The sequence below is a fragment of the Aplidium turbinatum genome, chromosome 15 (genome assembly GCF_918807975.1).
Source record: "Aplidium turbinatum chromosome 15, kaAplTurb1.1, whole genome shotgun sequence".
In the NCBI taxonomy this organism is placed as follows: Eukaryota; Metazoa; Chordata; class Ascidiacea; order Aplousobranchia; family Polyclinidae; genus Aplidium; species Aplidium turbinatum.
Genome location: NC_137486.1, coordinates 20,448,625 through 20,520,713, shown reverse-complemented (window position 1 = coordinate 20,520,713; position 72,089 = coordinate 20,448,625). Strand labels below are relative to the sequence as shown.

The following is a 72,089-nucleotide window of genomic DNA, read 5'->3' as shown; positions in this document are numbered from 1 at the left end:
CCCATAAAATTTTTATTCAAAGTTATTTTAGTTCAACCAGCTGTGATTATCGCCTTCGACTAGTGCTGGTAAGGTCTGAGATCGATTCCAGGTGGGGTCAAAGCAAACACTTTAAAAACGGCACGGATTGTATTCTTTCCAGGATAACGCAGTAAGAATAAGTTAGATGATAATGTGATGACATTATAAACATTATATCAAATTAAAAAGAGGTCTGTCGCTAAAAGACCTTAGCAGCTGTAGAGCGACAATACATAAACCTTATAGTCCGGCAGCCCGTGACGTTTTTGTAACATCATAAGGTACAAAAGGTTTGAGTGTTTTATCAACCTTGCCCCACTGTGGGATGTTCAGAAACCCACATCCAAGGTTTCACTGCCGGGGCGTTTGGGGGCTACGGCCCGGTGAAAAACCCATTTTGGGGGTCAAAAAAACATCATAAGGTACAAGAACAAAACCTACGCCAGAGTTTATGCCTTCACTTGTAGACTTTGGAACAAGTCGATCTGGGTGCTCCAGGTGGGGCATTCCCGAATAAGGGGCCCCCAAAGTTGGGGCAAAATACGTAAAAATAACATCATAAGGTACAAAGATGGAACTTCTTTCATCAGTTGGGGCATGTTCCACTGAGTACGAAACAACTTTTCTTATAGCCCCAAGGTGGGGCTTAACCTTATTTTAGGGGTATAACCCTTAAAATTCACAAAATTAACATCATAAGATACATGGATGAAACCAAGTGTAGGTGATAGTACCTCACTTACGGATTTCAGAACATTCAAATTTGGTCGCCCCAGGTGGGGCATTCCCCAATAAGGAGCTCCCAAAGTTGGATCAAAATACGTAGCCTACTGGTAAAAATAACATGATAAGGTGCAAAGATGGAACTTCTTTTATCAGTTGGGGCATGTTCCACTGAGTTTGAAACAACTTTTCTTATGGCTCCAAGGTGGGGCTTAACCTCATTTTGGGGTATAACCCCTAAAATTCACAAAATTGACATCATAAGTTGAAAGTTGAAAGTTTGTTTGTTTATTGGCCGCTGCGAAAAATATGTACAATAAATCAAAACACAATGTACAGTAAAACTGTTGAAAAGTTTACAATAAAAAAAAAACGGAGTAAAAAATGATGGTAGCATCACAGCAGCGGGAGGCTGCGAAGTGACCGTGCAAGGTCTTCAAGTCAAGCAGCCACCCTTAACTCATCAATGATAATTATAATTGAATAATTGAGACAAAGAGATAATAATACATAAATAACGGTGAAGCTGTCCAAGAAGATAAGAAATCAAAAAACTGACTAGTAGGTTAATTTAGCATTTGTTTAATATGAGTCAATAATTTTCTTTTTGTACATTCTTTTAAAAGTTGTGAATGAGGATTTGCGAATTTCATCTGATATATTATTCCAAATTTTTGCGCCAGAGTATTTTATTGAGCGTTGTAGTTTTGTGGTTGTGTATCTATAATAATAGTAATCTAGGTTGGTCGAGTTTCGAGTAGAAAAGTTGTGAATTTGGTTACATTTTTTAAAGTAGTTTTGAAAAGTGTCGGGTAATAAATTAAAACTAAACTGATACATAAACTTAGCAATTTCAAAGTTGTACAGATCTTTTAACTTTAGGATATTTAGTTGTTTATAAAAGGGTGTAACATGGTCAGCCCATTTGCCTTTCACAACAGCTTTGGCTGCCTTATTTTGCAAAACACCAAGCTTTCCAATATGTGTTTTGTATGACGACCCCCAAATTGTCAGTCCGTATATTAGGTAAGGATGCACAAGAGAATAGTAAAGCTGAAGCATAGCTTTGGTAGATAAACAATGTTTTAATTTAGAGAGTATGCCAACAGATTTGGAGAGTTTGGAAGATAGAGCATCAATATGAGGAAGAAAAAATAGATTTTTGTCAATTAAGATACCAAGGTATTTAGCAGTGTGAACATTTTTTAGTTGGGTATTGCCGTAAAATACTTCAACATTAGTTGATTTTTGGTTGGTCTTGGGTGCAATTATTAAAAAGTTAGACTTAGAAGCATTTATCGTAAGTAAATAGACCGATCCATCGCCTAGCAACGTTCAGCCAATCAGAGCGCATGAGAGCAAGCTATCTTCGCTGGCCAATTATGTAGCATTGATTTTGTGCAGTTTCTGTCACGTTTATGCTGTTTTCGTGGTGGTAAATAAGAGATTTAGTTATGGCACTTGCAATTTTGACGACAAATATCCAGACAAATGCAAAGATATCACTTTCATTTGCTTTCCTAAACCAAAAACAAGATTGGAAGACTGTTTACGTTGGATCAAAGCATATGGTCGGCTTCATGTACAGCTAAACGTGTCAAGAATTAACCTTTGAACGTTCATACGTTTGTTCAAAGGTAGGTGGTAACTATACTATCTAGAATCTGAAATTGTTTGCGATCTTATCAAAACAGAAACCGTCTTACAATGCTGCATCAATTGCCTAAACAAGCTACTAGCTCTGCTGGGGGGTAGGCTATATAGCCTACGGATAGACTGATTTTAATGTTTATTTGTGGTGGTGGTTTTGCAATGTATTAAAATACAATAAATACATGAAGTGTTACCATTTTTAGCATTTTGTGGATGGAAAACCTTCTGACATACATCCAGACCCAATTCCAGCTGATGGAATGAAAGTACGAACAACTCGAAAGAGCCGAAAAAGAGTTCTGCCAGATATGTCTCATGACAATGAACAGTGAACAAGATGACCATGACCATGTACAAAAGAAGCAAAAAAGTATTTCAGAAGCACAAAACAATGATAGGTTATGATTATCCATGACATCTCAATTAGTCATTTTGCAATGGGTTAGGCTAATTGGTTTATTTCTTGATTTGTATGAATTAATTACTGGTAGCTTACGGTACTAGGCTATGTTTCGGTTCCTTTTTTTATCTTATGCAACCATTAAATTTAAACAACCATAGTTTACAGGCTATATGCTATTCATTGCAGAATCATGCAAGCTGGTAACTGAATATCAAGCTTTGAAAGAAGAACTTTGTGCTCTAAAATTGCAATATGAATCGCAATCTCTTCTTTTGCTACAATTGCAAGAAGGGTCATTTTTTAGTGCAAGTTCCATTATTCTCCTGTTAATGAATTGTTTGCATATTGTACTGGTTTAAGTCACGCTGTCAGGTGCAATTTAAAACCCTGTTTGATTTTTTGACTCAAAATGCCACAAGTGCCATTAAATACAAAGAATGCAAAGAAAAATGTTTGAAATTGTCTTTGTAAAATCAGCCACTTTTGACTCTTTGCAGGCTAAGAAATGGGTTTCATTTAAAAGATTTGGCTTATTATAGATTTAATTTTCCACTCCAGTGAATTGTAACAAATCAAACAAACAAGGTAGTAGTTGCAGCACAGCACACCATCCAGGCTATGTAACTTCTTCTATAAAAATATGATCAGCTATTCAAAACATTGATAACACTGCATGGCTGTGGCTCTAACAACCCAGTTAAATTGTGTCTTAGAAAGCACTATTTGCAGCAAGTTTCCGATTTTAAGACATCTCAAATAGGTATTTGCTGTCAAACCTGCAAGTACAGCAAAAGAAAATTCTACTTCTAAAAAATCACAGCATAAATGTGACAGAAACTGCATAAAATCAATGCTACATAATTGGCCAGCGAAGATAGCTTGCTCTCATGCGCTCTGATTGGCTGAACGTTGCTAGGCGATGGATCGGTCTATTGGCTGTGATCCAACGTTTGATTCCTTTCAGTTCAAGATTAATTAAATTTTGAAGACTTAATAAATTATCGGCTTTAATAACAAGACAAGTGTCATCAGCAAATAATCTAGGAACAGAAGAAACACAGTTAGATATATCATTTATATAAAGTAAAAAGAGAAGCGGTCCTAATATGGACCCTTGAGGGACACCAAATTTTATTTCTTTTAATGTAGAATTTTCTTGACCAATAGACACAAATTGTTTACGATTTTTCAAGTAGGAAGTAAGTAAGGCATTGGCAACTTCTCGAATTCCATAATGATCAAGTTTATGGAAGAGTTTTTCATGATGAACTGTGTCAAAGGCTTTTTTAAGATCTAGTAAAACAAGTCCAGTCAATTCATTGTTCTGCATTTGCTCGTATGAGGAGGTAATAATGTCTAAAGCAGCATGACTTGTTGAATGGTTGGCACGAAAGCCATACTGAGTAGGCGTTAAGATCGAATGCTTATTTATAAACGACGTCAAACGTTTGAACATTAACTTTTCTAGAATCTTTGAAAAGCATGAGAGTAGAGAAATTGGTCTATAATTATTTGTTTCGAGTTTGCTTCCAGATTTATAAATTGGAATGACTTTAGCAATTTTGAGAACATCTGGAAATATGCCATTCGAAAATGCGTGGTCGAAAAGGATGGATAGAGGCAAGGCTATGATAGTGGAAGAGATTCGAAGGAAATAAGGCGAGATACCATCACTCCCTGCTGATTTATTTAACATTAGCTGATGTATTTCTTCTATTATTTCGTACACGTCTGGTGGTTCAAGGAAAATAGAAGAGGAAACACGGTTGCTTAAAAAGTCTTTAAAATTATTTGTTTTATCAGTTTCGACTCGTTCTGCGAGGTGGCTTCCGATATTGGCAAAAAAGGAATTAAAACTCTCAGCTATTATTTTTGGATCGCTTTCCAGTTTATCATCAACGCGAACACAATCAACATTTTGGGTTGTTTTCTTTTTATTGGGCAAAAGAGAATTTATAATACTCCAGATTTTTTTTGGTTCATTACTATTAATGTTCAGTTGGTTTTGAAAATACTGCTTTTTTGCTATACTTTTAATCTTTGTTAGTTTATTTGAGTATTTTTTGTAAATGTATTTTTCTGTTTCGCCTCCTGTTAGAAAGTGAGTTTTGTACATTTTTTGTTTGTTTCGTATGGAAACAAGCAATCCTTGAGTCAGCCAGGGTTTACTTTTTAATTTAGTTTGTCTACGAGAGAGTTGTTTAAGTGGAGCATGTTTATCAATTACGCTAGTGATTATTTTCACAAAGCGAGCAAACTTCAAGTTTAAATTATCAGATGTCAATTCAGACAATACTGGTAGTAATTCAGACATATGATTACTAAGATCATTACAATATAGCTCAAGGTTAAAGTGCCGTTTGTCTCTGACAAAGTAGGCATTTGAACGAGAGCAGTTCTTTAAACCAGAAATAATACAGAATATAGGATAATGGTCCGAGAGGTCACTAGTGATTATACCAGGCAGGATAGCGTTTGAAGTGTCATTTGTTAAAATGTTATCAATAGTTGATGAAGAGGTATCAGTCGCTCTGGTTGGTTCAACTATCAGAGGGTACACTCCATTGCTTTCTAGCATGTTTAAATATTCGGTCACACCAGGGAGATTGCAATTAGTGATGTTTATATTAAAGTCCCCAAGAAGATAGTACTTTTCATTCTTTTCGTTCAGAGTGGTTAGGGAATTATTTAGGCATATATATAAGGCATAAAACCAAGTGTCTCTCGTGTATATTTCAAAACGTCTGCAAATAATTTGGAAAATCAACGAAGCATGTAAGATATAATATCTACACAGCATAACATTTGCTTATTAGGTTAAAATTTATCACTATGAAAATACATATTGTACGCAGGGGTGGATTGGCGGCTAATCATTAGCCTACTGGGAATTCGAGAACGTTCCCGGTTGGCCGGTCAGAGGGTCACTGTCCTGTTTTATGTACAAAAGAAAATTTTATTTGAAATATAATAGTCGTAGCGCTATATCCTTATTCTTTGTTTGAATAACACTGACAATGATTGAAGTTACAAATCGAAGCTTGCTATACAAATACGTACAATGTCTAACTTTATAGCCTACGTCATATTACCGGTGAAAGACTTTTTCTGAAATGAAATAACTTGTTTGTGAAACGAGCATTTTTATGCTAAACCTAAAAGATGCACATTAAACTATTTAAAAACGTATGCCCTGTTCATCAAATCAAAGGGCTTCTTGAAAAAGCATGCCTCCTGCATAATCTCTCTCGGGTAGGCTATGCACCATTGGCCCCGGTTTACAGCCATGTGAAAAGATCAATTCTAACACTTTGTTCTATGTGGTTTCGTGAGTTCTGGTGGAAACCGTAAAATTAATACAAGTTCAAATCATACTCTATCCCCATGTTTACAAGAATAAAGGTAAAAGTTGCTTATGTAAGCTATAGCCTACAGTTTATTTATGCTTGAGGTGGAGAAAGGCAAAAACATCTATTCATTAAGGGTTTGTTGTTTGTTTGTTTTTCGTATGTTTACCCTGCATTGCGGGAAAGCGGACTTGAGCGCCATGCATCGGTGTACGCCTTCCGACGTACACCTAACCCACGCTGCAGCCGACTGCAATGTCTGTTTCCGGTTGTCTACTCTACTTATTACTGAAATTTGGTACTACCCATTACTCGAAATCGATCACTGGGTATAGAGGCAATTATCGTAAAGTTTTTTGCCCAGAGAAACAACAGTATGTGCAGGTGGCTGGAGTCGAACATGCAGGCTCTCGACTGCAAGCCCAACGCGCAGGGTCTGCAGGTTCGTCGTCAGAAAATTCGCATTCATCTGTTTCTGTTGTTTCATCATCTGATTCTGTTCCGTCTTGGTCCAAACCCTTCTCACTTTGCAGAATGTTGTCCAGCGTGGACGGAACTGGACCTCCATGAAACCAAACCAGTGAATTTGCCATCTTCCAAACGCCAGCCGCTTTCAACTGGTTTCTGGAAAAAGCTTCCTTTTTCAGCAGCATGATTCCAAATGCCACAAATGTAATTCGCTCTGAGTATTTTCTGATGGACCACAGTTTTGCACAGGGGAAAGTTGCTGCCATCTGAACCTTTCAGTCGTCGCAATGGATTGGAACCTTTCGATTTGTATGTCTCAATGAATTTTTTAAATTGTAATTCATTAACGCAATGACCACTTTTACATCCATACATCTGGCACACAAATTTTTCAATGCCTTTTTCAATGTTTTCATCAAGATTTTTCGAATATCCCAAAGCAGCAAAGGCATGTTGAGCATGCACATCTTTCTCCAATATATTAAGGGGTCGAGCCTTCCCTTTACCCGAAAAAGCAGCTGTATGATCACAGCCTGTAAAGCAATGAAAACTGGGAAGCGACCAAAGCATGTCTGGAGATAAAGTACTGCCAAGCTTTGATACATCAATATATCTCAGAGTGTTGTTTGCCTTTACACCAACTTCCATCCATATGTTACGTCTTTTTGTACAAACGACAAATTTCCCAACAATATAATCAGAACATTCGTGTCATCAGAGCGGACTACCACATTTTTCACATCTTGGCATGCGGTGACGATGTGGTACATTAGGCGCGTATCTGCTTCTTCGTGGTAGCATAACAAGGACTCTTCTTCACCACACAACATTTTTTTGCCATCTTTTCGATAAACATAACATTTTTCATCAAGTGTAGCATAAAAGAATCTTAAAGTGCCTCTGACAGAAAAATAAATTCGCTAAATTTACCTAAGATACCAAAAAGATGACACTAACAAACTTTTCTGACCAGCAAATTGTAAAAAATATCAACAGGCTACTAAGTTACACGCTTGCAAACTTTCGTTGACATCGGCGAATCTGGCACTCATTCAATTGCGAAAATAAAAACGGCAACACCGCTGTGACGTCACAGTAAGCGGGAAGGATACATTCTTTCTCTGTGATGACTTGGTAAAGTATGGTACGGCTACTGCAAAACGTGAATGTGTGGGGCTCTGTTGATCTAAAGCATGCGCAAATTCAGAATTACCGAAATGAAAAAGTGAACTTATTATTACTATCAGGTTTCGATCAAATAGGTTCAGTTTACTTTTATCAAACAGCATCTCAATTTAATTGAAATTGCAGTTTCATAGGGCTACAATTTTCATACTTTTTTATTTGTCCTAATCTGGCTATAGCCATTTGCAGTGTAACAACAGTATCTCACAAACAGCACCTTTAATTTATGGTTGAGGCAATGCCTACAAAATGCTGTTTATGTGACATTGTCAGTGACAAAGACCGTGTGCTTTCTTTTCCCACTTTCCCACAAAACAAGGTACTGAGAAGAGAATGATCAAAGTTTTCTTCAAGTGTTCGAAAGTGGGATGGGCCGTACAAAACTAGTCGTATATGTTCACTTCACTGAAGATGATTTTGTTAATACCACTAAAGTAAAAATGCCTACAGGCATGTGTTGGAGTGCATACTACAAGGTGATGCTCTCGGAAGCAACAATCGGATTGTGATGCCGTCATGCATTGTTTGGCGAATCCGAAACAATTTTCCAGATCCAGATGGACGTTACACAGGATTTCAATGGCCAACTGAAGGGACATTATGAGAGAGAGAGAGAACTTTTATTTATTTTTGAATAGTGATGATGAATTAAATATGAATGATGATTCGTACGATTTCTTCATTTTTCACTTAAAGTATATTTTAGGTTTTGTAGGAACGTATCCAGTACAGTTTTATTAAACTGCAAAAAACAATAAATCTTCGAAAAAAGCAACCGCTTGTACCAACTCCGACCAAACTGTGATCCACCAATTACATGTAGGAAGCGTTTGTTTCATCCGTTGCTAACGACGTCCACTTAGGATGACGTAATACCACCAAAGTCGTCCCAGAGCAGTGAAATATGGAGTTTCGCCTGTGGTGGCGCTGCGGAGCAGTTGTTTGATTAAATTACGCCCTAACCAGTCGAGCTACGAGGTTAAGATTAAAAATTTCGCTAAGTGTAATTCTGCGCTAGGAAATGCTTTAAAAAGTTACTATACTTGGATCCCACCTGTCAGGGGCACTTTAAGTCGAGGAAGCTGGAATACTCATTTGATTTTCAAGAATTAACAAGAAAATGCACCAATGCTTACTTGAAGTTGTCATTCCTCATTGCGGCTGCAAAATTAACAGGTCGTTTTATGGCCTCTCCTTCGATGACGTAGGCTATTGCTGATCGCGGAAGCCATGAATTGCTCGGCGATCTCGCTTGGCATCTTTCATGGACGGCGATACAGTTCTATCAAAAACAACGTGTATTGTTTTCCCACTGTGTCTGCACAATTTCTTCAAAGTCGTCTTTGCAACACCTCCGAACGTCATCGGCAAATCTCCAAGAGTGTGAAGAAGAAACATACCATCGATTTCGAGAGCCTTCAAAAGCATTGAATTTTGGGTTGATTTCATCGTTGCATCCATATGGCACAAAGACAGTGGTACTGGTGTGAGGGGGTAAGACAGCATCAATTCCACGTCTACCTTGTGATCTACTGCTAAACATAGAAGCCTTCCCATCAAATTGCGTTCCATTCTCAACTGATAAAATTTGCCTTCGCGGGTTATGCTTTTCACAACGGCAGCTTCAGAAGCAAAGTTGCAGATTTTGTTTCTACGTGTTGGCTTGTTGAAGGTGCTAGCGTCCTGGTGGCATTGATTTATAAATTTGTTTCTATCCTCAGTTCCTTTTTGAAAAACATTCAAAAGAAAATTTGAAGTGACAGGAGCGACTGCTTTTCCTGTGCTAATATTGAATAGAAAGGATACATCGAAGCTTGCACTAAATGGATTAACTGTAAGTTACTGCTTATTTTTTTGCATTAGTTTATCCAAATGTCTGCGGTCTCTATCGATGTGTGAAGGACGAAGGTCAAATGATGCTTCCTCTGCTGATGTCATCCCCAGATTTTCATAGAAGTTGTGAAGGATCGATCGGCGCATAAAGTGGGTAAGTGCCCATCTCTGTCTGGCACCAATTGAATTGGTGAAAAACGAAATCCCAGTGAGTCGATTGGCGGATTCTGCATTGATTGTTTGCTCCAAAGTTTGATCAACAGCACATCCGCAGAAGTTTATTTGAGTTCTTTTTACGGACAAGATGCCTTGTTCAAACAGATCACTTATTCCAGGGTAAATTGCTTCCATTTTTAGCATGTTATCCTGCTGTCGCAAGATCCATCTTGCATAATTTGGTTGGTTGAAAATGAAGAACACGCTTGACATCTCTCCTATGCAGTGCACAAACAACTGATTTGCAGAATGAATATTCCGAGCAAAGAGGAGGTACGTCTTGACAAGTTTTAAGTATCCATACCAGTACTGGGCAGTCTTGCCATTTTCTTCTGTTTCGGTTTTTCTTGAAAATTCTTGGTAGGAACTCAAAAAGTCTTTAACATCGTCATCCATAAAGCCAATCGTTGACTGGGATGCAAGAATACCAGCTTCTGTTAGGATGTATGGACCACGTGAACCATCCAAGTACTCACCCATAGCTTTAAAGAACGCCATGCAAATGTGGAAACCACCCAGTAATATGAACAAGCGGTCACATTTTGGACTTTCTTGCTCTTGAATGGTGACGGCATGTTTTGCAATGGCCAGATCGTATGTAACACACAGGTACTCTTGCTACCACATGTACGTATGCTACTGTACACTACAGTCTTCAATCGGTGAAATATTAAATTATAGTTGCTTATTAGGGAATTATGACTTTCGCACCCGGTATCAGTCTTTGTGCTAGGAAAAATCCTCAGGTGAAGCAAAAAAATGTTGACGTTTTCCAAACACTTGGTTCCATCCAAATAGGCTACAACCTTGAATTTGGGGTTGTATAGCCTATCCTAAAATGAGGTTAAGCCCCACCTTGGAGCCACAAGAAAAGTTGTTTCAAACTCGATGGAAAGCGTCCCAACTGATAAAAGTTCCATCTTTGTAGCCTACCTTATGATGTTATTTTTACGTATTTTGTCCCAGCTTTGGGGCTCTTTATTCGGGAATGCCCCACCTGGGGCGACCAAATTTGAATGTTCTGAAATCCGTAAGTGAGGTACTATCACCTACACTTGGTTTTATCCATGTACCTTATGATGTTAATTTTGTGAATTTTAGGGGTTATACCCCCAAAATAAGGTTGAGCCCCACCTTGGGGCCACAAGAAAACTTGTTTCGAACTCAGTGGAACATGCCCTAACTGATGATACAAGTTCCATCTTTGTACCTTATGATGTTATTTTTACGTATTTTGCCCCAACTTTGGGGGCCCCTTATTCGGGAATGCCCCACCTGGGGCGACCAAATTTGAATGTTCTGAAGTCCGTAAGTGAGGTACTACAGTAGAACTTGGATAACTCGTCAGTTTGCCCAAGTCGTCAATGATTGCCAGGTCCCGGCAGAAAGCCTATCTTTTGTACACAATCAAGTTCGGTTAAGTGGTCATCGCATAATTCGTCAATTCGATTAAGTCGTCACTGTTTTTCTTCCCCTGGGACGTAAAATTCGTCTAAGTTGTCATCCACCCAAATGCTGGCGTGGCATTTACAGACTCTTTCGAGAAAAAATTACTGCGCTAAGACGTGTGCACGCACACACTCTATCGGGCCAGACGCACATGCGTGGAAGTGGAGTATGTAGGTCTGGTCGATTGCGGGTGTGCGAGCACCGCGCACGTGCTCTGTTGCCGATAAGAGAAGCGCTGTTCACCACGTGCGTGATTCATTTGCGACAATACCGTTTCGTGTAAACAAAAGTTGCAGCAACGCAGGATGACGAAGAGAAAGGTAAAGTGCTTAAACTTACAAGCTAAGTATGAAATTGTAACGAAATTCAAAGAAGGCGAAATTAGGAACAAGACTAAATTTTCTGAAGAACATGACCTACCAAGGACGACGTTGAACACCCTCCTAAAAAATTATTGCGGATTATGAATCTGGTAAGAATAGCACCTCAAAAAGGAGAATACCACTATCGCATTTAATTAGGTCGCGGAGCACCATGAAATTAATGCGACACGAAAAAATGGCAAAATTTGGCTGTTTGCATTGGTCGTCAGTTCGCGTAAGTCGTCACTTTTTCTGTTCCCCCTAGAGTGACGAGTTATCCAAGTTCTACTGTATCACCTACACTTGGTTTCATCCATGTATCTTATGAAGTTAATTTTGTGAATTTTAGGGGTAATACCCCCAAAGTGAGGTTAAGCCCCACCTTGGGGCCATAAGAAAAGTTGTTTCGTACTCAGTGGAACATGCCCCAACTGATGAAAGAAGTTCCATCTTTGTACCTTATGATGTTATTTTTACGTATTTTGCCCCAACTTTGGGGGCCCCTTATTCGGGAATGCCCCACCTGGGGCACCCAGATCGACTTGTTCCAAAGTCTACAAGTGAAGGCATACTCTGGCGTAGGTTTTGTTCTTGTACCTTATGATGTTTTTTTGACCCCCAAAATGGGTTTTCACCGGGCCGTAGCCCCCAAACGCCCCAGCAGTGAAACCTCGGACGTGGGTTTCTGAACATCCCACAGTGGGGCAAGGTTGATAGAACACTCAAACCTTTTGTACCTTATGATGTTACAAAAACGTCACGGGCTGCCGGACTATTAACTTTATTATTATTTTAGGTGAGTGGCTATTCAACGGTGAGTTTATATGACATTGCACTTTATTCTTCCTTTGTTTTATAGCTTACGTCATACTGTAGTAAAATTGCAGTAAAAGCATGAAAATCTTTTTACATAATGCATTTCCGCTACAAACGAATTTTCATCATAAAACTCGATTTTAAAACAAGAACAAGTTTGCAATAACTAGACAAATGAGGAACAATCCTAGATGAACCCCAACTCCCCACTCAGGCTTTCAGTGTAATCAAGCTACAACCTTTTAAGGTAAGGCACCCACACAAAATAATATGGAATAGATCTTTTCCATGACATTACAACGGGTGATAATAAGGCCAAAATTGCAAACAAAAAAATATTTCAAAACAACTTTTAGTGGCGTGAATTTTCCTTGGACGGTACAATTGTTTGCTGTTTGTCAAAAGTCCTATTTTACCAGTCTCTTGCAACTCAGCACATTGCAGTTGAGCAAGTGACTACTGAGCTAGCAACATTTCAGCAAGTGGTTAAAATTAGTAAATGATGAACTTAAGCAAGTAAAAACTGACCGGCTGATACTTGGGCATGTAACAAGTCAGCACAATTCAGTTTGGAAAGCGATGAGTTGACGCATACCGAGTGGTCCGACCACTTATTTTACGGAGGTTTTCCTGGTTGGTGTGAGAGATTGCTGGCTTAGAAATCAACTTCCCTTAACCTCGGTCTTCTGGTGTCATGAACTTCAAAATCACATCCTTGACCCAGTAAACAGTGAAGGTGGACCCAAACTTGATTCCAAATGTCGGGGATGAGAAGGTAGAACGATTCCGATTATGCTTTCGGCACTAAGGAGAGTAAAATGGTCAGTTCTTTCTCTAGGCCGCTTTTCCTTTATCAATTATCCCAACAATATATTCCACCCTTGTTTCTAGCACTAGTTGCTACGTTCATCTGATGAAATTGAAAGTAAAATTAACAACAAACAAGATGGTTTATTGCTTCACTGACGTTTCGCGCACCATGACAATGCGCAGCCTCAGAGCGAATAACATACAAAATAAAATTTCACCAGGTTATATACTGCAGTGCGATAACACGAAACGTCAGTGAAACAATAAACCATCTTGTTTGTTGTTAATTTTACTTTCAATGTCATCAGATGAACGTTGCAACTAGTGCTAGAAACGATAATTGTCCTGATGAACACCAAAACTTTTCAATATTCCACCCTTGGTAGAGGTGAGGGATGTTTTTCAACACCCGACAAACCGGGTATCGAACCAGGGTTGCATGATTGGAAAGCCAATGTCTCATCTGGAGCGCCACACCACATGGCATTGACCCAGTATCTATTTCAAATTGAAATGAATGACAACAGAGGAAGCACCATCTTGTTACGAACGAGTTGCAAGCCAAACTTTTAACCAAACTCAAGCAAAAACACAATGTGAAGGTAACGTTATCGCCGCATTTTTTTCAATAACAAGAGTGGTACCGAGTGCGGACAAAAAAAAACACTGTGAAAATTAGTAACTTTGTGAAGTTCACCGCTTAAAACATCAGCAATGTACCAGCGCAATTTGCACAACTTACGGTGTGAAATACTGGGTTTTAAAAATGTTCAAATTATATCTCCTACAACAGCATTAAAATAAGTGCAAGTAGTAATAAATTGATGTCTTGGTTCTGACATTATTAAACATGAAAACAATGCAAATCAATCCATTGAAATTGTCAGCTAGAAAATCAGTCAATTTTGTAATGTCTGCAAACGTTAAATCTATGAAAAAGGAGCTGATTTGCTGGAGGGGTAACAAATTTGAAAGACAACAATGCATAGAATTCAAATTTAATTATCTATCAACCCCCAGATGGCAAAACCTTTTCATATGGACTCAACATTAGCAGACGCTGAATGACATGAAATTATTGATTTGCCCAACTTAAAAACACTACTTCAATCACAATGCAACATAACGTCACATAAACATAAATTAACAAAAAAGATGCAATTTCTTAACTACCAACAATCTTAGCAGCAACAGGGACAGTCCTGCAGAAATCATAACAGCGAAACTACAGCAAAGAGTTCGGTCTTGAAAGTATTGTAGCGAGTACACTAAAAATATAGTAAATCTGAGGAATAAGTATTTTACTGCATCCCCAGACAGCAAATTAGTCGTCTTTTTACATTTGTAAAAAACGATTGATTTTCTGTCTAGGTTGCGGCACATGCGACCTAGTCGTTACTATGTCACAGGTAGCAAAGATTCCCCCCCCCCCCAGAAAAACAGCGCTATTTTCCTAAGGACTACTTATCTGATTAGGTGCCCCATTATATATTACACTACCTATCTTCACTGTTTCATTGTATTGTGGCAGATTGTGTCTCAATTACAAACATTTCCTGGAGAGTTTACGAATCTTTGCTACAACTTAATAACACGAAGGCGAACGTTTGATAATAATAACATAACTTACGAGAAAGGAATGTTTTTTTGTTTTTCTGGTGAAAACAGTTGCATATAATCAAAACATAAAGAGCCCAAAATGCAGATACTAAACTCATGTTCTGCAAACGTTTCGAAAACTATACTGTCTTCATCTTCAGTACTATAAATGTAGCATATAGGACTGAAGATTTGCAGTTTAGTTTGCAAAACGTTTGCTGAACATGAGTTTAAAATCCACATTTTGGGCTCTTTAGTTTTTAAGCAGTTGCATTTTTTTTTATCAAGCAATTGCTCCACATTTACTATAAATTGAAATCATGGTTTAGTTAAAAACCTCTTTTTTTTTCAGAAGAAATAGTTTTCTCAAACGTACGATTGCGTCATCATGTTGAAATCTGTTATTAAAAACGTAAGTTGCATCACAGGATCAAGCTTCATCAATTGAGGGGTCTTTGCAACATCATCTGGCTGTGAGCATGTGACCTCATGAGTTGCAGAATCACACAATCTCCATTTCTTCGGTGAGGGTGTTGTATGCGACGGTGCTGTGGTGGCCGCCCGAGGTCCGTTGTCTCAACCATTCTCCAACTCCCCCGCCTGTTCCTTGGGCCGAGGGGAGCCCCGAATTGGATTGGGACTTTGTACCTATCCCATGGACATCATCTAGCGCATCTAGGGGGGTCTTCGGCGGCGGTTTGTAAGCAATCCAGGAAGAAATGAATAATACCAGGACTAAAACCTGGAACATAGAAGTTGTTGATACCATAGAGCAGGGCTACTCAACTAATGTTAGCAAAGGTCCATTTTGACAAGTTGAATATTTTTGCGGTCCGGTGAATATTTCATATGCAACCACGAAAATTAAACAACCAGTAGCCTACGAGCACCGAAACACTTTTCAGGTAGTATGTAACACGACTTTGAGTTTTGTTTGACACAAACAAAGAAATAAAAAAGGAAAAATGTATTGTGTTTCTTTGTAGTGTAGCTGTGTGTATCGCACATCAAAGAAGACGGTAAAGCGTTGGGGGGTCTGTGGGCGAAGCCCCCAGCTTCTTGGATAATCACAAAAAATCGCTTTTCCCTAATGGAAATCTGTTTTAAGAGGCCCTAAAATGTGGCAATGAGGTTATTCTTCCAGAAGCCCGATGTCCACCTTCAACACCCAGAAGGTCCGGATTCGAACCGCGGTCCGCCAGTTGAGTAGCCCTGCCATAGAGTCACCTAGCAGAGTATCTGGAAACTACAGATGAATCACAATCATATAAAGTAAAAAAAGACAGTGCATATTTTGCAAGAAATTAAATAAAAAAGTGACCAAGCAGTGAATAGGGTGAAGGCGACAAGTATTGTAAGATATGTTTGAATAAAACTAAATCAAAACGAGTTTCAAGAATTTGGAAAACTTTTAAAAATTATGTAGTTCTCCAGTTTGAAATTATTGTTTTTATCACACTCAACAACAATTTTATTCTGTGCTCTGACAACAATTATGGACTAGACTAATAGTCTATAAGCTGCTGGCGAAGAAGGGACCACTCTCGGGAACTCACCTTTGTAACCGCGATGAGAGCGGCCATGTGAGATGCAAGGTCCTCATTCCTGTAGAGTTTGCATGACCCGGTACTTCCGCACTCGGTACTCCATACAACGCAGGCGAGGTCCAGGACTTTTCCGAATATGATTGGAGCCGGGATGCTTCCCACAATGCGGAGGATGACAAACTGTGCAACATACGAATCAAAGTAACCACAACTGCAAACTAACAACGTAACGCAACCACGCAAGGCAACAGCGTGACGTAACTACGTAACGTAACCACGTAACGCAAATACGTAACATTACAACTGAACATGAGAAAACAATGGACACATGTTCACACTATTCAATTTTAAAAGACGCATGTTCGAATTAGTCATCTTCAAGCTCTAAACACAAATTACCTTGACACCAATTGCGAAGGAGCGTTGTGAGAAGGGAACTACCCGAAGGATGGCCTGCACTGCGGGGGTTATGGGCAGAAAGGTACCAAGAATGGCAAAGAAAAACACCCCCAAGAAGACATTAAGGTTGTTGCAGACCTTGCTGGTGCATTTCCCCGATATTGCATTGGGGACATCCCCACCCACGCACGAACAATCTTTGTACGTCTGCAATGCAAAAGCCATAATGAAATTGGTGATGGCTATGAACTGGTCAAAACGTTTCAACACAAAATCAACCCTACCCTCGGGAGGCTGAGACAAGCGACGTAACTAAAATTGTACAACAGGCTGTACTCTTGATGGGAAAGAAATACAACCTAGGGGGAGCCAGTTTGAACAGTGCTTTGCCTGCAGGATCGCTCCTCTATTAGCGACGTCACTGACTAAAGAAGCAGTAACAAAGTCGTATGCTATCCGTACCTTCCTATCATCGGAGATGTTCTCACACGCAGCGAAGCATGGCGAGTAGTACGTGACGTCATCGGCGCCACATACGGGATCATAAGAGTCGGGATTGCAGCCGCACTGCGCATTGCAAGTTGAGATGTATGAGGACGAAGATGACATGTTTGTGTTTGCATAGGGAACAGTGGCTCCGGCAAAATCTGCAAATATACTGAACAAGTAACTTTCAAGTTGCGCCAACTCGAGAAAGGCACTCGTCTTTGATGGCGCAACAATGCAAACCTGACAGGTTTAATTGTGACGAAGACCTAAAATCCAAACGAATTTGAATTGTCTTTTACATAACTAAAACAAGATATTTTCTTCATTTTACATAAAGACGTAAAGAGAATGCCAAAGTGAAGCAATCATTTGACTGAGATCAACCGTTGATATCCGAGAAGCAGGAGAAAACTTGCTTAAAAAAAGTTGCTAAAAACAAGTCATGAAAATGACAATATGAGGCTTGTGCTGGTAGATGAGTAGCAGACAGCTATACATGGAAGACAAATGACGTAAAGTCACTCATAATGTCTTCTCAATCATATACTGTAACTATTTATGTCAACCGTCACCTAAAGATTCTAAACTTTTATAACTCACCTATATTAGGACAAGTTCTAAAGAACACAAAGATGGTACAAGCAGAAAAAGCGGAGCAAGCAATGCAAAACTTGAGAATCCCAGACACCGTCAGCTTGGCCTTAGTCACAACCAACCCGCCTAATAACTGGCCAGTTGCGCCGGCGAAAATCGCTAATATCCCTGCAAAGATATTTGTAAGATCGGTTGAAAGTGGTTACATTCTCTAAACTACAATGCAGTCACGATAAGAGGAATGAAGATACAAAAGAGTTTTACATTGATTTATTTGAGACGTGCAACATATGGACCACACTATTCCCTCATTTCCAGCCTAACAGTAGAACGTAAATTTCCAGGTAATTTTACAACACCTTGCTCCAAAACATTAATTGAGGTTCACACCCAGGCAAGACAACAATCGTGCCAGCCCAGTATAAGTATTGTAATACAATGCTAACCATGTAGCAATGCTAGCGTAGCGGAAAATCGTTTAACCAACCAGGAAATGCCATCGATAAGCCTAAACTCAGAAACATGATATCTATATTTATAATACTGGTCTACACAATTTTTGCTCTATGAATTTTGAAAACTGATTTAGAGTAATTTTGGGGTGCTGAATCCGAATCTGACCTCAGATTTATCCTATCACGTCAGGTTTGTGAGATATGATAACAAAAAAATTGTAACTTTTGACAAAAGTGGAAGATTTGACGTTGCGTTTATTGCACAAACACATTGTGCTATATCCAGAAATCCAGACCATGTGGTGCATAAGTAGCTGAAATACACCTACCAACTATAATTTTGATACCAATTTGTTTTTTAAGCAACATTATTAACCATATATACAGTAATAACAAGCTAAAAGTATAACTGACCCCGTCCTGTCGTCAATGTTTTGCATGAAACCACAGATCTAAGCATGCCTATGACAATGCTTGTCCAGTAACCTTATTTAGGCTGTTTTGGCCTGTCTAACACTAACCTTTCGTTATAGCACTACATATGATGGTGGTAAACGCAACGCCAAATCTTCCACTTTTGACAAAAGTAACAATTTGTTGTTATCATATCCCACAAACCTGACGTGATAGGATAAATCTGAGGTCAGATTCGGATTCAGCACCCCAAAATTACTCTAAATCAGTCTTCAAAGTTCATGGAGCAAAAAAAATTCTTTTTTGTAGACCAGTGTATTGGTCAAATATGCAAAGTGAGCTATGAGAACGTATTACAGTTGCATGGCTCTGATCCAATGCATTGAAGTGTGAGCTGATGGCATGCAAGGCGGGGCATTATAAAACTATAATGACTTTGATGAAAACCAAAATTACAGTGGAATTATAAATACTTAGTTTAGGACTTTTATGATAAACGAACCGAAGTATGTAGCGGCTTGAGTGGGTGTGATGCTGAACATAGATTCCAAGTACTTTGGTCCGAATGTGGTCAGGCCCAGCACGAGGCCGGAGTCCAATGTTCCACCGAGAGTGATGAGCAGAAATGTTGGGTTCCGTAGCAAGACAAGGACGCTTCTCCATACGTCACTTAGCCTGGAGAATGTACGTATGATATCATTGCTCACACTTCAGTGAAGTTGTCTGAAGCTACATCACATCACGCCCCCAGGCAATGTTCGTCTATTACAGTGTTGCTAGGGGTAATATTATGGTAATAAATCGCTAAATACAAGCTAGCATGTTTGAAGTGCAAGAATGGCGGACTTAGTTTTTATGGCGCGGACAAATGCCGAAAACTCGAACAACGTGATCCGTATTCTACTATACAAGAATGGCGCAACACCCAAATGACGCGAAACTTGTTGATTTCTTGTATCTGTTATAGAGAGCGTTGTTCAGAGATATCGCTTACACTGCGAGTATGGTCAAATTTAATTTCTAAATGACGCGCGTCATTGTTGCATGGCATTCACATTCACCCATTATATATCTTTGCTAATAAACATCGAGCTATGCAATCAAGTTTACCTCTCGTGCACTTTAATAGCATACTTCCATTCAGCGACACCAAGTGCGGTAACTGTAACCAAGTGCGGTAACTGCGGTAACTTAATTATAACAAGGGGAGACATGAAGTTGTCGATCACAATTGCCGGGCCTGATTCAGTGGTTTAAACCCGCCAAGACTGTGTAAGTGAAATTGTCGGGATTAAGCATCAAAAGAAGTACAATGAATCCAAAACCGATTGCAACTATTGCAATCAGCCATACAAAAGCATGCCACTCAATGACTCAGCGATCAAATCAAAATGAAACAAGACTTGAACGGATGACTGAACATGTCACTACCACACTGATTCAATATTATTTACAGTATTTCTAAACACACAAAACATTGCATCAAAAGCCTTTCACTCTGACGCCCTCTCTCAGAAGCTGCTCAGTGCTCAACCATAAAATTTCTCGCTGCAACGTCACTTATCGAGTATCGACTATTGGCTCCTGAAAGCATGTCACTTATCTCACTGGTAAAAAAGTTAGTAATTGCAACAAAGAACTTCTGAAGCACTGTCTACTCTTCATCATTATTGTTGCTGAAGCAATAACGGTATGCTTTAAGTAAAACGGCCTTTTTAAATGATGTGATTTGTAAAAGACAAGCCGAAATAAAACATTGATTTGACGATAAAACAATTGATGAGAGCTGATTTGGAAGAATCATGAAGGATTGATTTTAACCTTGTGATCGATGCGATTAACAAAACAAAAAGCTTACGAGGTATAAAAAAACCTTTTTCCGAATGCTTTGTCTTTTGAGACCTCCATAGCCACTTTGTCTTGGTGCATTTCCTCCTCCCTGCCAACGCGAACATGGGCAGTGTTAGGAAGTTGTTTAGGAAAAAGAAGAATTGGGATTGACATAACTATGACAACGATTCCTCCAACCAAGTAACCCAGCCACCACGCTCCCACCCACAAAGGACTCTTCTCCGTGATCTCCACTCTAAAAGCAAAGCAGACTGTAATTTTTGGACCAAAAGTAGCACTCAACTTTGTTCTGACTGCCAGGTAGATCGCTTCTTTCTGCATACGCAACCAAAGTGTTAGATAAAAAATCACAGCAGTAAAATACAAACATAATATTAACAAGTTGCATCAGTAAAAAGAGAAGAGGCGTTAGAACAATCTTTTTAACGGAAAATGCTTGAAGTATGAAAATACATTAGCGTATGTATTTATTGAGTTCCATTAAGGATAGGGGATCTCTTGACTAAGAAGCAGCAGGCCAGCGATTCTCCATCAAATATCAATGCAGTATTTTATTCTTAAAAATGCATGGACAATCAGCAGAGCCTTATTTATGGCATAACCTATGCATTTTTCTCTACAGTTGTAGAGCAAAATGCATATTGCATATGCCATAAATAAGGCTCTGCTGATTCTCCATGCATTTTTAATAATAAAATACATTCGCCCATATTGTCAGCTGAATAAAACTAGTAAAATTAGCTACTTTCCAACTACTGGTCTGCTACATCATCGCAACATAGTTCAATACCGTGTCGTGACATCTGTGTAGAGAGTTAATATCCTTCCTCCTAGCAAGAAGCCAAAGGCTGGCCCAAGCACGCTGCTCGCAAAGTATATACCTGAAAGAATGATATTCGATTCATAGGTATTATATACGACCTGAAATACTGCGTAAGATAAAATATGCAAATCACTTTAAGGCCTAGAAGATTCGTTCTTGATTTCTAAACTTTCTAAAAGATTTCACACAAAAAGAAATAGACACCAGTTTGCCACATTACACTGTATCCATAGGCGTCGAAATAGGGTGGGCCGGGCCCACCCTGCCGTGAAACGAGGGTGGGCAAAATATGTTTCGCCCACCCTCTTTTCATGACACTTATGAAGTGTTCGTTACAATTATTTCCGTTTTTGTTAAACGCTGAATTATCCAACCAACTGCAGCGCAACTTCTTGTTTTACGCTATGTCTCTCGCTAGGTATCCGACAGAACAAAGCAATTCCGCATCAACGCTGCGTTGAAAAAAAGGCGGTATTCACTGCATTGTTGTTGGTAGGGCAACTGCCACACGCTGGCAATTCCTGTTGAGAGAAAGCCACGTTTGATCTTTTCTCCGAATGGTCTCACTTTTGTTACGTCACAATCAAACTTCAGTTCCGGGTGAGCGCAAGGGAATATGAATATGACATCATAATGAACATAACAATAAAATAACCGATACAAACTAACGACGTACCGTACTGAAAAAATCGCTTTTTACAAATATTTTCTCATAAACTTGTTGCTGGGTATAAATTGGGGCACCGCGCGATGTTGTCATTTCATTAAATTGAAAGGTTAAACATGAAGCAAAGTCAAACATCTATTCGCGTATTCTTAAAACCAGCTTCCAAAAGGCGTCTAGATGATAACGCTGAAGAAGCCACGTCCACCACGAATGAACGTAGAGATGACATTGATGAAGAAAGCAGTGCTTCAAGGATGGACAGTGGTGAAGTCAATGTCTCAGGCAATGGCCGCAATGCACCGGTAGTTGTAGAAGATAGCATAAGCCATGGGACTCTACCTGCTCCATTTGACGTTAGCATGCTGCCGGATCAGCTTCCGGCTCGGGAAGGTCGTGTGTTGAAAAGGAAGCTTTTTCCGAATTCCAGTGGATGCGTCTTAACCCTGATGGTGGGCTACTTGTTACTGTAGCTGCTGTTTGTGGGCCTCGGAAAACAATCGGTTAACTGCCGCATACCAACGGAAGTTATACAGCAGCAATATCCGCAGTCAGTAGTCACCTGTCCGAACATTTTGCGGCAAATACGAAGGCGCCACTTTAAAGATAACAGGTCAGGAGTCACGCGCTTTTTAGGTCGCAAAAAAAAAACTTAAAAGAAGTTTGTTTAGTTTAGTAACCCTCATAAGATCGCAAGGCGCAAGAATGAAACATCAAACCTATCAAAGCTAAATTGCTGCCGTGACGCTAAATGCAGTCTTTGTGAGAAAGACTAACCATTGCGAATTTGCGAACATACACATTCAATGAAATCTGTTTAAAAACTCTCGCCCACCCAGAATTCCTCTCTTCTAAGAAAAAATCGACAACTATGAGTATCATATATATAATGTATATCCGTCATCTATTGGATTAACCAGTTTTGGCACTTAAATATAAACAGTGTTGTACGCGTCATTGAAATAATTTGACGGCGTCAGCGTCAGCGCGAATTGCCTAAAAACTTTACGGCGTAAAGGACTGCGTAAGCTCTTAAAGAAATTGACGGCGTCAGCGCTAATTTCTAGCGCTATTTTTTGCCAGCGTCTCATAAAACGGAAATATTTCAACCAAGTTCAGGCTAACAATAGCTATAAATAAAAAGCAGGTATTATGTTTTGAGACAGTATTGTAATTAGCTGCTCAGCCTATATAATTAGTTATTTCCTTGCAGAAAAACAAGCATTTCAAAACGTTTGTCTGACAATCTGCTGCGTTTGGGACGCATATTCAGGGGCGCCGAAGCGATTTTTGACTGGAGGGGCAGGAGTATGAAAAAAGGGCACTTTTGTTGCTGAAAGGCCAATTTTATTTTAAGTTTTAAGATAAGATATAGCGATAATGCTCATCTATCAGCCCATTATCGAGTAATGATACAAGTGTCCGCTATACAAAGAACAATGGCACGGAAGGGCATCATGCTATTTTATAATGATGTAATATAACTTACTGTGATGGAGAATTTTGTGTCGTGAATATTATTTTGAGGCAAAAATAGAACATTATAGCCTAATTAGGCTAAAAGCGAATAGCATAAATTGTTATATTGCAAAGTGTGCAGTAGCTTACATGACCTTAAAAGGGCACCATTGCCCCCTCTTCCCTCCCCATCTATAGAAATTTGAGGGCAGGGGGGCATCCGCTCCTCCTGCTCCCCTCCCCGCTTCCGGCGCCCCTGCGCATATTGTCCTTTCCAAGTGAAAACATGCGTTCCACAGCAGCGCTGGTCGGTATTGGTGTGTTGTATTTCAAAAACAAGTTGAAAACGTTTAGTCGAAAAGGTATCACTGTTCCAAGCGTGCTGTGATAGTTTAGCATGTATAAATCTTTTAACGAGGTCCACAGCACCAACATCGCTCTTTTCAGGGGCATAGAGCTCTTGAAATAAAGTATATTCAACGTCCGCGATGCCATTCATGGATTTTTCGCTTTCAGTCTCTGATCCCTCGTTCTCAATACATGGGTGATCACCATTTGGCGGACTTCTTCCGCATGTATTCCAGGGAGCCATTCCAACCAACGCAAAAACTGGTAATTCGGATGAGTCGCGCTGGCAAGAATACATTGTGAAACTCTTATTGTGAAACGAGATTTTCCATGAAAACAAAAATTGACGCTTAGCGCTTGACGCTTAAAATCGACAAAATAGTTGACGGCGCTATCACTTCCGTTAACTGAAAAATAAATTGACGGCGCTAGCCTCAGCGTCAACAAAAAGTTGACGCCGTCAAATGACGCCGTCAAATTGACGGCGTCAACGTACAACACTGGTTATAAATAAATTCAATGGATGGGGTGCTTTTGACAATACAATGAACCTTTACGTCGCTTTAAGCTAAAAACGTAAGCATAGCCTAGTGAAAAGTAACTTCAACATGCAGTAAATTATATTTTTTCCCAGACATTGTATCACCATATCCAAAGAAAAAAAATACCAAGATATGATATACTAAGAACAACAATACATATATACCAAATTAATATTATATCATAAGCGATAAACTTAGAAGAACGGGAAATAAATACAATATGTTACAGTAACTCAGATTGATAAGATGCACATTGCACATAGAACAAACCATGATAAAGTGATGATTGCACTTGCAAGACATTTTCATCAAGATACGTCACTCCAAGTGTAAACAATGTTGTTCCTCCAGTTCCATGAAGCAATTGAGCAAAAATGAATAAAACTCTGAAGTAGTAATTTGAATATTAGTTGTACACTTGTACAGCAATACCACAAACAGTTGAAAAGCATCATAATAAAAAGAAATGGGATAGGCAATTTAAAGTACCGTATTAGAGAATAACTGCAGTCAAGCTAGTGCTAAAGAGAAACCCAATTACGGATCCGATTGCAGCCTACACTTGAAAAGTGAAAGCAGGGTAAAAAAATAAGTCATTATAAAGACATTTCAAAACATTCCCTGATACAGATCCTAAATGTGGTAGACTAACCAATAAAATAAACTTTGAAAATTTAGTGCATGGATGGAGTGTTAACTTTATAGACAAGCAGTTAAAACAAATGAAAACATATAAACAAATTACATAACTGCAGTCTGCAGACAGGACGTCACTGTTTCGAACTTAAGGTCTCCATACACTTTGAATTTTACTAAATAAAATATGTATAATATTGTATATGTATATATAAAAACTAAAAATGACTTACATGTAATTGCGAAGATTTGAATGAGAACATTTCGAATGCTCAAATGATGCATTGCACAAATTGTGATGCTCATCGCCAACTAAATAGGTTGGAGCAAAAAAGTGAGGTAAAGTAAAAACAAGCGAGCCGAGTCCCATAATAAACACACCCCAACCAATCCATGAGGGTTTGTGACCTTTCCCACCAATGTATGTTATAAGTAAGACAGACAGCAATGAAGCGATATCATAGCTACTGGCAATGAAACCCGTTTCTGTGCTTCTCAGGTGAAATCTACAAAAAAATAGGAAAATATGAGTTTTGCTGCATTAGGCTTTGGATTTCCAAACATGATAACTTTTCCCATCTAGTGATTTCTACAATTTATTTATGATTCGATAGTAATACCAGTACAGTACTTAAATACAATCCATTTGATTGTAATTTCTGCTGCGGAACAATTGACAATTAATATGGTATGATGATACAAAATAAAAACTTTTCACATTAAAAAATTATGCACAATGATCAAAACACCCATGCAACGACTGCAACGTAGTTTGTGTTTTTATAAATCCATGATTTGCATTATTATATAGGCTATACAAATGAAACAGGAACTTTTCTGTTAAGTTGTATAACTTAGAATTTGAAATTTTTAAATAAAAAAATCAAACTAAACAAAAATTGTTTGAATGTCATGACTGTTTAATTTCTTTTATATTATAAAGAATTAATAGGCTCATAATAAGTTTATGTTTATAATAATAATATATGAGATGTTGTAAAGCAGAGTGCTTATTCATCTTTCAATCACGTACGTCGTACAGCAGGGGTTCTTAACCTTTTTTGTCTCGTTTACTCCTTGCCGAATGAATATAGTAAAATTTACCCCCACCGTTTTGGTGGCCTCTTGTGATTTCATCGTGTCCAGTCAACCATGAGAAGAAGTGCAAAACATCCTTTTTTGTCTGGATTTACCTTGGCAGATATCAAAAACAAGCTGTTTATTTGCCGAAGACACGACTGTGCTTGACGGGATCCTGTGAAAAATAATGTCTTGGAACAGTCGTTGAAAGAGCTACTCGCATGTCGTCTTTGGGAACTAAGCGAGATCGATCTTTTGTTTTAATAGTCAACAATGAATAGAACTCTGCTTCACACAAATAAGTAGTTGGAAAAGGCATAATAACTTCAAATGCACGCTTAGTCAGCGTAAGGAACTTTCTTCAAATGATCTACACCAAAACTTAGAAAAGTTACCACTGCAAAGCTTTGTTGAACATTGAAAATCAATCAATTCATCTTTGCAAAGATCATCGTCCGCATTACTTTCTAACTTGGCTTCGAAGGGATGAATTATCCAAAGAGCAGTATACCTTACTGTTAAAACTTTCACCTTCGAAATAACCGTCAAAGTTCTTTCTTAAGGCGGCAAGGTACTGGCATATTTCGACTTCGAGGTCAGAAATCTCCTTGCGACTTCTACTGTTCTACTGACTTTCCAATCGTCAAATGTTAAAAAATTTGCGTAAATTCCTTTTTGAACTCTTCTATTCTACAGATCTAATTTTGTCTAAAAGCCTTAATTTATGATTTAGTAAATTTACTCCATCGGTAGATAGAATTTACCCCCAGGGGGTAAATTTACCCCCGGTTAAGAACCCCTGATGTACAGTAAACAACTAATAAAGATAATAACAATATTAAGATTAACAAAGGTATCAAGTGATACACACGCAAAAGTAAACAGCTATGTAATATCAATGAGACTAGGTGAAAAGACACACAAAAACAATACCAAAATTGTTTTGTTATTGTACTAAAGCAGGGGTTCTTAACCGAGGTAAAAAGTAATGCTGACGATGATCTTTGCAAAGATGAATTGATTGATCTTCAATGTTCAACAAAGCTTCTTATCGTGCAATGGTGACTTTTCCAAGTTTTGGTGTAGATCAGTCAAAGAAACTTCCCTACGCTGACTAAGCGTGCATTTGAAGTTATTATACCTTTTCCAACTACTTATCTGTGTGAAGCAGAGTTCTATCCATTGTTGACTATTAAAACAAAAGATCGATCTCGCTTAGTTCCTAAAGGCGACATGCGAGTAGCTCTTTCAATGACTGTTTCAAGACATTATTTTTCACAGGATCCCGTCAAGAACAATCGTGTCTTCGGCAAATAAACAGTTTGTTTTCAATATTATATCTGCCAAGGTATCATAAATCCAGACAAAAAAGGATGTTTTGCACTTCTTCTCATGGTTGACTGGACACGATGACATCACAAGGGACCACCAAAACGGTGAGGGTAAATTTTACTATATTCATTCGGCAAGGGGTAAACGAGACAAAAAAGGTTAAGAGTTCAGTTCAGTTCTGTACTAAGAACCCCTGTACTGATGATGATGATGATGATGATGTTCGCCCTTCGTTTCCGAAGATGGCCAATGAGACTGAGATCAAGTTTCTTTTTTCTTTTTTTAGTGTTGACTTTGGTCAGTGTAGGCTACATGAGTGCGGAGATGGCTGATGAGGCCTATCTGTGCGGTGAAACTTCTGCTGCAGGATGGACATTGGAAGGATGGTTGGCTAGGGCCAGGGTTGTTTGAGGCTCGGGCCTTGCGATGTTCTCGTTTTCTGACAGCAGATAGCGTACGGTGTTTCTCAGCTGATTCTGCGCCTTTATAAATAAGACTGCGCCATGTTGGTCGTTCTGCGGCTAAATCTTCCCACGAATCTACGTCGATGGCGAATTCTTTCATGGAAGCTTTTAAAGTGTCCTTAAAGCGTTTTCTTTGACCACCTACATGACGTTTGCCGTTAGTCAGTTCTCCGTAGAGCAGTTGTTTAGGAATGCGGTGGTTCGGCATCCGGTGGACATGGCCAGCCCATCTTATTTGTGCCTTTTTTACGAGGGTAAGAGTGCTGGGCATGTTTGCTTTACTGAGAACTTCGGTGTCTGGGACTTTGTCCTGCCATCGAATCTTGAGGAGCATTCGGAGGCAGGAGAGGTAGAAGTGGTTCACCTACCTTTCGTGTCTCCTATAAAGAGTCGAGGCCTCACATGCATACAGAAGGGTCGTCAGAATAACTGCTTTGTAAACTTTTAGCTTTGTGGGCAGCTTGATTCCCCGCCTCTCCCATACGTTAGACCTCAATCTACTGAAGGCGATAGATGCTTTGGCGATTCTGTTGTTGATTTCCAGGTCAATGGTGGCTGTGTTAGAAAGAGTACTACCGAGATGCTTGAAACTTTGACATGCATGTATTATCTGGTCGTTTACAGTGATGAGTGGTTTGCTATGGGATTTTCCAGGGGCTGGTTGATACATTGCCTCTGTTTTCTTAGTGCTGATTGTTAGTCCAAAATTATCGCAAGCAGAGGAGAACTTATTCATTTGTTGTTGGATTTCGCTTTTGGAGCAGGCGTTCAGGGCACAGTCATCCGCGTACAGAAGTTCTTTGATGACAGTTTCGGTAACTTTGGTGAGTGCTTTGAAGCGTCTCAGGTTAAAAAGTTTTCCGTCACAACGATAGCGAATTGGAATACCATTGTAGTCTTTATCTCTGAAAGCATCTAAGAACCCCTGAAATGTACTAAGAACCCCTGTACTAAAGCAATATTGGTATGCATCAATTAGGCAGTGACTACTGGAATGCCTAATGCTAACAGTGTAATTGAACACTAGTGTTGGTACAATAATAACAGTAGGCTAGGCTACACAATCACAACAATAAATAGTAACACTACAGTGTTAGATGTTCAGAAAGTTAATATTCAATTTCAGTTGAAAACTTTATACACAAGTAAGACTGATCATATTAAACAACATCTTACCTTCTCTCAAGTGTTGTAATAACAACGCTAAGAAGTCCACTCGTTAGAAATCCTTGACCTATGCTTGCTAAGCACAGAAATAAGAGAGCGAATTTTGGTGAAGCAAAATAGTTCAATGAATAAATTGGTAACCTGAATGAAAATTAATTTCAGTAGATGTGATTTTTCTTTTGAAATCAATGGGGATGTCAAACATAGACAAATAAAGAAGAATGTAAGCTAGGGCAAACATCTATCCAAGCCCAAGAAACCCGGCTACATTTAGAAACAATAAATTTGATTAAAATAATCGTGTTTTTATTTGCGCCCATTGCAATAACATACAGTATGATACACTGCGATCACAGATGCGATACAACAGACTACAGGAAGCAGCGAAGTGACATATAGTCTTCGAGTCAGCTGCTCCCCTTATTTTGGTTGTCATTTAGTGTCTCCATGCCGGGACACAGCCGCATGCTCTTGAGCGATGTCGAACCCACGTCCTTTCGAACGTCGCGCAGACGTTCTCACCACTCGACAGAGGTGGGCAGTAACTAGTTACAAAAGTAACTAGTTACTGTAACTAGTTACTTTTTGAGTAACTGTAACGGTAACTTCGTTACTATTTTCCAAAAGTAACGAAACGCGGTAACTAGTTCCTATTTTAGCACTTTTTCAACAGTTACAGTTACAAGTTACTTTTGTATTGAAATTTAAGTTTTTAATTGCCGTTGATTTCTCTGCACGTGGTTGTGTCTTGCTTAGTGCGTGTTTGCTGAGTTTTGCGCAATAATGCACTTTTCTCGCAGATATATCGGCGCTGCACTGCGCATGCGCGGTTCTACTTTTGTTTTGTTGTCTGTTGGAGAAGGGTTGCCATATTGGCGAATTTATCGCCAAAGTCCAGAAATCTGGCAATTTTTTAAGACGTTTAGCTTCATATTTATGATTTGGCTTTTTTTTTGGCGATTTTTGATAACTGATTTGGCTAAATTAGGCTAATTGTTTTTGGCGATTAATCAATATGTACCAAAGACAGGCAAGACACAACAATACAACAGGTTTGAGCATTATAATAATATATTTTACATATTTACAAATGAGTTTGACAGTCAAACGTTTTCGATTTAACTTAAGCCCTCATCAGGAACCTGAAAATATTTATAAAAATGCAGTAAATTTCAACTTCTTGAAGGTAACTACAGTAGAATTCGCCTATAGTGACTTTGGCTATAGTGACACTTCGCCTATAGTGCCACCTGTTGCAAAGTCCCGTTTGCAAACCATATGTTTTGCATAGAAATGACTTCGCCTATAGTGACTTCGTGTATAAGAACACTTTGCTTACAGTGACACCACATTTCTGTCCCTTGGGCTCAAAAATTTTCGTATAAGGACACTTTACGGTGTATTTCCAGTTTAAGTTGGAATCATATTTTGTCCTTATCGGCATTCGCCAGTTCCCAGCCAGCAAATCCATCTTTTTACATTGATTTAACGTATGCAGAGGTTGAACCATAAAGGATTGATTTGCTGACTGGGTTTGAATTAAACCAACATGGGATGCGCATGCGCAGAGACTGCACAAGTGACGTTATCAACGACGTCATCATTCGTCTTTAGTGACACTTCGTTTATAGTGACACTTTTTCCGCGGTCCCTTCAGGTGTCACTATAGGCGAATTCTACTGTATAACTAACTGACTATTAGCATCAAGAAACACGCAGCGATTAAAAGCAATTTGTTGATGCTTATAGTCAGTTTGTTAGTTACCTTCAAGAAGTTGAAATTTATTGCATTTAGTGTAACGCTTGCAATGCCTCTAAAAAGATTGTCTGACATTTAAACCAGCAACAGCATTGCTGTTTGCTTGCCGTTGGTAGACGTTCTTGTGGAAGCTATACAAACCAGATTTGGTCATTGGTTCGAGGACAGCGACTTTCAGCTTGCGAGTGCATTCCACCCACAATTTAGACTTATCTGTGTTTAATGCCTGATCATTAAGCGACACTGCTGAATTGAAGACCAAAATAAAACAGAACATGCTTCAAGCAATTGAAGAAGCAAACTGCTCTGCTGAAGAGGGGAGTAGCAGCGACACTGAAGTGGATGGTGGTAGCCTAGGTAAAGCCACGGAAGACTTTTTGCACCACTTTACGCAAAAACCAAGAAAAGAAAGCAATGCGCGTTGAATCTGTTACAGGAGTATTTGGAAGCGGACCCTGAAGACAAGTTAAGCGGATCCAGATTCACAATTGGACCGATAAAAAAACTGTTTTAAAAACATAACACTCCCATTCCGTCAAGTGATGCAGTAGAAATACTGTTTTCATTGCAGCACTTGTTCATCACCAGACTTTATTCGTTCATCCCCGACGCCGACACACACTCCATCGACCTGACACTACCAATTAAGACAGGCATGGGTGCGCCTCAATCGTCTCCGTATGGGCGTCGGGCTTTTCCGCTCAACCATGCACCAATGGGAAATGGGCTCTTCCTCCTCCTGTGAATGTGGTGCCGAGGAACAGACCGCAGACCACATCATTGATTGATTGATTAAATCTTTATCCTCGGACTGGGAAAGCTTCTTGCAGAACTTAATCCTGGCAGTTTTGCATACTTGTAGACTAAAGGCTTTAAATCACTGACGCAGGCCCGGTCACCGAGATTGACAGAGTGAAGTTTCCGATTGTTGAAGTCTTGTTGCCGGGAAATTATTCCATCTATTAGATGCCGCTAGATGAAGAGCAGTCCTTAACGTACGTTGCTCAAGCGCATGACCTGAGAGTCGAACTAGTGCCGCTTGATCTTGAAGCTTCTTCGTTCCAAAAGTGACGCGCTAACTAATTGAACTATCGGGGCGTGCATCATCAATGACTCTAACATCTTCAAGCCACCTAACGGAGTGGAAGGTCTGCGTGTCATGAATGATGAAACCAAAGACTGGCTGCTCTCTAGTAGCCTTCCAGTGTAGTCCGAAAACATCGTGAATCTGGAGCGGTAAAAGGATAGACTCTCGGCCCCAGAGGCTCACACGACGACGACGATTGGGCAAGGACATTTTAAAGCCCAAAAGGGCAGGCCTGAGTGACCAGCACTTTGAAATGCTCGTATTTCTTAAAGGAAATAAACATATAAGCCAGTGATTATTTTTTTTTAAATAAAACCTTGTTGGTTTTGTAGGCCTACTTGTGCTATTATGTTAGCATGGATGGCTCTAACACTATATATCAAACATTGCGGTTAAACTGGACTTGCACGCAGAGCTGGCCAGGTGCAGAATTTTATGTTCAGATTTGTGAGTAACTGAAAGTAACTAGTAACTGTAACTAGTAACGGTAACTAGTTACTTTTTAAAATCGGTAACTGTAACGGTAACTCAGTTACTATTTTGGCCAAGTAACTATAACTGTAACTCAGTTACTTTTGAAAGTAACTTTGCCCACCTATGCCACTCGACAACGCAGCCGACTTAAAATTGTATCTAGGCCTATTACTTCAGTGGCCTACAGGTCTTCTTTTGTGAAAACCCCTACTCATTGTGGCCTTCAACGAAACATTTCCAAACATAAAATATTAACTCTGAACAGAGCTAAACAATTGGATTCTCAACAACTATTTGTTTGTAGGCTGATGCAGAAATTTTCACCAACATACCTTTTGTGCTTTTTTCCACATCCAATTTCAACACCGCAGCTTTCTTCAACATGTTCATCACTTATTAAATTGCAACTACTGCTACTACTATTCGTACTTAGCATAATTAGTTGATTACATATGCCGTTTTCAAGCATAGGCTATTAAGATTTTCTCTACTTTCGCCTAAACGTAGTATATGATCAAGAATATCAATAGCTACATTATATCAACATACACTTGAGTTTAGTAGGCTATAGCCATAGAGTTGCCAGAGGTTAATATAAAAAAGAGCCCAAGCTTATGCAAAAAGTAGCCCAAAAGTAGCCCAATTTTTTGGGGGGTTCTAAAATGAAGCCCAAATTGGATCCCAAGCAAAGAGATAGGCCATTATACAAAGTTCTTCCAGAGCGCTTGATCATCAGTCCCAAATTATAGGTGTTTTTCCAGTTATTCACAACTTTCAGACAGATTGGCAACCATGCATTCACTCAACTGTTTGTTAAAATAACTACAAACAAGTAGGCAGGGTTGAAAGTAATGACTAGTTGTCACTATTCGATAACGTTATTCGTTGCTTTCTGAATATCGAATGCTTCTTATACCCATTCCTTTTAAAAATAAATATCGAATGCGCGTTGTTCACTGTTTTTTTATGCAAGCAACGAAATCGTTATTCGTTCTTCGCTAATCGATATTTAGGAAAACTGCTGAATCATTTTTTGTTGTTCACCTACTTCGTCGGTAAAACGAATTTACGAGATTTAGTTTTCGGATTACTATCCGATCTAGTTCCCTTCCGATTTTCTTACTTTAAAGGATTAAGGAAAATTTTGCGGCAACACAGTTCAGAAAAAAACCATGCCAGTGAGAGCCGTTAACAGTGTTGCCAACCTTGTTATCCCGCAAGTTTTGACTTGTTTTTTTTGAGTTTGCGTACCTTTTTTTCAGTTTGCGGGTGGCTTGTTTTTTGGCCAGTCAAACTTTTTTTAACTTGTTTTTGACACTGAAATTGCGAGGTTTTTATTGTAGTCAACATTGTATCCCTTCTTTTCAATATAATTATTTCTTGGAATGACGTAAACAAATGTCATTCTTGAAATAAACATGATGTATGGACTGCAAAGGTTGTATTGAAAATTTTGAACTGCTAAACTGCGTGCTTTATGCTAATTGGTATTGGTTGTAAATTATTGGAATTGATTTGCTCATTTAGGGTTTGTTTTTTAGATTCAATTGCTTGTTTTCAAAAAAACAACCTGGCATCACTGGTCTTTAAATACTCAAATGCAATATTTTTAGTAATTGCTAATCATTGCTTTTTTTAAGTATCGATAGCGGAAAGTCATTGCTTTTTTGAACACTATCGAATAGTGAAATAGTCATTGCTTTTTGACTAACGACTCCCAACCCTGCAAGTAGGCTACCGGTACCACGCCAAGTAACACAAAAAATGGTTTAATTGCTTTTTGTGATGAGCTAACGCATCAAGAGTGATCCCTCAAGACCATCAACAGTTTTGATAACCCACCAGTGACCAAGGTCGATCAATGTAGAAACTACCTCATTTTTTACTGATATAAATTGTTAAAAAAAATTCACTAGCCCTTTTTTTCTTATCTTTCTACATTTGCAAAAAATTTATTAAGGTGTTGCGACCATGCCATAACTGATTGTCCTGCTTTGGCATCATGTACGTTATAGCGTCCGTGTTTTCTCGTTTCTACCTTTTTCCAGACCACTGCTATGTTTGAAATATATCGATTTTTGTTGTGATGGTCAGAAATAAAAACAAATTGAACTGATGTCCACTGTATTTTCATGAAAACCTAGATCACTTAAGTTGCCAGGATTGCTAAATATTAAAGCCTAAACATGCATATTTTTGAAAATTGGCATCTTAATACCAAATTGGTAACCTTGCTTGACCGAGGCGTCCAAAAACGCTGCTCCTCAATGAAATAACTACGAATTAGGTAAAAATCTTAAAAATGATACAATTTTTACATAAAAAGTTATATTATATTTAAAAAAAAAAGTAGCCCAATTGGGCGCTAGCCAAAAAAGCGCGCCCAACGCGAATTTTTGGCGCCTGGAGAAATCAAAAGTAGCCCAATTGGGCGTAAAAGCGCCCAATCTGGCAACCCTTCCTTACTGTACTTTAGGATTAGGAATATAATTTTTTCTCGCCACCATCATTCTGACAGAATAATTTTTCCTCTTTCCGCCTAAAATAGTTTTCCGTGAATAAGTGCGAGGCATAAAATGCGATCTGACATACCCCAAGTAGCAAAGATTGGCGTCTAGCCAGCTCCAAGCTAGCGAAGTTATTGGCGACGCGCCAGCGATAATCGCCAGCCAGCCGCCACCGATCTGCTCATCGCATAGCCGGCGTAACGCTGGCGAAGTTCGACAATAAAGTCGGCTGTGCGTAAGCGCCTCGATGGCGAAAGTCGCTCAAGTTAGTTAACGGCGCGCTGTCTGTACGCCAACGAATTTCGCTAAACTTACTGGCACGTTTTTGCGGCTGCGCGCGCTGTCGCTGGACTGACGAATGTCGCCCTGCTGAAGCCCTTTTTTTTTCGGCCACCAGCAGCAGCTGTTGTTTGCGAAATTATCAAAACAAAACACTAAAACTTTTTGAAGCATTTTGTGTATTAATTGTATTTTTGTGGTTAAGGCGAGACGCAATTCAAGAATGTAAAACAACGAAAACAATGAAGATTTTTAATACACTGTCTTACCACAGCTCCATTTTCGTAACACAATGCTAAAAAATGTTTCAGTAATAATGAATGGCGGTTTTTCTGATCATTTGTAATACAAATAACAAAACAATTTACAAGTCCAAGCCATGTGAGAGCAAAGCTAAAGACTATAAACATGAGATTATTTGTAAAAGCCCAGCAGCTGTTTAGTGAATTTTGACAGTTTTCGCAAAACAATAATTTTTAAGCAAAAAATTCTATTAAAAAAAACTTTCTTAGTTTCCCAAACTACAGTATAATGAGTTTGATTAAAATGTTTGCTTGCAAGATTTACCTTAGGCCTAGGGTAGGGGTAAGTAAAATTTACTCCCGGTTAGAAACCAATTGTGTACTACATACGACAGTATCATAATTATATAAGCATATATGATAGGTATTCCAATACGTCAAAATCACAGCACTGGAAGAAAATACACAGGAACATCAAGAACACTACTATTGCTTCCACTGTACTCTATGATGTAATAATGATTAATACGTAGCCAGCAGGGAAATTCAAATTAATGAGTTTTTTGTGCGATCTGGCTTTGAGGGTTGCCAGCACGGCAACCACAATTATAGGGAAGGGCCGCCTGAACCACGACCATAACGCATTTTCGTTTGCACATCTGTTGTGGCTGTCATGCTGGCAACCTTCAAAGCCAGATAGCACAAAATTCAAACCCTCATAACATACCATTGCATGAAAAAAAATGTAAATCCACGTAGGATACATGCAGTATACCAACAATCATGAGTGATTATTGCGTTCCGACATCCATTAGGTAAATATAAAAAAAAAAATGGGAACAGGTCGTTTTGACGCCAAAAAGCTTTGGTTCGGGGTAATGTTAGGGATTTAGGACTGGCGGCAAAACACCCCTCCGAAAACACGTTTGAATAACAACATTAAACTTTTAATTAAATGATTGATAACATTAAACTCGACTTCACTACAAGAATTAATATTAGTGAATAGATGGCACAACAGTGTTTGGCAATAGTTTGTTGGGATAAGATTTTCCCAAATACAACTACTGTACGAAGGAAGCAAACCGAATTAAGAGGCACGCAAAAATAATAATTCGCAGCAAGATTTTAAAAGAGAACACTAAAAGGTCAACAGACAATCAAAAAACAGATAGCGTTCATGTATCGTCCGAATTTTTATCTGCGCCGGAAGTTTTGTTTGCCCGGTTCTTTTTTTTTTCATTTCTGTCACCAGCCGCCTTCAAATACCGCTTCACTGCAGATTTGATAACTTTGCCCGTCGCCTTGGCTTGCCTTCGAATCACATCTGTAATAATACAATATGAACTCTCTGTGAAAACAATTTCGCTCACAACAACAACTTAATTACACTACTAACTCATTATTAGGGATCGAACCGATGGCAAGTGTTCTTAACCTGCATGAGGACATGAGCGGAGTTCATTACAATTAAATGTACTGTATAAACCCCCCTATGACGTAGCAAGACGGGTAGTAATAAAAAAAAAATTGTAATTAAGGAACGTTCAAATATTACGTAACGCCTGCGGTGGGGGGGGGTATGTAAAGCGTTACGTTAGCGTCACATCGGTGGTGGAGGAGATTTAATATAATTCATCAGTGATGATACTCAGCATTATTGAAACATCTTTTGAGATAAGTATGCATGGTGCTAGTATGCATGGTGCTAGTATGCATGGTGCTAGCAATAGCATGCATAGTATAGTATGCATGGTGCTAGCAATAGCATTGCAGCACTTATTACTGACGGTAGCTCGTAAAACTACGTAATAAATACAAACTTACCAAATAACACTTTTTTATTTTCAGATCAAGAAAGTCAGTTTTTTTCGTTTTTTCCACTCCAATTAAACTGAGCGGCCAGATCGTCATTCATTAAAAGTCGCATAACTCTCCACACAGTTTCCGTACAATCATTTCCTCCAACCGTTGTTATTTTCCATCGCTGTTAAATGAACATCCACACGTTACTCAATAGTCAGTTTAGAACTGAACAAGGTAACAAGCGAAGTCTAGATCGTGAACTCAAACCAAACAACCACACGTTCTACTGTATATATTGGTTAATCGTTAGGTTATTCTTTAAAAATCATCATAAATTGGTTTAATAAACATGATTCTATTTTACAAACTAAATTATTTTTGCACACAAAATGTATGTGGAAGCGTGTAGAATTAGAGCAAAACAAACAAGTTTTAAAAATTGAAACTGAGCAGTTGAATAATTAAAAGCCCAGACAGCAAAATCTGTCATTTTTACATTGGTTCAATGTCCGCAGACGTCACATCAATGTAAAAATGACGGGTTTTGCTGTCTGGGAGGTTCTAATCTTTTTTTAGTATGATTTACTGTAGTGACCACATGCAAAGCGAAAACAAACATGTAACTACTGTAATATGACAACAGTTACTTTATAGGTGCCATAACAAATATTTTGTCAACAGGTCATGTTAGAATTTAACTGATCGGTTGTTGCATGACATAAGGCTGGTGTAGCCATGTCGGAATAGGGATTGCATGTAGGCTACCTATTTCGACATGGCCTACCACACATGTAGCTTGTGGCATGAAAGTGTATAACAAATGAGTACAGTGACTTACAATAGCTGCCAAAACATCCGCATCTTCTTCTCACTTTTCTTCCAGATCAAAAAGAGAGCGTTTGTTAGCTTGCTTAAATTTGGTAGCTTAAATCTTCAGGTAATTAAGGTTAAAACACAATAGACTAGGACACAGTTCCCTCTTTCGACACTTTCTTACATGCTGTAGGCGTAACCGGGTACAGCAAAATAAGTGCAAAGTAAGCATTATTGTACAGCAGTCTACCCAATAACTGAGAAAGCGCAAAAGACAATTAATCAGACAAAGTAAAACAGGCTTTTCAAATCAAATCAACCGCGTGTTTGAAATGGCACGTGACTTCAATCAAGCGCAACTAATCGGTATGAAGCGCGAAGCTCGGCCTTTCGTACAAAACCAACACCATCTGACGAAACTCGACGGCGCGTTGCCAGCGGAAAGCGAGCGAAAATCGAAAGCGCGTCTCTCGCTCGAAAGTCGACGGCGCAGAGCTAGCAGAAAACGCTCACATTGGCGACTTCGAAAATCGTTAGCTGTAGGACAGCGCCTCACTGGCGAATATCGTCATAACTTTAAAGAAAAAAAATCATGACGATATTCGCCAGTGAGGCGCTGTCCTACAGCTAACGATTTTCGATGTCGCCAATGTGAGCGCTCGCCGCCCTGATGACGCCAGCTGCACGCCGACTATTGCTACCTGGGACGTTCGAAAAATCTTAAATAAAATTATAATGCACAACACGTGCCACTTAAATTTCACATGCATTGGATTCAGTACTAAATTACCTTTCCAGGGATGTGCATCAATAGGTGGGCATTTCGGAGGAACTCTCAGCAGAACGGTTAAAAAATGGAAGATATTTTTACGATATTCAAGCAAATAATACGATTTTTGCGTAATTGACACCTCTCAAAACATCCTCGAATAAAACTATAAATTGCAACACGGGTCACTTAAATTTTACTTGCATCGGATGCAGTATTAAATTACCTTTCCAGGGATGTGCACCAATAAGTGGGCATTCGGGAGGAACTCCCAGCAGAACGGTTCAAAAATGGATGACATTTTTACAATATTCAAGAAAATAATACGATTTTTGCATAATTGACACCTCTTCAAACATCTTTGAATAGAACTATAATCCGCAACACGTGCCACTTAAATTTTTATTGCATCGGATTCAGTATTAAATTACCTTTCCACGGTTATTATTTTTTTGAATATCGAAAAAATATCCTCCATTTTTTAACCGTTCTGCTAGGAGTTCCTCCCAAATGCCCACCTATTGATGCACATCCCTAGAAAGGAAATATAATAGCCTACTGAATGCAATTCATGTAAAAATTTAAGTAGCATGTGTTGCGAGTTGTGTACGCAGCGGCACCAAGTGGGGGAAGCATATTCGGAGGTGCTGTAAACAAGTGCAAGAGCACTCATAGGCCTACGGAGTGTGGTTGTACTAGCATCCGAGGATGTTCCAGCTAAGCATCTCAGCAAGTTGTTGCGTGCTGATAACTTAGCATGGAGGGCTTCAGCATCTTGTTTGTAGGTTAATTTTCGGTCGAGCTTCGCTCCTAGATAGGTGGGACACGGGTTGTGTGGGAGTGGGTTTCCACTGAGAGAGACTGACAATTGGCGCGTAGATTTCCATGTTGCAAAGGTGAAAAGGTCATGACACTGCGGTCTTTGCCAGGCTCAACTTTTTCAGCATCCACAACCTCAGGTAGTCTGCGATTTGGGCCATGTTATCTGTAAGTGCTTCCACCTACCACATGTCAGTACGGTACTTGTCAGAATGGAGTAGTGCCAGATCATCAGCATCGCCGTACTGGCGTGACGTAGTGTCTGGCATGTCACTGATGTAGATGTTAAATAGTAGGGGTGATAGGCTAAGTATGATCCTTGCGGAACACCGTTTTTTAAGCGGCTGGGCCGGCTGCACTGCCCATCACTCGTCTTCAGCAAAAAGTCCGATTTGCCAAAATGTTTGCGAGAAATCGCACTACTTTTTTGTCTGGGATCATGCAGAGGAGCTTAAGGGGTAGCCTTGGTGCCACACAGTGTCATAGGCAGCAGTGAGGTTCACCAAGATTGCTCCTGCTTTGTAGCCCTTCTTGAAACCTTCCTCAATATCTTCGGTCAGCTTGACTGCTTGATGAGTCGTGCATCGTCCGTGCCGAAATCCAGCTTGTTCTTTTGGTAGCTGGGGGTTAGCCTAACAACTGGCTCGAGTCCAGTTAGCAGGAGCCGTTCCAGGATTTTATTTGGGATGCAGAGTAGTGATATTCGTTACGTAGATTGGAAGGCAATCTTTGATCTAGCTAAGTCAGCTGGCAAAATTTCTTCTACTTCAATGAATTTAAAACGACTTGCAGGAAAGTGTCAAGACGCATCTGCATGCTCTCGATTGCTGTTACGATGCTTAGGCTACTTTTAGCTACCGGCGCTCTCTCGGCCTTACAAGTGTTCAGAACCGCTTCAACAAAAAAAAAAAAACTCACCTTAAGATTCGCTTCACTCATTTCAAGTACGATCGTGTCGAACACATTATGCAAGAGAGGATACAATCGGTAGCCTACCGGTACCCTTGGTTTTACCCGACCTGGAATCGATCTAAGATCTACCAGCACTATAGAATCGAAGACGATAACCATTTATTTTACATCAGGTTTACGATATCATCACGTTATTAGCCTACCTGTCATCCGCTGCGTTATGCAAAAAAGAACACAATCGGTGCAGCATTTAAAGTCTTCAGTTTGACTGGACCTGGAATCGAACCCAGATCTACCATCACTAGAGTCGAAGGAGAAACCACTCGGTCACTGAGCTGGTAAGCTCCAGTCAAACAAAAGGAGAAATGGACTAAAAAAAATTTTGGGAATCACTGCATGTAAGCAATTAACTAATCAGTCTTCACTTGATTGCCCGGAAGCGACAGAGGAAGCGCGGAAATAGATAAAAAACCGCCACGTAGCTTTTGATCATGTGACTTCCTGTTTAGTTGGCTTGGTACAAGTGAGAGCAGTTTGTAAGACTTTTGAAAACCGTCGCTGCAACGAAGCACTGCAAGACATTTTGGTGAGTAGCCTACAATCTAGAATTGTTTGAAATCACCCAATTTTGTGATACTGTAGTTGGTTAGTAAGAAAAGTTCTTGGAAATATAATTATTTTAAAATTATTTGGAAACGTAACTTCGATTTGTTTCTACAAAATTTTCTTTACATTGGTTTGTTCATGGTTTGTTTCGGATTCAGTTCTTCAGTGGAGAGTTTTGTTTTAAAATCCCAGCAACTTTGTTCTCCCGTGGGCACAAACTGTGTGGAAGAGAGTACAGTTTCAGTAGCTATGGCCTGAGTTAAGTATTGCAAACATTTGGGTTGCCTGCAATTGTAGCTGCTGACAGAAATTTGGATGCATTGAGAGTTTAGAAACAATTGTCTTCAAATAAAATCTTCAAAAATAAACAATAGGCTAAATAATGTCCAAATACCTCCACTAAGTGCTAATTAGTAGCCTATCTGTCCACTGCTTAGGATATATTATATCCGAGTATAGTTTCTAATCTGATCACTTTAAAACTTTATAAACTGGCATTAAATGTAGCCTACCGTAGTGAGAATAAGTAATTTTGAATCATAATAAAAAGTTCATATGAAAGCAGGTTTGCGTTGGTAGAGATTTTATTCAGTGATTTCCAGATGTAAGCTATACATTGATCTAATTCTAAGAAATGGGATTCACATAGTTTCAACAAGTTTCCCAATAACAGTATGCCACGTTGACCTGGCGTAGATGTGATGACGCATGCGCAAGTTTACAAACGGTTCGCGAAGATCAATAAACTTTAAATAGCGGGTTTGCACAAACCAATTGAATCCCACCATTGATTTTAAGCAAATCAAAAGCTTAAACCAAAAATTATAGTGATTCGAAATTGAGTAAAACACGCAATGTACTTTCAACCTTAATGGTATTTTATCATAATAACAACTACAGCTACCGCAAAATGACTTCGGACCTTTTTGCGTACAGCAAAATTTATGCCAGTTTGTAGCTGTGCGTTTTACATCAGATCATAGGACTAATATTAAGCATTATGACAAACAATGCAAAGATTGTGAAAAATGTGAAGAAGATTTTAATAATGACAAAATATGAAGAGCAAAGTGACATAGCCTGTAGCCTTCGAGTCCGCTTTGAAAATGCGCTTTGAAATTAAAACTACCAGTAGGCTGTAATAATACACAGTAATAATACAAGATACAATGATATTAACAGCAAAAAAGACCAGAAATATGCACTTTGAATGACTGTTTCTAAGAGAAACCTCAAGTAGTTTTTTCTAAGTTTTTTGTTACTGGCTCTGTTGTGATATGCTGAGCAGTTTTATTTGCAACTTCTGTATCGTATTTGCGAAATTAATGAGATATGAAATTACTGCAGAGAGTGGCACACCGTTTCGGACTTACAACCTTATCAGTGTACAGTAGTAGGTACGCTGGGTATGACCACGGAGCTATAAACCCCGCGTGGCGATATTCCAATTGTTTGTGATAAATGAAATATATTTCTGTTAAAACATATTTAGTATCCAACTAGTAACTGCAGCAAGCCCACAAGTTCCCGAATGTACAAATGCCAAGTCGGGCCCGAACCATCACGTGACAACTTAAATGTTCCATTCATTTTGACTCAGAAATGTAGCAAACGACATCGTTACTGCACTTTACTCGCTTGGCGCACATCAACAGAAAACTAAGTTTAACTGCACGACCAGTGGTTTTCAAATAGTAACCACTTGACTCTCGCGAGAAAGTTGATCATTTCTACCAGAAAATGTGCTGAAATGACGATAGTAGGCTACGTGTTTTTTTTAAATAGATTCACTTTTATGAGTTATCTTTATCAATTTTAAATTATTGGTTTTTCATTGCAGATTTTGGATTTCTATTTTCGTCAAAGCATGGATTGTCTTTCCTTCACGGTTATTGGGAATTGATTTACTGCGAAAAGTATCCAGGCATTGCAGATTAACCGTGCTAGAGATGAAAGTATTGGTAAATTGAAACCTAAAAGAAACGTAAGCTGTAGGCCTACTCTCACCAGCACTGTCTTTGCCTTGCATGAGTTGTTTGGTTGCGAGTAGGTGGCTGAAACTGATTTAAGGAATTCGTAATCCTATGAGATCACTTGTAAGTATTTTGAACACGTAGAGTATAAATATAATTTCAGCGCATGGGACCAAATCAGGTAGAAAGCGACTAATGCTTTTGCGCCTACATCACGTCACCATGCGAAACCTTGTACAAACTAATTACCGCTATCTGGCTATACCACATGCCATTGACCCGGATCAACAAACTCCCAGATGTGTTTTGGGGTTTTGTCTGGATTTGAGACATGAGTAATCACGTGGCAAGTGTAATCTATCGCGATGCCATTGTTGTAAGAGGTTCGAGACTCCTTCAGGCGCTCGAGATTGTTGTAAGGCGTGTGATGCTTTCGCAAGACTTCGGAGACTTTCTTAAGATGTCTGAGACAGTTAAAGACGTCCGAGACTTTTTAGGATGTCCGAGACTTTCGTAAGGCGTCCAAAACTTTCGAAAGACATTCGAGACTTTCGTAAGACTTCGGAGACTTTCGCAAGACGTCCGAGATTGTTGTAAGACGTCCGAGACTTTCGTGGACATACGTCCGCGTCTGTCGTAGACAGATGTCGGAGACAGTCATAGACAGATGTCTGAGATTGTTGAAGATGTCTGAGACTGTTGAAAAATGTCCGAGATTGCTGTAGGACGTCCGAGATTTTCTAAGACAGACGTCCGAGATTTTCTAAGACAGACGTCCGAGATTGTTGTAGACAGACGACGGAAATCGCCGAAAGACGTCTGAGATTGTTAAAGACGTCTGTGATTGTTGAAGACGTCCGAGACTTTTGTAGACCGGTGCTTGACGCTGTTGTAGACAGATCTTTGAGACATGGCGTCGTATTTCACTTCATTTTGATCTGCCTAATTCCGAAGTACATCAAATGAAGTTACTATTTACTAAAAGATTAACAGACTGTTTCACACTTATTGGGATCATTAGAAGGTTCTTATCTAAATAGAATATTTTTTCAAATATTCTATTTGAATCAGAACCTTCTAATAATCCCAGTAAACGTGCTGAAACAGTCTGTTAAGATTTTAGTGAATTTATAGTGACTGTATTTGATGTAATTGCGGAATATATGTATTTTCTGAAGAAATGGTACAAAAGACTACATGTAGCCTACCGGTATCTCTTATCTCGTCTTAACGTAAATAAGCTTATGTTTAGATTTATGATAGTTAAAAGCATCAAATTGTGATCGATTAACATTTGCTGATTACTTCATGGCTGCGCCAGATTGTGCAAGTCCTTGGCTTCCTTGTGACTTGCAGTCAGGGGGTGACGCGCCGATGTGCCGATCCTTCCGAGAATGTCGTCCGTGGTTGCCCTGGTCTTGTTAATGCGGGAATCAAGGTGTGTGGTTAGCTTGTGCCTCAAAAGTAACCTTCAAAATGTAGATACTTATCGAAGTGATAGCGCAAAGTTCATAGATGCTTTACGTAAAAATAAGTTTCAATTAACATGACGTGGCGTAAAATGACGCAAGTAAAATCCGTTGCGAAAAATGACGCAAGTAACATGACGCTGCGTAAAATGACGCAAGTAACATGACGTTGCGTCGGTTACAAACACAACTCAAGGAATGGCTACCGAGACATTCGAAATCAATAGAATATGCTTTGCACTCAGATGGTGATGATTGCGCATGCTTCAGTAGTCATTGATCAGGTTGTACGCTATTCGTAAATATTCGTTAACGATCGAAACATTCGTAATCAACATCGAAGTTTTGATGCGGATATAACTTTATAATTTTTGCTGCCAGGTTCCACGTTTCATCCAGTTCACTTGGCAACAAAATGTAATTATGTCACCTTTTGTTGTTTTCACATTTGGCTGTTCATGTATTTCCTTTGCATGTGTGTTCGCATAGTTTGCTCTGATGGTTCCTCTGATGATTCATCTTGTCTAAATAAGTCTACTATTCGTGTCCACTGTTATTATTATTTAAATTTATTTCAATCTAATTTGTTTACACAGGTGAAATGTAAATTTATAGTATTTTCCAGAACCTATAATTTGATAATTGTTGAAACAACTTGATCGGATCGGACCCATCCCAACCATTCAACTTAACTAACTAAAGGTAAAGATGGTTTCCAATCTCAATATTTACATCCAACCATACAAAGACGAAAAGATAATGTTCTCATTACACTGAGCGTTCGTCACTAACCAGAGTATGATGGCCTGTTAACGTCCTTCTCCTGGGCGCCTTTCCTTCAGCTTTAAATCTACCCAATTCATTGTATCTTGCGTAGAGGTGAGCGGTGTTATTACTTTAGCAACTACCTAAACACTAAACAGTAATTCAAGATCGCATGGTTTAAAAGCGGGTACCGTTGTCACTGCGCTATCCTACGGTGAAACTCAAACTAAAAGGGGTTTCAACTAAAATGAGTTCCACAAAAAGGCTCCAACCGAAAGGGGCTCCGACTGAAAGGGGTTCCAACTGAAAGGAGCTTCAACTAAAATGGGTTCCACCAAAATAGGGCTCCACAAAAAGGCTCCAACTAAAAGGGACTCCAGCTGAGCTCTAAATAAAAGCAACTCTAAATAAAAGGAACTCTAAATAAAAGGAACTCTAAATAAAAGGACCTCCAAATAAAAGGACTTCTAAATAAAAGGACCTCCAAATAAAAGGACCTCTAAATAAAAGGAGCTCAAAATAAAAGGACCTCCAAATAAAAGGAACTCTAAATAAAAGGATCTCTAAATAAAAGGACCTCTAAATAAAAGGAACTCCAAATAAAAGAACTTCTAAATAAAAGGACTTCTAAATAAAAGGAGCTCTAAATAAAAGGAGCTCTAAATAAAAGGAGCTCTAAATAAAAGAAACTCCAAATAAAAGAACTTCTAAATAAAAGGACCTCTAAATAAAAGGAGCTCTAAATAAAAGGAACTCCAAATAAAAGAACTTCTAAATAAAATGACCTCCAAATAAAAGGACTTCTAAATAAAAGGACCTCTAAATAAAAGAACTTCTAAATAAAAGGACCTCCAAATAAAAGGACTTCTACATAAAAGGACCTCTAAATAAAAGGACCTCTAAATAAAAGAACTTCTAAATAAAAGGAGCTCTAAATGAAAGAACTTCTAAATAGAAGAACTTCTAAATAAAGGAGGCTCTAAATAAAAAGAGCTCTAAATAAAAGGGGCTCCAACTGAAAAGGACTCCATCAAAAAGGGGCTCCACTAAAGAAGCTCCACTAAAGAGACTCCACTAAAAAAGGGCTCCAAATAAAAAGGGGCGTTTTTAACCTTTTTAATCATTATTCTTGGATACTTTGTATTTGATTTTCAGGTGACTTCGTTGAAATCACTCAAAATATAAAAAATCTTCATGTTTTCAAAGAACGGTCGCTTTAGTTGCTGGGTAGACTTTGTCTTTTATTTGTATTTTATTTAACATTAGTGAGAGCCTTTTTGCTACACTATCCCAGTAGCCTACTACACTCTAACTAAAAAGAGCTGTAAAAGGGACTTTGATAGTCCACTTAAATAACTAGATTGAAATCGGAAGTAATGTAAAGACTTTATTTTTGTATACTTCAAAGGCTATTTGATTTTCAGGTGGCTTCTTTAAAACATTCTGAAGATTTTGAAATAACAGTCGCCTTGTGTTGGTGGGGGGTTATATTATTATACTGACCAGTATTTTTCTTATTGATTTCTCAATGTTGTTGAGATAACATGTCGGCTGCGGAGCCGAGTGGTGAGAACGTCTGCGCGACGTTCGATAGGACGTGAGTTCGACACCACTCCAGAGCATATGGCTGTTTCTCGGCAATAACACTTAATGGCTTGCTAAAATAAGGGAAGCAGCTGATTCGAAGGCTATATGTCACTTCACTGCTTCCTGTTTTCTGTTGTATCGCATCTGTGATCGCAATGGGCGCAAAATAAATAGAAAAGAAACATGAAAATCTTATGACGTAGGCCGTCATTTGCCATTCTTGTCACTTTATTTATAGCACTAAATCACTATTTCGTGATTACCATTTTGTGATTACCATTTTGTGATTAGCATTTCGTGATTATCATTTCGTGATTACTCTTTCGTGATTTTTGTATTGTTTTCATGTGATTTTTGTCTTGATATTTATATCTGCTTTCTTTCAGCTTTACGGAAGATAATCTTGGTCAGGAAATAAAAATTAAATTTCAGCTGTACAGGATTGAACCGACTAAACATGAAGTAGATCGATTGTATTTCTAATGACATTGAAAGTTCTTTATCTGAACTTAGGTTCCAACTGACATTTTTATTAAAATTGGGTGGCTGAACCAAAAATAGGCTGCAAGCCTGGTCCAATTAATTACGGTAACAAAAGCATAGATATTATACATCTTTTAGGCTACACAAAAATATCTTAAAACAAAGAGTACTTAAAAAGAAATGTTGAAAGTCCTAATAAGAATGAACAAAATATTGGTAGTTCTACTATATACGACTAACTAAACAATAGATTACCATGTATCAAAAAAACACTAAAAAGTTTTGATAGTCAAATGGTTAGCCAAACATATGATACGTCACCGATAACCTACTGGTGGTTATTTTATTAGTATAATATCTTAACAAAAGAGAAACGATGGAGTTTCAAAGTGGAAAAGAAGGATTTTCAGTCTCCAAGAAAGAAAATACATCGGAAGAAGAACTGACTAAACACTACTGATTTAAAACGACCGACACCTAACGGTATAAATATAATTGACTGATCTAAACAGGATGACTGAAAACTAATTGACTTAAACGTATGTGTGACCAACTAAGAAATAATCTAAAAATAAGTAGCCTAACCAAAAGCTAATGCCAAAAAACTGACTATTGAAAAATGACTTAAAAACGACTGACCAAAAACGATCAAGTAAGCAGATATTGATAATCTCACATTTTAAAAGGAAGAACTGAAAATAGGGAAGATCCTGTAAACCAAAACAGCTTACCTTATTACTTGCTTTAGCTTGTTTTCATTGCATCGTCATTCATCTTCAGCTGAATGGTCTAACACTCTAACGGGTAAAAGCAGTAAAGGACATTGGTTCGACACCGCTCAAGAGCATGGCGCTAGACTCCGCGGGTTGGATGTACCAACTAGAAGATGAAACAAGAGCCGCAACAAAATACAGTAATAGGCTAAATGTTTCGTAGGCCGCATGTAAACATTGTTGCAACGTCGGACAACATATTTTTTTCACATAAAAAAAAGAACAAAAGGTAACCCCCGAAGGAACGTACCACAACGTATTATCATTATTACAGAAAGTATTTATACCGGTCTTAGGGTATTTTGTGCCCTGTGCGAATATGCTTTGCGGGCCCCAATGACAATGATCCAATTCAGTAGCGTAGCTAGGTATTTTGAAAAGGTAGGAGGGGGTTTGACGGCCGGCGGGCGAAGCCTGACGAACCGTCAAACCCCCTCCTACACCTGAAGGAACGTAACACAACATATTATAATTATTACAGAAAGTATTTATATATTATATTTGAATCATCACGTGCGTCGCATATGGCCTGCAAACCGTGCAAGGCACAGCTTATCTGAACTGACAATTACTTCTGAAACGATTTGTGCAAAAGGTCTCAACCTTGGCACGATCAACCGAAGCAAAAATGAAAGGTTTCTTATTTTTCGTGATTGTATATATGGTGCTTAGACAGAGAAAAGATCCCCTGGAAGACCAAAAATGCGATACAAAGACCAGCTGAAAGTCTCCTTCAAGAATAGCCACTACGTAATAGCAATGGTGTAATAATTTACTATGGTCATCTCACAACAGACAAAAAATTATTTTCTCTTCCCTCTCAACCAAAGAAATTGATTGAATATGCTAGTCTACATGGTTGATTGGTCTTGAACCTTTATCCTCGGACTGACAAAACCTTCTGATCGGTTACTTTTTCCCTGTCAATTTCGCGCACCCTTTACACGCCAACGTTCCCAAAATGGGAACATGGGGTTGAAGTCGCCCACAGCTTTACACAGACTTCATTTAAAAATGTTCTGTTTTGGATATTTTTGTTCAATGCTTATTGTTTCAGATGCATTTGTTGAAAAAATAGTAGGCTATTTGCAAAATTTTTTCTTTATGAAAGCGATGGATTTAGTCAAAAATCATATTTTTCATCTTTCGAAAAAAAGTGCTTCTCGAAAACACAAATCAAACTTTTTTTCGAAATATTTGCGTTTTTTATGTGAGAATATTACTAATAACTTGTTTCCCCTACCATTTGTTTCGTTATGTTTAGCATTTTTCTTCTCATAATTAAATTTATACGATGTTCCCAAAATGGGAACGTTGGCAACATGTGATACACAAATAACGGAGTTTCACTCAAAAAAGTTCTCACTACTTTTACCAAGAGAACATTTTCACAGCTTGATGATGTCACAGCTTGATGTTTTCACAGCTTGATCTTAAGCAGAAAACACTTCTATGACTTCTATCGAAGGAACGGAAAGAGCCTGCAGATGGCGAAAAAAAGACAAAGCATCACTAAGCGACCCGAAAGAACTTCATCCATTCGATAAGGATAAAGCTCATGGAGGGAAAAGCATGTTTGAGATATTTTCTCTGTTCTTTACTGATGACATGTTCTCTTTACTCGTAGAGCAAACAAGCTTATATACAAAGAGAGACAAGAATAGGATAAACTTCAAAGTTGATGAGGTTGATATGAGAAAACTTATTGGCTTACTAATTACTGTCAGTGGTTACCACAGTCTTCTATCAGAAAATGACTATTGGTGCACAGCAGATGGCATGGAGACACCAATATTTTCTAAGACCATAAGCAGAGACCGTTTCCGCAATATAAAAGCGTACTTGCACCTGGCTGGCAATCACAATATAGCTCAGTCTAAAATGGCCAAGGTACTGCCGCTGTTAGATCTGCTAAGGTCAAATTGTCAACAATTTGGTACATTTCACCGCTTAGGCAGTTACTAACCATTGACGAATCGATGGTTCCTTATTGAGGACTACACAGTGCAAAACAATATATAAAAGGAAAGCCAGTAAAGTTTGGTTACAAGTTACGGATGTTGTGTAGCTCCGATGGTTATCCTTACAACTTCGAAATCTACTGCGGTAAAGACGAAAGAAGAGCTGAACCTTTGGGAGCACACGTAGTTGAGACAATGCTGTCATGTGTTGCCGACAATGACCAACATATTACTCTCTTTGACAATTTTTTCACAAGCCATCAACTACTGTACTGTACTTACTGATCTTGCTGGAGAAAGCATCAGAGCATGTGGTACAATTGGAGAGAACAGGACCGGTTCCTGTCCTCTCTCCAGTGAAAAAACCTTCCAGAAAAAGCCTAGAGGAGAATTTGATTACTGATCAGACGGCATTGTAATTTGTGCCAGATGGAACGATAATTGTGCTGTCGCTGTTGCAAGCAATTACTGCGGTGTAGCACCAACTCAAACAATTCAACGAAAAGAAAAACATAAAGGAAAATCAGTGACACAACCACTTATGATTGCTATGTACAATCAGGAATGGGGGGTGTGGATGTATGTGACAGGTTGCTATCTTCTTACGACTTCAATTGAAAAAATGGTGGCGGAATCTTTTTGCCCATATTGTCAACCTTTCAATTGTAGCTGTCTTCCGTTTTAATTATCACGGAAAACAATGTTCTGAAAACCACCTTCAGTTCAGGCGCGAGATTGCTCGGTCATTGGTGAAAGTGGAGAAACCAAGCCGTCGACTTAGAGAACCTACTGCACCTCCGTCTGCAACAATGCGATTCGACTCGTTAAATCATTTTCTTGTATCATCGTCACAAGGAAGATGTGTATTGTACAAAAAAATACAAGGTTGCAATGCACAAAACGCGAAAAACGGACTTTCTACCATGTAACTGTACTTTCTACAACTATATACCCTGTCACTAACTTTATTTTTGGTGGTATGCGTCACTGCATAACGTATGCATCCGTTTTTCGCGTTTTGTGCATTGCAACCTTGTATTTTTTTGTACAATATACATCTTCCTTGTGACGATGATACAAAAAAATGATTTGGGTCTGCTACTATTCGGTGAGTCCGATTCGGTGAGTCCGATTCGGTGAGAGCCTTTTTCGGTGAGAGCCCTATTCGGTGATTTTTTTGAATTTTTGTTTGAAAATTATCGGGTACCGTAGCCTAATTAAAACCCCAAACCCAAAAACCCTAACCCCCTAACCCCAAAAACCCAAACCCCCAAAAAACCCCAAAACTCCCAAAACCCCCAAAACCCCAAAAACCCCAAAACCGCAAACCCCAACCCCAAAAAAACCCCAAAAACCCCAAACCCCTAACGGCAATGATAATTAGGCTACGGCGCGCAATAATTTAAAAAAAAAACTCACCGAATAGGGCTCTCACCGAAAAAGGCTCTCACCGAATAGGGAACTCACCGAATCGGACTCACCGAATCGGACTCACCGAATCGGGCCATTCCGAGAAAGTACAGGGGTAGAAAGTACATTTGTTGTTTGTGGATCTCTTAAACGTGTGTACTTTTGTTTATTGTATTTTTCAATGCTATTGTATCGAATAAAGTAGGCTACCCAAGCTTACGTCGTATTCAAATACAAAACACGTTACGATATGTTTTGGTACCTTTACATGCCAACGTTCCCATTTTGGGAACATAATAAAAAACAAACAAAGAAATAAAAATTTTAAAATTTTTTCATAAAATATTCTTAGTTGGACTAAAAACTACAACATACAAAAAAATCACTAAAAAATAACGAGAGATAGTCTTCGCCGCCTGTAAAGGGTTAAACCACTGACACAGGGTTTGTTACAGAGATTGACAAAGTGAGGTTTCCCATTGTTGTTGAAGCTGGTTGAAGTGTTGTTGCGGGCTGCGGCGAACAATTCCATCCACTTAGTGCCGCTGAATGAAAGCAGTCTTTAAAATGAAATGCTTTGCTCAAGCGCACACCCGCTTGATCTTGAGTTGGACTTTTAACTACTGAGCTAACCAAAACCTCGTGTACCACCTTGCTCAATGTAACCAATATGGTGGTCACAATTTATTGTTTCTATCTTTTACGTAAAGAGACTTTGGCGTCAAACGATCAGATAAATGGTCGAATAGTTTTACTTGTGAGATGATAGATGAAATCTTTGAAGGATTAAACAAATGGTTTACCACTTCCAACACGTAAACAAAAAATTACCCCTCCTGTGGAAATCTGTTAAGAGGCCTGCTACACGTCAGGTAAATTAGGCTATTTTGTTATTATTTGTAATTCAACTTTCGTCGTAACTTCAATCTTTCAAAGCCTTCAACGTAGAACGTATTTTTGTATTACGATGAAAGTTTTCGTTCGACTTATCAGAGACACCAGGTTTGAAATTCCTTAAACTTCTTTTAAGAAAAGAAATCCTTTTGAACAGCCCTACACTCAACATAAACGAATGATATTTCAATATATAGCGACCATTATAAGTTAACAGTTGGTCTACAAGCAAGTAAAGTGTACATTTTTTTATTTGAAACAACAGATAAAGGCAATTTTAGGCTTTTTGGCAGCTAATGTAAGGCACAATTTGAGTAGAAAGAATAATTTTTAACTGTCAACAGAAAAACTCAGCAACAGCACGACGTTTATCATTATAAAGAAACAAACACACCAAACGGTTTCCGCTATCATCATCATTCTCAGCTTGTGAGCGCCCACTGCAGAGCGTCAGCCTTCCCCTTTTCATGCCAATTTACATGATTATGCGCTAGTTGGTACCAATTGGTTGTATTGCGTTGTTTGTCAATGTCTATGCTGTTCGTATATATATTGTTTGTTTTGTGGCATTTCGTATTTAATAAAAATTAACTTCTCGCAATGCCTTGATAAAGGTTAAATGTACAGGTAGGCTATACCCGAAAACGTTCGCCATTTTTATTTTTTAGTTAATGCCATTTCTGAATTTTGTCTGCTAATGTAAGACAGATGTTATATTGCATCTTGGTGTGAACACAAAACGAAATACATGATTTAAAAAAAAACTTAATTTTTCTTTTACATCAACCTTATCGCCTGAATTAAAAGTAATCGTTTTTCTTTGCAACGTTATCGAAATCATATTCACAAGCATTGCATCTACTAATGTTTATCCGAAAGCTACTAGAATTCAATGAAACAGTAAATGAAACCGAAATCAAATTGTTTTTGGTAAAGTGAAAATTTTGCAATGTCTTTCTTGCAACAGTCGTAGTTGTTTGATAGTGTTTATTTGGCGATAATGAAGGCGGCAAAAATGGTGACGAGAGAAATGATCGCGATGTTGGACGTGATCTGACTGCTCCCGGCGGTTGATTGTTTCATTTCATCACTGGCTTTTGTGGGCTTGTACTTTTGCGTAATCACTTTTCCTTCAGTCGGTTTGTAGGTGACGCCATCACCCTTTGTGACTGATGGAACAGGTTTAGGTGTGTCTTTTTGTGGCTTTACAGTTCCTCCGCTTGGAATGACCGGTTTGCTCATCGATGATTGTGTCATCATTCCCGCATTCGTGATTTCGCCTCCAGCTGCCCTTGTGACGTCACCGACAGTCACGGCCTGTCCAGGGGCTGAAGGTGTTGCAACGACAATGGGATCGCATTGGATCAGCGAAGAGTCCGTGTTATTGTTACAGTTGGTGGTGTTGCAACACATCGCCTCACATAACCTGTAATTCAAGCAGTTGCCATCTCAACACAGTCAAAAATTTTCACGAATTTTTCAAGCCATCAAACGTGGATCGATTTTTGCTTAAGTTGCTCCTAATTCTTTGCAACAAGGTTTATATTTAATTCTATTACAGCAAAAAAATTGTCTCGCAAAGTTGACATAAGGAAAAGCTAACTTCGTGTTTATTGATATGATTTTTATGCACTTTCAAATATACTGCTGTAAACTATGAAGTCGTTTAATTCAAGATTGATTAATTGAATCGCTGTCCTCGGACTTGGAAAGCTTCTTGTAGAGCTTAATCCTGACAGTTTCACATACTTGTAGAGGCTTTGAATCACTGAAGCAGGCCCGGTTACCGAGATTGATAGAGTGAAGTTTCCGATTGTTGAAGTCTTGTTGCCGCGCAATTATTCCATCCATTAGATGCCGCTGAATGGAGAGCAGTCCTGAAATGCGTTGCTCAAGCGCACACCCCGAGAGCCGAACCAGCGCCGCGTGATCTTGAGCCAGGCGCGTAACCACTGAGCTAACGGGGTGGACAACTCAAGAGCCTCTACAAGTATTCGAAACTACCAGGAATAACCTATCAAGGCTTTGTCAGTCCAAGGATAAAGATTCAAAAACAAAACCAGTTATAACTTTTCAAACTTTTGTAAATTGTTTTTGCCATAGTATTTTCACCAAAATTTGTGTCTGGACACTTTACATCAAATAGCCTACATTAAATGTAAATGGCCCTGTTTAAAAGACTACTATTATTTTTTTAATATTGCAGTAGTTGTTTGTACAATGTTTCTAGATTCATCACAATTAAACGCATGCCTTGTCAAATCATATGTTTAAAATAATTTATAACAGCTGATTTTATTTATAGACCATGCTACATTTTTCCTGCACAATACATCTGAAATAAAAGCAGCTGATCAGGTAGCCTATGTATTACTATTAGCCTAAACTTCAATTACCGTGCCCTTGCATTTGCAGCTACAAGTACGAAGCTACTCTACTAACCAGCTTTTCAAATTCTTACAAAATTGGTTTTCCGTACATTGGCATATCGCATATTTGATATTTGGTTGCATTTTATGCAACATGAATCTTGATATTTTTGTTAGATGATTTAATAACAAACCTTCTACATAAAATGGTGTTATTGCACCTCCGCCTCTGAATCGGTAGGCATGGGTTCAATACCCTGTCGGGTCATAACAAAGACTTTTTCAAAATGGTACTGAATCTTATATCTGCTTGGCACCGAGCAACGGAATGGATTTGGGTAATAATGTACTCAGTTGCGCTTCTATACGGCTGAATAGACACTGTCTGCTTTGGAAAGCGCTGAGGAGCAACACATTATATAAAAACAAGCATTATTATTAGCCTATTGTATGGCTTCATTGTTTACGGAAGCGTACGTTTATGTTTCCTATCTTGTTTACTTTTTATCAACATTCATTGCATTATGACAATCAATTCATATTATTCAAGACTTACTCTGTTTGACCTTCTCGACCAAGGTTTGTGGTAAAGTATGTTTGCAGGGATGGAATAATATTTGGGTCTGGGTTTGGATTTGAACAAGTGCTCACAGGGACGCAAGCAGCGTCGCTCACTGTTCCTAGATGAAGTAAAAAAGCAAATTGGAGATATACTTTTAATGCTAATTATGCTCTGACCAGAGGAGTTCTGTTTAATTGTATTGAGTGAGGCTTGACCAAGTTCAAACACAGAGCAAGAGCTGGATTGATGTTCTTTGCTATGTAGGCTAATCCGAGATGATCAAAAAGATTGTTGAAAAGGTCAGTTATTACTGTAGCTTTGGTTTCTAACTGAAACTCAGAAGCCACTTGTCTCATTATTAAAATATAAATCCTTAGACTAGCCTAATGCAACACTACACTAGTTTAAAACAAAAACTTTACTAGAATCTATCAAACTGAAATGCTTAAATTTAATAATTTTTACAAGTACTTTATAGGCTATCCGATAAAATATAGTTTTAATAACACAATTGAATATTTTGTTCTTGCCTATAATATTACTTATTGTTAGTGTAGGCAACAATATTATACTATGTAATATAAACCATAACCTAGCATATATACTACATAATGTTAGAAATGTGAATGAAGTGTTTATTATAGTTAAATGTTGTGATAGAATCATTTTTGTATCATTAGAATTGTATCATTTTTGTATCATAGAATCATTTTTGTAAAATTGAATCATAAATTATAGTGATTTTTTGTTTAAACCTGGCCGGACTTGTAGCTGAAGAGTGAATATAGGCCGTGAAACCACCGCCAACAACTTTTCAAATAGCCTAGGTACTTTAGAAGGATCGCAAGCAAAACATCATCAAAAGAAGGTATATTTTATTGAAGATAATTTCGAAATACATTAGCATCGAACATTTCTTCCAGTGAAGGGCTAGGTTTGCTTGATAGCTTCGTTATAATGTTTTATAATGTTAAATTTTGCACACTTTCCCTAAAACATTCCATGATATCCTACCCGGTGGTTTTTTACAAAAATGACCATTCCATTATTCATAACTGTATGGGTGAATGGCCTGATTTGCTACATTAATAAAGACTTTTGTAGATTTGTATCGGCAGTTACACAAAAAAAAAATTAAATGGCATTTTTCATCTGCCTGATAATGTAATAGGCAGCGCAAGGTTGTGGAGTCGGGCGAAAGCGCACGACTCCGAATCTTCGGTTTATAATTGGCCGACTACAAACCGGCTTCAGTGATGCCAGATGTTTTAGAGTTGCTATAACTTTTTTTTCATATTTCTCTTTTTTCAATGATTTAAATCAAATTTCACTTAAGTTGTGATCGAAATTGAAACAGCGACTTTCCGAAATCTGGCAAGAACAAACAACTCCATTTTCTGACAGAGCAGAATACGGAGAAGAAGACACAATATTTTGAAAAAAAGATTTGAAACAAAAATTTTATTGTTTATTGTTTTGTAACAAACTAGACTCGGAGTCGGCCTTTTTCTTAACGATTTCGATTCCAGGCACACCAAAATATCTCCGACTCCACAGCCCTGGTCATAAGCTTAAAATGGCACGAGGAAGACAGTGATCATGTGATGTGATTTCTGGAAAATTGAATCGGACTGTTATCAAATGACTACTGGTCCGACAGCAAATATCTAGAAATCACATTTCTCTCAACCTTTACTGTCACTGTCAGTTGAGCTTCAATCAGTTGTGACAACTGAAAAAAGTATTAAAATATTAGAAAACGTCATGTTTGAAAATTCTTATCAGAGTTTTGGCAAATGTGAAAAGAGATGAAGATTGGCTTCATTCTTCAACCAATAACACTTAAAGGCATGCCTGAAGGTGGACACGAAGATTGGCTTCCTTGCCTTCCCGTCCACTTAATCTAAATCTTCAACCACCAGGTGTAAGCCTGGATACGACAAAAAAAAAAAAGGCATAAGTCTATTCACGACAAAAATGCAGTTGGCTTTCTCCAATCTTTCAACTAAGACTTTATTTAACTTACCGGAGAATCTTGAGTGGGTTACGCGGACATTAACCATTGCGCAAACTTCTCCGACTGCGCATTGTCTTGGCACTGACCGAGCACTAGCGAGTGGTAAAGTGTCGGTGACCTCAATTCCAACGAAACAAGACAAAGGATCTTGAGCTAAAGCGCGATTGTTTATGACGCAAAAGAGCACAGCAAAGCTTGTTATGAATGCACTCCACATCATGGTAAACAAATCCTTCAAATGTTTGGCAAATACTTAATAAGATTATTAACAAAGTTTTCTAATTACCTTTAAAAAGGAATAATAGAAAAAAATAACAAAACTGCTTTTTGTCTATTTCAAAATGCTATTCAAAACTGTAAGTGCTCCATACGACCATTCTAGTATATGCAGAAGAGTAACCAAAGACAAACTTATTCCAGGAGAAGTAGACATACGAGTATAACTACAGTACTGTAGACTGGTCAACTGGCTTTACTATTATTCATACATTTGCAGCTTTGCGTGCATTGAGCAGTCTAGAAACACCCCTGACCAGAGATAGTATCTCCAGTGCTGAGAAGATGCAAAAATAGGAAAAAAACATTTCAAGCACTTTTTGTCTTTTTTTATGATAATGGATGATATTTTTGACAAGAATTTGACGACGAAGCATTGACGTTGACAGACAATTTTAATATGCAAAATTATTTTGATACATCAAATTTTATCAATGGTTAAAGAACAAGTTGTCTACTAAATCAAGTATTGTAGGCTTAATAATATTAACAGCATTTTTTTTTTGAAAGTGTCATAATTTCGTGCTGTGAAAAGACAATTGCAGTTAGGCCTTGCAATGAATACGAAGTTTACATTTTTCCTGTTTACAATAAAAGTGCAAGGCTTCAGTCTGATAAAGCTGATGACTGCTTATTTTGTAGCTAATGATGCAAAAACGATAAGTCGTTGCAACATGTATCAAAGTTTAAAACTTAAAATTATTTATCTCTAGCAATTTGAAGTCTTCTTCTGTGTACTATTCTGAAAGTATCATCAATCATGGCCACCTGGAGATGCGGCCTGATTTGTCACATTTTGCAGATTTTGATTACAGCTACTGCTAGTGCTTGACTGACATTTTTTGAGATGTTTTTGCTTTTTGCAGTTTCCTAATGATGTAAAACATTTTGTTGCCTTGGGAAAGCAGCAGCAAATGAGAAAAAGTAAGTTGAAAAACGTTACATCAGACTGTTATTCAAAAATTAACAGTCTGACTAAAATCTTCGAAATCGAACTTTCTTTGTTTTTCAACATGTGAGGATGTTAAAACCTATTGTGTCATCTGGGGAAAACAGTAAAGAAAGCGTAAAAATCTAGGTTTTAGAAAATTTTTTTTAAACGTTCTCCCAAATTTAGCAAAATTTGGAAATTTCTACAAAATGTGACAAATCAGAACGTATCTTTAGGTAGCCATGCATCAGCTTTCAGCTTTCTGTGTCACTCATAAACTCCTCCCCAAGTACAAAAATTTCACTGTTTTTAGTTGCACTGTGTAATCCACTGCTATTTATCTGCATAAATCTAACTTACATGTTTTTTGGCTTCAGCTTATTGCTTCAAGAAGAAAATAATATTAAATTGCTCGTTTTCTGCTCTTATATTAACTTGTGCTCTTATATTAACTTTGAATGTAGATTACGATACTAGCATTGTTTCTGAAGAAAAAATGCAATTATGTTAATTTTTTAGGTCTACATCTTGCTGATTTACAACTAAGATGACGTTACGGAAGGAATAGGGAAGTTTTATTAATAATATGATTATTGTTTAGAAACAATGGGAATTTTAGAAAACAAATTTCCAAAATGGTGATTGCAACCTTTCACAAATTTTTATAATTGTAATTTTCAATTTTCTTTTCATGTCATGTCACGAGCAGAAAAAATGTTCCAAAATGGATGCTCATCAGTTTCCTGTTTTGGAATTTTAGCAGCACCTACAATAGAAGAAGAAAGAGTAACTTATGTATTTATAAAAGCACACTTTCATCCTCGTTAATATAAACTGGCAAGTATATCGGAAAATGTCCATTTAGAAAGCATCATTTTATGTACACTTTAGCTTGTATGATGTTCAAACAATGAAAAATATAAATTGTGTCTATAAAAGAAAAATATAATTATGTCTATAAAAGAAAAATATAAATTATGTCTATAAAAGAAAAATATAAATTGTGTCTTAAAATGATAGTTAGGAGGATGCTGAGGAATATAAAATGATTGTTGAAACTTTTGGTTTGGGAAATATATAATAAGTTGTATCAAAAGCTATCACAAACAAACAAATTGGAGCATGTTTGGTCATGAGATTCAAATTGAAAAATCTTCGATGATCCGTTATTCTTTCATCCTACATTGTCTCTATCTCTCCCACTTCGTACGTTTCTTTGTAATGGTACTTTTTGGCGGCTCAATTGCAAATATTTTTAATGTCATCCAGACTTGTACTTCGTAACTGACAACTGTGAAATCGTTTTCTTTAGAAACAATTAGACATTGAGTGTCTCCATCAGTGGCGAAGTGTAGCCATTCTTTGGGTGTTCACTTTTGCAGCTTACTTTAAGCATAAAGGTTACTTTTATTTAAAAAAAAGAGTGGAGTTATCAACAAACTAAACTCAGTTGAATCACACCTACAGTAAAGCTTTTTGAATAGGCTACAACTAGACAAAGTTTTTTTTTATGTCGCCCCGTTAGCTCAATGGTTACGGGACCGGCTCAAGATCAAGCGACGCTGGTTCGGCTCTCAGGGTGTGCGCTTTAGCAACGCATTTCAGGACTGCTCTCCATTCAGCGCACCTAGTGAATGGAATAATTCTCCGGAAACAACACATAGAAAACAAATGGAAAAACTTCACTCTGCCAATCTCATTAACTGGCCCTGCGTCAAAAGTCTCTACAAGTATGCGAAACTACCAGAAATAACCAATCAAGGCTTTGTCAGTTCGAGAATAAAGATTCAAAAGCAACCAACCTATTTTATTTAAAGTTACCTCCCAAGCAAGTGGTCACGCTACTCCTCTGGTTTCCATAATCGGTTAATGTGCCACTCATTTCTACAAAAGAAACTTTACGCCTGACATTCTTGCAGTAAATGTTGAGGTTTAGTTTTTCTCAAACTTCCATTCTTTCAAAGCCACTACACTTTCCATACTGTTCCTGCAGCGGCACATCCCGACTTCCTGTCTGAGGATATGACGTTCTAGTGTGACTGCAGTAATTCATAAAACTCCTTTTATAAGTTAACCCAGGACTTTCGACTTTACCGGTCCAACCTAAGTAGTTAATAAAGTCGAAACATTTCCCTGCCTTGTTTAATGTTTATGAAACGTTTAGAACTTTTTTAAGGGTAATACCATGAAAAGTTTTAAAGTTGGTCAGCCTCGTAAAAATTAAAATTTATCATAAGGTGAAAAAGTTTTGTTTTTACATTTTTTTATGTAATTTTGTTCAATATATTAATAAACCTGAGTATTAATACACATAAAAAAGAATGAACAATAAAAACTATTAATACTACAAAAAGTGCTCAATGCCAAGCAAAAAGCCAAGCAAAGCGAATTAAATCAAATATAGTTATTACTATCTAAACCCTTAACAGCCTGTTTCACCTAAAATTACTGTAGTATCATCAGAAGGTCCTTATTCAGATAGAATCCATATCAGAATTCTATTTGAATAAAGACGTTCTGATGATCCTCCTTTTAGGTGAAGCAGGCTGTCAAAGGATTAGAGACTAATAAGTATACATATTTGATATAAACAATATATATTTTCATTATTATAAACAATAAGCCTATCACTTCAAATACCAGTACTAAGAAGTACAAAATAAATAACATAATGACATTATGATCATTACTTATATTGTATCACCCTTGCTTCTAGCTCGAGCTTATTTAGTTAATAACCTTTGATCTTGACAAAGCGACTTTGTGTGTACCACTTTCAACCAGTGAAAACTCCAATACAAGTCGTTTAGCGCAGCCGCCTCTTCTTTTTTAAACCAGATGTTTTCTAAAACACTGTCTTCACTTTTTCTGCTTTCATGTCTCGTCTATAGCTTCCACCATATGCACTGCAACGCATCGTATGGTAACCGGTTTCCAACTAATAACAGACTGCAGCTGTACCCTTTCAGAACAGTGTGTTTTTTAGAAATGTTCCTTGTTCCGCCAAAGTCTACAAGCAAAGAGTAACAAGACAAAGTTCCTGATCGTTTCCAATGGTCCAGTATGGATATTTTAGGGTTAAACAAGCAAAATTATCAATTTTTTGTTTTGCTAAACTTTAGTACAGATTCAATACAGGTTTTTAAATGCAAACAAATTAATGTAGAATTTGCAAAAATGTTCAACCAGAATGAAACCAACCATCATTTGCTTTTCTGCCTTTATCATTTTTCATTTATTTCTTAATTAGTTTGAAAATGCTTTCTAGTAGGACACCAAAATACAATATTTCAAAGAGAACTGACAAAAACTTTAAACAAGAATTAAAACAAAATTTGTTGTGAAACAAAATTTCTATACCCAAGTTGAAGTATAGATTTCCATAGCGTGTAGAGCAATCGCAAACCCGCAGAAGTTTTAACTCGGCCTGCTATCAGACTAGGGATAGTACAATACAAGACAACAACTCCGTTGTTCTACCAACATTAAAAGGGTCATTTGCGAATTTGACTTTTTTATGCTTTGCTACAGGCTTGCTTTCAATTAAAAACCCAAAATTACTTCAAACCCAACTTTACTCCTCCAATATAACCCACAAAAAGTACATTATTTTATAAATCAGAAAAAAACATTAACCCTTTTAATATTGCAGATGTAGGCTAGTTTTGCATCCCTATGATCTACAATCCCTATATCAGACGGGGATAAACTTCCGCCCTTCAAAAGTTTTTTAAATCTACCTAGAAGGAATCTTTCTAAAATGCTGATTTTTCTTGACTTTTACTTTTTATTATTTGCGCATTGTTTTAACCTGATTTGGTTATTTTTGAAACATTGTGTGCTTCACAATGAGCATTATGTCAAAGGTTGTGCAGAAATCTTGTCTAAATTCTTGGTAATCGAGATCAAAATGACTCATATTGCCTTTCCCATTGTTTACACAGTGACCGCGCTCAACCGCAAGTCCGGCGCATTAAAGCGTTTTTGCACAAACACTTGCACAACACGTCTCGGTCTTTTATTACTTTTGTTTACGGATATCCAGCACTGTCGTTACTCGTGTTAGTCATATTTCGTTTCTTGAGGAAGTTTTCGTGAGAAATCGTCTTCGACTGATCACTGCACGATCAAAGACAACTTCGTGCAGAAAGTTCTTTTCTAATTTGCAGTATATGACTGATTGCTGGTCACCCATGGGCGGAATTATTGACAATCTTGCGAACAAGGAAACCCCCAATCATGTTTTCGTGCCTATCTTCACCTATGCTTGATGCCAAAGACTGGGGATTTTACATGATATGGGGATGCGAAACTACATCCGCTTTTGGCTTTTCCGCAACACTAGAAAGGTTACACATGTTCTGTCTGCTGCACAAAATACTGTACTTTTTATGAGTTGTAGGCTATAAGAAGAGTAAAGTTGATTTTGAAGTATTTTAAGACTTTTTGTTTAAATCATCCTTGAAGTCTTCTAGAGTTGTGCGTAAATGTTCTACCGAATTTGATACGAAAATCCACGAGGCTTTGCTCATAAAATCCTGCAATCCTCGCCGCAATACGTAGTTGTTTTCCGCAGGTGCTTCCTATCTCCTCAACGTTTTTTCATAATTTGTTGTATGATGCGCTTTTTTGCCTCGCGTAATTAACCGCCATGTGATGTGCCTTTCTCCTCTGCTTTGCAGTTTCATTTTTGTGCATTTTGTTTTTCAATTCATTGTGTAGATCAGTTATTTTCAATGTAGATGTTATTGTAAACATCAGTTATTTTCGTTACTTGAGAAGGGCTAACTTGAGTATGACCGAAAACGTTCGTAGTTTATAGTTTTATGTTCACTCTAATGTATGATGTTAAATGCCGTGTGGTTGCTTGGTTTTATCTGTCTATGGTTAAAGAAAGTTCCATCTCTACCAAAGTTGTATCATCCTTTATGTTTCAGACTTCTTATCAATGGGCTCAGAATGTGTCATTTACACTTGCGCTGGGCTATGTATTTGTTTGTTTGTTTGTTTATCTTTATCCTGCATTGCGGGAAAGCGGACTTGAGCGCTATGCATCGGTGTACGCTTTCCGACGTACACCTGACCCACGCTGCAGCCGACGGCAATGTCTGTTTCCGATTGTCTACTGTACTTATGACTTAAATTTGGTACTACCCATTACTCGAAATCGATCACTAGGTAGAGGCAATTATCGTTAAGTTTCTTGCCCAGAGAAACAACAGCAAGTGCGAGTGGCTGGAGTCGAACATGCAGGCTCTCGACTGCGAGCCCAACGCGCTAACCACTCGGCCACGGCTGCCGACTATGTAACCTTTTGCTGGGAAGCTCTCCTCCCGACATGTATCGTGTGGTTTGCACCATATCAGACCAATGGGAAATTGACAGTTGTTTACTAGTGTATGCATGGGCTGTATATGTCCAACAAAAAACATGATCATTGCCTCAAATTTGGGAAAAATAAAGAAGCTTTATCGAATGACAAGCGACATTTTTTCAACGCAAGAAGTGATCATCAGTATCTTGATCGTGCACTGGCTTACTTTTGATCAGTTTACCATACAAAGCATACGAAACAGTTATGAGCCAAATCATCTCATGTATTCCGAAATGACTAAACAAACGATTTGACAGGAAGCGGGTATAAGAGCGCGTTATACTGTAAGTCAGGGGTTTCCAAACTTTTTCCCAGGCGGGCCAGATTTGATAATGCGGAAGTGCCCGCCGGCCAACAGCATCTGACAATCTTGGTTTGCTTAAAAAAAGATGCATAAACACTTTATACAGCAAAATTATATTCTTTAATGTCTTCTTCATACCGGTACAACAAAGCAATATGCAGATTTAAGTTTTGTCGTATACATATCACTGGATACTATAGGCTGTAGATAAGTCAGGCTGTATGTGCATAAGTAATCTGATTTTCCATCAGAAATTAACACATCCTCAAATTTTGTAAAGCACAACTGTGTTGATGTGAAAGATGAAACTGACGTCTTGACTTCTCTAACCAGGTCAAGTCTGGTTCGAGGTTAGTGATAGACAAGTGTAACACATCACGAAGGCAGGAGTTCCTCGGCTTTGATCTCAAGCGGTTATTGTTCAACTTCATGCCAGAGAACGTATGCTCACACAGTTCAGCAGGTCATAGCCTCTCTGGAGCAATGTAGGCATGAGAGAAATCTTTTAGTCGAAGGGGCGCTTACGGCATGCCTTTAAGTGTCTCGCCAAAGACACGGCCACATGCTCTTGAGCGTTGTCAAACCGGCGCCCTATCGAACATCGACCCAGAGCTCTCACCACTCGGCTATACACTACAGCCACACAAATATGCTGAACCGAACAAGCTCAACATTTCCTTTACATATTTTCTTAGTTCTAGAAATTTGTTTTTAACCAGCTGCTAGTAAAAAAACACGAGAGATGTAGCTGTCAGCTTCGCAAAGAAGCTCAGTATATACTGGAAAAGTTGGAGCCTCATCAGGGTTCAAGCAGAAAGAAGTGAATAGCAATAAGTCCTTTACTAGAAAGCGATTGTTGAATTTGCTGGCATGGAAGTCAACGAATACTCGACAGGGTTGCCAGATTGATAAAACAAAAAAGGCCAAATGCATTCCCAAAAAAGGCCAAATTATAGAAAAAAAGGCCAAACCTAAGGTTTTATTCTCTTTGTTGAAATCAGTGGTGTTTTTGCACTTACTTTCAACAACAAATTATATAATATTTACCCAGTTTCTATTGTTTTACATGTTATCTGTTAAAGAAGAATCGCTTAGTAAAATTCCTGAAAAAATGCAATCCATAAAATACAAACAGATAGGTATGGAAACAATTACAATACAACTGAAATATGCATACAACATTAGGCTAAGCATCATCCTGTTGAATAAAAAGCCATTAACGTCCACCAGTGAGACCCTGGTGACTAGTGAGAAGGAGTTAATATTGGCATATATGAAATAGTATATATATATACAATATTTATACCCCATACAATTACTTGTAGGCTACATTAAACACCCAACACTGCAAAATCAGAGAAATCAATTGCATTTATGTCCAACATCCTTCCACAATGAACACTCCTTACTATTCTAGGAATGCTAGCGCCTCTGCCATTTCGTTACTGCTAGTTTTACCAAAAACAATATCAGATGTGAAACGCCTTATCATTATGGTACTGGCATCAAACTTTGTGCAACATTTTCCATTCAGCAGCATGTCCATTTGTATTCGTAAAATCGTTTCCAAAAGCTCAGTCTGCATTTTGTTTCGTGTTTTTTTTTCACTGCAGTAAGTAATGAAAAATCCTCTCTACTACTGCATTACTGACAGGGATGCAGAGACATGTTAAAGCATAGCTAGCAAGGTCTTTGAAATGAGCATGATGTAAAACGCTAGACCAAAACTTTTCACTGTTGCTAGAGATAACCAAAAGAACTATGTAAACCAAAAGAAAAAAAGGCCAAACAAATGCCAATCGGGCAACTAAAAAAGGCCAAAAAAAGGCCAAGCGGCCAAACAAAAATTGTCCAGCCAAACACTTTTCAAAAAGGCCAAATTTCTGACATTTGGCCGTAAAAAGGCCAATCTGGCAACCCTGATACTCGACTGTATCACTCTCTTGGCAATAGTAGTTGATTTCGCAAATATGACGCAACAATGATTCTAATTTACAAATTCAACTTGCATCTGTGTGTCAAAAATAACGTATTGTGCAACAACAGGCGCGGACCATACAAAAAACGTCTCGCGGCCGGATTTGGCCCGCGGGCCGGACATTGGACACCCTGCTGTAAGTGATGGTTTCTCGTGTATTTAACGTAAAAACATATTGTCAAAGCGCTTTCGTGACATGAACCAACCGGCAGTTCTGCACGCGTCATCCTACAATTGCTGAATTCAATCTTCTTTTTTGTCGGGACACAACAGAAAAGATGCACCCATACAACAAAATTTTTCATTTATACATTGATTCAACGTCATTACTTGCAACAATACAAGAATCAATACCAACACTAAAGTGGCATTAACAACAATGGGCTGAAAACATGAAAACGACTGCAATAAATAGGCCTAACATTTAGGAGTATAGCCCACTAAAATATGTTTCACACGTTGGTCGTGACAGAGAAAATCACCTGATATTCCCATGACTGATCCTAGTAATAGAAAGAAACTTTCTCGACGGCCTGAAAGTTAAAGAACATATTGTATATATGTTCGGTTATAGCCTACTGTATTGCATTTATTCAGCGGTGTCTTGTTTTCGCGGTCTGTGAGTGTCTTTGATGCCACGCCCAATGTCATTTTTTGACCGGCTGCTTACCACTCGACCTTTTGGTTGCGTATGCAATCAACTTGTTCTGCTGTTTTGCTTATCTGTCACACCTCATGCAGTTTGTTTCTTATGTTGGATGCTGATATGTGCTGTTTATTATAATAAGAGCGTAGAATTTCTGACTAGTCCGTAGCAAAAATGATGAAGTCTCCATCGGCAATAAAATATGACGTCTGCTACATCGCATGACTCAGCATCATATGACTCAGCATAAATCAGTCAAGAGCATACCAAACAAAACCTATATTCTTAGAACATTCTGCTTATCCGATTACGTGTTGTCTGCGAAACTATGCGCTTTAACCTACTAGGTATTGGAACATTATTCGCAAGGTTACAGACTGTGTCGGCCTGAAAATTGAACATGTGAAAGACCAATATGCAGAAGAAACTTTTTAAAAAAATTCATAAGCTTAAAGGATTATCTTCCACAAGTTAAAGGCTTGCAAATCACTGAGAGTTAATTATAATTCTATAAACAATCAACATACGGTAGCACATGTGCTAAGGCAGTATATGACATTCTATAGCCTACCTGAAAATCTTAACACTTTACCCTTCGCAATACTTTGTCGACAATTGGCTGATTCGAAGTACAATAAACCAAAATTAACACAACTAAGATTGGTGAGGAAATTTACGAAATTTGAAATTAGTGATGCTGTTAGCAAAATACTGGTTGGTGGTTGGTTTTAAATCCTTATTTTCGGATTGACCAAGCCTCAGATAGGTTATTCCTGGCAATCTCGTAAAGCTTTGGATCACTGACGCATGCCCGGTCACCGAGATTGACAGAGTGAAGCCTCCTGATTGTTGAAGTCTTATTGCCGGGCAATTATTCCATCCATTAGGTGCCGCTGAATGGAGAGCAGTCTTGAAATGCGTTGCTCAAGCGCACATCCCCAGAGTCGAACCAGCACCGCTTGATCTTGAAGCTTCTTCGTTTACGAAATCACGCGCTAACCAACTGAGCTATCGGGGCGTGCTCAAGCGCAGTCGAACCAGCATCTTGGGTCGGAGCTAACAGAATATACTTTTGAAGATCAATTTACTGCGTAAAGTGTTCCTTTGTGTCAATAATTTGGCATTTTTGTTTGCTGATCGCTATTCCCTCCAATTATATCATTAGGTCTGTTGTTTAGACACAACCACATGTTTCCGATGGACACAACCACATGTTTCCGATGAGAATTGAACTGAGGTCCATTTGAGCGTTGGTAAAATATACGCGTCACTAGCACTCATCTCAACGAAATGTGTTGCATTAAGCTAGTTCAAAAATAAAAAAATTTCAAATATTTAGCTTCTCTCATTGTTTCCCATGATTTTGACCATGAGAAATTCGAAAATTACAATCACTTGGTCTCAGATGATGAGATACAACCCTGCCTCAAGAAGCCTAAACTTTTCCATTTTTTACCAAAATCACCCATTGTTGACCTATTTAGCCATGATCCTAACGGTGAAACTCTTTATTTCAACTGAAAACACTTTTAACCAATGCCTTACTGATAGCTCACAAGTGAAAATCAACTTTTGGATACTCAGCATCATTTTGAGAAGTGTGGAGAGAATAAGAAGATTAGAAGAGGTAAAAAGGCATTTCGCTTATTTTAGGCAACCGACACATATCTTTTGAAATTTTTCAATGAGTCTTGTCTAATAAAAACAGACCTCAGATTTATTTGACCCAAGAACAGACCCAAAAGCAATTATTGCCAATGGAAACATTTGCATCACAGCTGATCATCTTTCGATGTCAAGCAATTAAATATTAATGCTCCGGAGACAAGATTTTGGCGGGAAGTAGTATGTTCCGACCAGAGAATGCCAACTCCTTTGCTAATATTTACCTATATATTCAATGTTTTAACCTGCTGGTTGTTGGCAGTAGCACTGCCAAACAACCAGCAGTCAACCAGATAACCAGCAGTTAACCAGTTAGGTCCAGATGGTATTTTTAGACCCGGGATGATGTTAAGAGCTGTAACCATTCCAAGGGACCAGACAACTTGAAGAAACCACTTCGTAGTTGTTGGATACGATGCGTTGTTTTTAGAAGTGTCCAACTTGGTGCCTGAGAGTCTCATCAACTGGGCCCAAATTATCCTCCCAACGACCCTGGTTGTTGGTACACCACTTTTATCAAGTAATGAAATAATAACTAGGCACTCTTAAAGAAATCCCTTCATGGCAATACGTACGGTATTTTAAAGGGGTTTATTCAAGAGTAAACATTTTGGTAGATTACAAATTTGGCTGTTTTTTCTATCCGCCTTATATAGTAATGTTTTTAAGACATTAGAGATTTAAGACCAATCTCATAGTCAACATATTATGTAATTGTGTATTCTTGCATTACTATAATACAACAATGAAACATAAATTTACATTTATCCAAGGTCATGAACTTGACTACAGCCCTACACACATTTGAAACACACACCTCCGGTTCCGGGCCAGAGACACTATCACCTCCGGCCCAGCAGAGTCGGAGTTGAAAAAAGTGGTCGGAATTTGGCTGAAGCAGGAGGTTGTTCCATCACTACAATCAAACAGCTGCTCTGTATTGAAGGCTGGTGGTTGGTGCAAGCCTAGACCAATTTTCAATCTAAATATCGACAACAAGAAGAAAGAAAATGACTTTAAAGTACCACTCAAGCCTACCTCATAAACCAATTTTACGAGCAAGTACCAAAGCATTGTGTTCTTCATTGAGTGGCAAACTCTTAACAAATATGCTGGGCTCACAGCCAGGTCAGGCTTTAGAAACTTTGACAGTATCAGTTTTTGGGACACTAGAATATGACGAAGGAAGACTCCTGGGTGTGCCAAATCTCAGCGATTCTTCTGGTGCATTTCAAGCAAAATTATTACTTGTGTTGCTCATGGTATGTAGGACCAAAGGAAAACATAGTTGCATTGGTAGGTGATACTTATGCTAGCAACAGTGGAATTCATGAGAGTGCTGCTAAATCTTTCGAGAAAGACCAGGATAGAAAATCGTTATAGTTAGCTTGACTTCACCATAGGCTGGAGATAAACATTGGTGCAGTGTGGGATATTGTTTTTCGTAGAGTAAAAAGTCCTGAAAATCTATGGTGTAAAGAACTTGCAGGCAAATGATCAGAAAATAACAAAGAATGCCCAGACATAATGAAAGTTGAATCAGACGAAGTTTATGGCTTATCACTCAGTGAAAAAAGAAAAGAAACATTATCTCTTCTGCGTGAAATTTTGCAGAAGCTCTCATCCAAAAGAGCAGACAGGGATGTGGCAGAAATAACCATGATTCTGCTGGGTGAAAATTCATCAAGAAGTGTCCTTTAAAAGAGATTTCTATATCTGCTTGTTTGTAGATCCCATAATCTGAGCAACCGAAGTGATGCTTTTGAAAGATTGATTGGTGGTACAGAACTTACAAATAACAAGTAGCAGCCTACCTTACGTAGAAGGTTGGTCATAGCTAGAAGCTGTAGGTTTTCGTCTGACTCTATTCAGGAGCTGTCGTCAGAATAAAGTGAATCTAAATGTGGTGAAGTATTTATAGTCCAAGGAAAAAAAACGAAGTGTAAATTTGGCTGATCAGACTAAGCTTAATTCAAATTAACGAAGGAGCTTTAAAGTGCCTCTGACAGGTAAATAAATTCGCTAAATTTACCTAAGATACCAAAAAGATGACTAACACACTAACACACTAACAAACTTCCCTGACCAGAAAATCGTAGAAAATATCAACAGGCTACTAAGTTACACGCTTGCAAACTTTCGTTAATTTCGGCGAATCTGGCACTCATTCAATTGCGGAAATAAAAATGGCAACGCCGCTGTGACGTCACCATGGGTGGGAAGGATACATTCTTTCTCTGTGGTGACTTGGTAAGGTATGGTATGACTACTGCAAAACGTGAATGTGTGGGACTCTGTTGTTCTAAAGCATGTGCAAAATGATAATTACTGAAATGAAAAAGTCAACTTATTATTACTATCAGGTTTAGATCCAATAGGTTGAGTTTATTTTTATCAAACAGCACCTCACTTCCGTTGAAATTGCAGTTTTTTTTAACTCCTGTAGGGCTACAATTTTGATTACTTTTTATTTGTCCTAATCTGGCTATAGCCATTTGCAGTGTAACAACAGTAGCCTATCTCACAAACAGTAGCCTACCCTTAATTTATGGTTGAGTTAATGCCTGCAAATGGCTGTTTGTGTGATAGTGTTAGTGACAAAGACCGTGTGCTATCTTTTCACGCTTTACCACAAAACAAGATGCTGAGAAGAAAATGGTCAAAGCTTTCTTCAAGTGTTCGAAAGTGGGATGGGCCATACAAAACTAGTCGTATGTTCTCTTCCCTTCACTGGAGATGATTTTGTTAACACTACTCAAGTAAAAATGAGCTTGAGCAAACTTCACATTTTGAAGAAATATGCCATACCATCTATAAATGCACAGATGCAGTTCGATTCAGTTTGTTTTTATTTCTGACCATCACAACGAGAAAAAAAACAATATATGACAAACATAACAGAGGTCCAGAAAAAGGTAGAAATGACAGCACTTCTAAACAACAACGTTGCAAAAACGTATCCTCTTGCACAGGTAAAGTAGACTTTTACATGTATAGACTCTGCTATGTACGGTAACTGTATAACTAAGATTAACACCGGCACTGACAGCTTGCATTGGGCAAAGCTCACTGCTTGCAGTTTCAGCACTTTGGCAAGGTTGGCGAAAGTACCATTTTTGTGGCTCTTTACGTTAATGGAAAATCGCCAAACGCTATATACCTTCGTGGTCATTTTTTCAACAATTTTCCAAGTCCAGATGGCCGTTACACCGGATTACAATGTCCAACTGAAGGCACGTTATGAGAGAGAGAGAGAGAGAACTTTTATTTATTTATGAATAGGCTACCGTAGTGAATGTGAATGAGGATTCGTACAATTTCTTCATTTTTCACTTCAAGTATATTTTAGGTTTTTTAGGAACGTATCCAGTACAGTTTTATTAAACTGAAAAAAAAAACAATAAATCTTTGGAAAAAGCAACCGCTTGTAC

General features: G+C 38.3%; 2 protein-coding genes across 3 annotated transcripts; both read right to left on the bottom strand.

Moving 5' to 3' along the window:
* Positions 1–12,496: 12,496 nt before the first annotated feature.
* On the bottom strand, positions 12,497–32,969 carry LOC145784361 (solute carrier organic anion transporter family member 4A1-like). 2 transcript variants are annotated; one of them, XM_082596164.1, is made up of 12 exons: positions 32,801–32,969; positions 29,158–29,289; positions 25,339–25,611; positions 24,740–24,855; positions 21,425–21,515; positions 20,642–20,869; positions 19,286–19,458; positions 17,921–18,082; positions 17,294–17,478; positions 16,832–17,038; positions 16,442–16,612; positions 12,497–15,627 (listed from the first exon to the last, which is right to left on the bottom strand). In XM_082596164.1, exons 1-12 carry the CDS (start codon positions 32,935–32,937, stop codon positions 15,388–15,390), a joined length of 2,115 nt encoding a protein of 704 aa, XP_082452290.1. In that variant the 5' UTR covers positions 32,938–32,969; the 3' UTR covers positions 12,497–15,387. The 2 variants fall into 2 exon arrangements, with proteins under 2 accessions (XP_082452290.1, XP_082452291.1); XM_082596165.1 differs by having other exon boundaries at positions 20,657–20,869.
* A 19,800-nt stretch (positions 32,970–52,769) lies between these two features.
* On the bottom strand, positions 52,770–57,767 carry LOC145784410 (uncharacterized). The gene is made up of 3 exons (XM_082596222.1): positions 57,494–57,767; positions 55,462–55,585; positions 52,770–53,962 (listed from the first exon to the last, which is right to left on the bottom strand). The coding sequence occupies exons 1-3, from the start codon at positions 57,702–57,704 to the stop codon at positions 53,524–53,526; spliced, it is 774 nt and encodes a 257-aa protein (XP_082452348.1). The 5' UTR covers positions 57,705–57,767; the 3' UTR covers positions 52,770–53,523.
* Between the last annotated feature and the right edge of the window lie 14,322 nt (positions 57,768–72,089).

Bases quoted from the DNA above. Each gene is read 5' to 3' on its own strand.
- LOC145784361 (XM_082596164.1), bottom strand. From the start codon at position 32,937: ATGCTTGAAAACGGCATATGTAATCAACTAATTATGCTAAGTACGAAT. The intron at 18,083-19,285 runs GTTCGTTTATCA...ATATCTTTGCAG, and splicing joins TCAAGCCGCTACATACTTCG to GGATATTAGCGATTTTCGCC. The intron at 17,479-17,920 runs GTGAGTTATAAA...GTATATTTGCAG, and splicing joins TAGAACTTGTCCTAATATAG to ATTTTGCCGGAGCCACTGTT.
- LOC145784410 (XM_082596222.1), bottom strand. From the start codon at position 57,704: ATGATGTGGAGTGCATTCATAACAAGCTTTGCTGTGCTCTTTTGCGTC. The intron at 55,586-57,493 runs GTAAGTTAAATA...TACTTCATCTAG, and splicing joins AACCCACTCAAGATTCTCCG to GAACAGTGAGCGACGCTGCT. The intron at 53,963-55,461 runs GTAAGTCTTGAA...CTTGAATTACAG, and splicing joins GGTCGAGAAGGTCAAACAGA to GTTATGTGAGGCGATGTGTT.